The sequence below is a fragment of the Simochromis diagramma genome, unplaced genomic scaffold, assembly GCF_900408965.1.
Source record: "Simochromis diagramma unplaced genomic scaffold, fSimDia1.1 OVJJ01000343.1, whole genome shotgun sequence".
NCBI lineage: Eukaryota > Metazoa > Chordata > Actinopteri > Cichliformes > Cichlidae > Simochromis > Simochromis diagramma.
The window spans coordinates 1,712,897-1,784,985 of record NW_024386831.1 but is presented as its reverse complement, the minus strand read 5'-3'; positions in this window follow the sequence as shown (position 1 = coordinate 1,784,985).

Here is a 72,089-nt window from a genome sequence, read left to right as displayed (position 1 = left end):
AAAAATCAACAGTCCAAATAAAAAAAAACAACCCGAAGCCATCAGCTTATAAAACCATAAGGCAAGAAACAATCCTTATAGTGTAGCAGCAGGAATATGCTTTACCCAGCGGTGGACCAGGAAGCCGTGTAAGGGGTACAACTACTGATTCTAAATGTTTGTGGGCACATCGGCCTCTTCTCTGATCTCCACGACACCAGCGTCCTGCACAGGTGAGAGACAGCCAGTTACAGTCGATCCCCGCCTATTCAAACTCCAAATTACTGTGGGAAATCTGTGGATTTTTTTGTAGAGCATATCTAAAATATTTGATATAAAATAAATATTTTCATTAAGATGATAGATTAAGGTATATTTGGTGTTTGAACAGGCCGTTGTGGTTCCTGACCCCGTGAATACTGGAGGTCGACTTTACTCATACTCCCAAAGATTAAAGAAAACCACAACCAGGGCTCCTGTGTCTTTCTGACCTTTGTTCCAACCTTATGTCTCCCATGGCCTCCTATTGGTCTTTGCCTGTTAGAAGGCTGTTGTTAATTGGCTGGAACAAGCATCCTTCCAGGAAAGTGTGATGTACATAAACGGAAGGCATAAAACAAAATACTTCCACCAGATGACAAGCTAATCACATGACTGTACTGTGGTGCCAGGGTAATGGCACATGGCTAATTAGCCTGAGCTATGACTCATCTGATATTCATAGTGCTCTTTGAAAGCCTGGCCTATAAACTCATGCTTACATCCACCTTCTGTGTTTTTATAAAGTATTTCTCCTCAGCATCCATCTGTAGGCTTGTTTCTGTTCTGAGTTTTCACTGTGGGGAGTGATGAGATCAGAGCCTGAAAACCAGGCATCATTTCTCTACACATTTCTACCTTCACATAATCTATTCCACATGAGCTGAGAGCCTGAACCACCTATCCACAGTGAGATAAGATGGATTATGGCTTTCCTGCTGTATTAAAGGACACACAACCGTACAATTAAAACTGAACACAGGCTCATACATGCACACCCGCTGAGCTCCTAATGGTCGTAGGCTGGAGCTGCATCGTGCACGATCAGGCATCTGATTTCTGATAAGAAGTTTCAAAGAGGAAGACGAGAGCTGAGAAAGGCTGTCTACGCGCAGGAAATCAAAGGCAGGTAATCTGACTTGCAGAGGAACAGCTGAAGTGAAACGAGCTACGGTGACGTTCTCTGATCTTATAAAGTGACGAATATCTGGCCACCCACAGAGTCCACGGATTTAACGTGACACTCCGATTGCAAAAAGGATATCCCTCCTGGTGAAATGCACCACTTAAGGATTCCATACCAGGTCTTTCCTATCTGGATTTTAATAACACACATTTGTGCTCATTTGAAGATCATAACACACACTTTACACAAGCCACCTAAGACTGTTTCAGTAGCAAAGTCTGTTACCAAAGCCAGCTGACCTAATAGAGATGGACTGGTATTTATGTTGCACTCTTCTAATCTCACTGACCACTCAAACAATTTAAGACCATAACCTACATTTAACCTTTCATACAGTGTTTATTTTCTGCACACTTTTAGGACTTTATATGCCACACAAACATGGCTAATTTAGACTCACTAGCAGAGGGTCATTACTCAACATATTTACTCATTACTTTTGTACATTACTTAATTACTCCTCAGAGAAAGTAATTTGTTACACCACTCATTATATTTCTTTCTCATTAATCAATAAAAGGAACTGAAACACACGGTCACATAATTACAAGGTAACAATATAAACTTCTTGGCTATAGCTCCACACAACACAAATCCCTATCCTGATGAGCACACGCATACAATCTTTCTTACTGTTTGAACACAAGCCGAGAACACAAAGCAAAGATGAAAACCAGCCCAAAGAGACATCAAAGCGATTGTCATGGCGATTCTATTTCGGAAACATGAACAGAAAGCCTGACTGCTCATCACTTGGCTAGCTTTGTGTTAGCATGCTAGCTGTGCAGAAGCTTGCAAAGAGCTGAAGTTCTGTTAGCCACATAATGTAGTCGTTTCTGTGCTGAACACAGTGGAACCAGCAAACGCACAGAGGCCTCAGCTGGCTAGTGGATTCAAACCAGGAACCAGCTAATTTGAGTCCCTGAGCTTGACCTCTGGACTGTGTTTGTGCTAAATTTACATGTTGCTTAGTGCTGTTCAGCAGGAATCTGTTTGCATGTTGTTTGCATGGATGCAGCTTGCTAATTAAGCTAGCTAGCATTAGCTGGTAACTCAGCACTCTGTCTGCAGCCAAAAGATTAAGGCTAAAGCTTGAAAAAGCAGATTCCAAACACTAACCTATTTGTAGGTCTTTTGAACCACATTAACTGAAAATGTAGGACTAAAAAAAAGAGTTTTTTTTTTCTCAAAGTTAGCGTACAACTACCTCATCTATTAAATTACCTCTGTGCACTATTGCTTAGCTTAAGTTATTAACAGGAAACCTGCGTCATCATGCTACTAATTTCCATGATTTTTAGATCCAAAACTACAGATTTTTCTTCATTGGTCTTGTAGCTTCTGAAAAACTTTACCTTAAATTAAAGCTTTTCCCAGATTTGGAACTTATAACTTGTATAATATATTTTTTTATGGATGGAGAATCTTGCTGGACTGGCTCAGCTCCCAAACTTAATTTTGCTATGCATGAGAGCATCCTGAGTACTCTGTAGGGGCTCTACTTCAATCTGCGATAATTGGTTATATTTGTCCACTTGGTGGCAGGAGAAACGCGGCAGGACAGCTTCAGACTTATATGTTTTTATTTACACATCTAGCAGTTATGGACTAAATTAGCATTCATTTGGAGTCGTGTCTCTTTCTCTCTTTCAGGCTGTTTGGTGGATCTAAGTTCAATATTCACTCTCTTTTATCTCTGCTTTTAGTTTCCACCTACTCCTGAGGGAAATATCTGACTCTAGCTGCTCCAATATTTTCACCAGCTAATCGCTAACTATCTCTGTCTGCTGTGTAGTGCTGGGTAGGTAATGTGCAGTGGCGTTTTAGACTTTCAGAGATCTGTAATGGCACAAAACTAAGTAGTGCAGGTGTGTTTAAACTGCAGATCTGAATGTTTGACAAGTAAACAATGAGCTGAAAACCACCATAAACATGGCTAATAGCTGTATATATATATATATAGCTGTTGTGATCTTTTGAAAGTCTCTTTTTACAAATATATTTACATCTTCTTTGAGTTTGGACTCAGCTACAGCTTTATTAATTAGACAAACACTATGATTGTGAGAGAGCCTCCGCCTGTTGCTTTAGTCCTTGATCATGGGTATGGCTGATGTTTTTAGGATGTCTTTGTTGGATCAGTCTCCAAAGAACAACCAAAAACTGAGCATATAGCATGCAGGGTGATTATTCACCACAATGAATGACTTGTTCATTTGTTTGCCCAACACAGGCTGGCTACAAAAGCAACCGCCTAGCCTTGTTTTTGGCCCCCTCTTACTGTAAGACAATGTCTAACTGCTGCTGCCTGGCAGTTGTGCCAGGTTAGATGAATAACCATGTTTAGATTGGCTGGTGGCTAAAGTTTAAGTCTCTCTGATAACTAAGTGCGAGCAAAGCAAAGAAACAGAATGACAATTTAGTCCAGGAACATGACGCCATGAAACCTGAAACACATACATGCACAAGTAGCCTTTAGCTTACATTATACTCGGCTGTGGACATGCAGACAGGTGTAGTCTGAAAAGCTTGAAAACAAGAGGCGGTTGGACTTCTTTAAGTTTGTGAAGATTTTTCATTTCTTATCCAAGAGACTAGTTCTAAAAACAAAAGGTAGGAAGACCTTGTTTTAGAACTGAAACCTCTTGGATGAAAGAGGAAACCATTGAAACCATGAAGGGTGAATAAAATTCAGTAACTTGATTGAAGCAACTACCAGTTGGGTCAAAGGATAGTGCTGACTAATGATGGAGGGTTAACTGCAACTACAGAGCAAAATAAAATTGGATTTTAGTTACAGCATCATAAGAAAATTACACTTTTTAAAGGAAGCTTCTGCAAAAGGTCTGCTGAACATCTAGAGAACAAAAACTACACCTACATGGTTTACACCTGAGTAACTTTCATCCATACCTCTGTCATCTGCTCTCGACGTAACAGGATCAGTGCCTGCTTACAGGACACTTTGGTATCAGATCGTCTCTGCAGAGGTGAGCGTTACATGTTTTCTTTCTCTAACCGAGATGTTTCCCAGCTCCCCTCAGGATTTAAAACCCCCTAACCCTCTGGTCATAACTCATTTTCCCCGACGCTGAAGCTACCCTTTGCAAACTAAAGCTAAAGCCATTCCCCTTCAGTCTATCATCTTCTTTAAGTTTGTCCCAAACATTTAGCTGAAGTCATCGTCTGCAGGCTGCCTTGGCAGTCTGCCCGGCACTCTCCTTTTATATTTTACAGTGGAGACACGTATACACACCCCAGTGGCAATGTGAATAATGAGAACATGTACTTGGGATGAGAAGAACAAATGGAGAACCAGCAGAGATAGAAAACAGGATAAAATAAAGATGACCTCCTGATGGTTTAAAGCTATCCTCTTAGAAATAAAAAATTCCGTTTCTGTCCCTGCATGTGCAGTCTACACAGATGAACCTGCTAATACTAATTACTGGACCTCATGTAGCTTTTTGAGGGCCAAGCAGTAAAAGGTTCATATTTGCAAAGTTTCTTCTAGATTTTATGCTGTAATATCTGGAGACACATCTGTGTTTGGTGAATTATAAAAAGAAAGTAGGTGAAATATAATTTCTGCTCTTAGATATTAAGTTGGTAAAGTTTCTGTCTTGCTTGTCCTTCCAATTTTCTTTTTTTTTTATACCACCATCAGGTTAGGGGTAAAATGTGGGTATGGTTAGTGTTGAATGCTTCTTATAGATTTTTCGAAAAAGCTTTTCAGGGCAAAGCTTTAATGCCAAATAAATGTTGCCATTCATCCTGGTACTTGACTTCTTCCACTTCGCCTCTACGGGGGTCTGAAGCCAATCCCAGCCATCATAGGGTGAGAGGTGGGCAGTCCAGGGACAGGTCTCCAGTCTGAACTCAATCAGAAAACATTTAATACACTTAATTTGAAATGAACATCCTCTATGTCCTGTTTATTTGCCTGTGGCTAATAGAATGTGGCTAAAACAAAGTTTTCACCTACAAAATAACCAAAAAAAAAAAAAAACCAAAATAGAAAGTCCAGTTTAGAAATAACAGTTGTGAGCTTTCCACAAATTCAATTCAGTTTTAATCATATAGCATCAAATCACAACAACAGTCGCCTCAAAGTGCTTTATATTTTAAGGTGAAGACCCTACAATAATGCAGAGAGAACCTCAAATGAGCAAGCACTCGGTGAAAGTGGGAAGAAAAAACATGTTTTTCTTTAAACAGAGAGCCAATAAATAGAAGTCAGTATGGGAGGAATATGCTCTCTCTTTGTGTTTCCTGTCAGTACTAAAGGCCTTCTCAGGGAATTTGTAGAGGTAATTATAGTAAAAATAATAGTTGTCTGTCTCTCTCTGTTATTCCTGCGTCAGATTGATGACCTGACCAGAGTGTACCCCGCCTCTCGCCCTATGGTACCTAGGATAGGCTACAGCCCCCTGGCATACCTGATAAAGATACGCAGATGGATGGATAATAATAGTGCAGACTCCAGTAACTATATTTGCTTCAAAGGCTAAAAGTCACCATCCCTGTAACTAGGATGTTGGCGACCTGGTGCATGTTAGGAATTTAGAAATCCACCTTTTGTACCTTTACGTTAGTATACAAAACTACTACAACAGATTCAAGACTGGTCTCTATAAGGTACAAACCACAAAGGTACTAATAAATACCCCCTGTGAAGGGTACAGCGGCAGTACCTCAGATGGTATCACCCTGCTGACAAACCGCTGACGCCTGACAGCGTAGATACTGTGTGCTCTCACAGACGACGGAGGGTTTATATTTAGATGTTCGGTTGAACCACTTCATCCACTCTCTGAGCCATTCATCTGAGGCTCTGATGGCCCGCTGACCATGAGGGAAATTACAATCACTGTTAGAAGTGGTGTAATGAGTGTTTGTGTAGGTGGGCAGGTATTGTATCTGCTTCCATTTGTGTTCTTTTCTCCTTTTCACCATCACTAGCTGAGTAAGCACAAGGTCCTTCCAGAACCTTCAACAGAGGGATTCCTCGGGCTGAATGACAGGACCGCACTGCCTCATTAACATCGAACGCAGAGATAAGAACCGATTACAAACAACATGAAAAAGGCTGCTTCAAGAGTAATTAATCAGACCCCACTAGCCCACTCTCAAACGCAGAGTAATCCTAACAGAAAGACAAACCCTGTCCAAACTCATTTCAAACAAGCCTTTTATATGTACTCTTAATTGGTCAGCACTATTGGTAATATAAGCCACCCTTTGGCCACATGCTTTGTTAGCGTGCCAGCATGGACGCAGGGCTCGCAGTGACCATAATCAGCAGGCCGCTCTTTGAGGCTCCACATAATAGAGGACCTTCTCTCACTGAGCTGCAATCAGCGGTTCGGTATATGTTTATTTTTTGCAAAGACGGGACAGAACATAATACTTTGTCCCGTTTGGCGTCTCTGCTTCGAGGCCTGATTGGGAGACCCCCCCTCGAAGGAACTGAGCTATGAAATTGATATCCTTTGTTTAATTGGCTGGGTCGCTCGAGGTTTACAGAATGCCCCCCAGGACTCATCCTCAAACACCGGAATTCACTGATTCCTCAGTTTTTCCTGGAGCACCACAGCCGCCGCACGCTTTGTGCTGAGTAAACAGTAGCGGTTCCACCGTGGCCACAGGAGCGAGGCAATCCGCCATTTTGTTTGTCCTCTAGGTTTGTGCTATTATGAGGAAGCGAGGTGACAAACAGCAACACTCAGCAGCTCTACTAACACCAAAGGATTCACCAGTGAGGGTTTTCTTTGTCCTACAACATGCCTCGGTATAATTCTTTTGGTTGATTTTGTGTGTTTTGAATTATCGTGCAGCCCTTGTGGACATTGCCATCTGCCCAACCCCGGCCCTTTTAAACAAACCCTTGGCTGTTGTTGGCTGCAGGGGTGAAAGCTTGCAATATTCTGCCCAGTTGTTGTGTTTACACGGGGGAGGCATGGGAATTGTGTCTCTCTCTTGTGTACTTAAGGCAATGCCACCCAAACCCAGTGAAAATCATAATATCCATGGTCAGAGAAGGGCAAGTACACAGAGGGAAATCTGTTTGGAGTGATCGGGGTAAAGATAACAATGAAGGAGAAAACATGATCGGGCTGACTGCTGCATGCATAAACAGTCTGATAATGATTCAAATGGTTTGTTTGATACATGTGGAGCGTGCTGTAAAAATAAAATGGAGGGAAATGTTAGGAATAGATGAAATTGTCCATGACTGTCACTCAACATGCTGCTGGAGCTGCGACGTTTTTCTTTTCCCCTCTAATCCATTACATTAACAGGCTTTTTCCATCCTTGTTTCCTTTGTGTACCTTTAATCTTCACTCCAACACCTCCACTCTCCCAACTTGTGTTTTTGCACACACACTATCCCAGCGTTCTCCCTCTCTGACAGCAAAAGTGTTTTCGCAGTTCATGTTTTCTCGCCTTTGCCCACTCTTACTCCTTTTTTTATGCATCAACCTCCATCTAGCTTCTCTTTCATTATACACTTTTCATAAGGTTTTATTTCCCTCCAGCTGAGAATAGGCTCATTTGCATATTTGTGATCTTTAAATACAGGTTTTTGTTGTGTTGATTGATGTGGCTTCTGTCTAAATGTGAATACTTCCCTACACAGCAAAATCTCCAGTGTTAAATTAACACTGGAGAGTGTCTATATGGGTCCACACCTCTGAGTGTTAAATACAACACTGTTGAGTGTTAAATTAACACTTTTGACAGTGTTATATGTTTAAAAGTAACCTAGTCAGTTTTGAAGATTAACAATGGCTAACACTGAGCAGTGCTGATTTTCTAACACTGGAAAATAACTCAAAATGTTAGAAATATTCCAGTGGTAGAGGTCAAAGCTCAGAGAGTGCATACATTTCTGTGATGATAGCAGGTCCAATGGCAATCGGATATAAGCTTTAAACTTTATGTCTAGCTTTAAGACATCATCTATATCTGCATAACTCGTCTGGATAAAAGCAGTTGCTCTTTAATGTGGGGTGTAAATGGGATCAGGGTGTTATAGGATCAAGCAGAACGTGCAATGTTCCCTCAGACTCAAGCCTAGCAGACTCAAAATCTAGTGTTTTTGTCATGTATCTCCTGTTCCAGTCATCGATGTTCAACGTGGCCAGAGTTTCAAATAATGAGATCACTGTATGAAAAGTAATCCCTGTGAGCTCAAAGCTCAGGCACTCAGTTTTAGGGAGTTTATTTTTTTTCTACTCTTGGATCTGTATGATGTCATGCAGAGTGGATAAGCCTACAAGCGGCCAATCAGAAGACAGCTGGCCTGAGGCGAGGCGAGTTTGTTTCAGACAGGATAATCTGAAAGTGTCAAGTTTGGGTGTGTTGGTAATTTTGCCATCCCAAATACAGGACGCGAGAATCAGTGAGGGTGAACATAGAGCGAGACTTTAATGTCAAAAAACAAAAAATTACAGTCCAGAAAGCCCGAGAATAAACCAAAGCAAGGATGAATCTTTAAACATAGAAGTCCAGTACCAAGAGACACCACGCCTTTAGGCAGGACTCAACAAAGGAAAAGGAGAGACTGAGACAGTATATACAAAAAAATACTGAGGGAAGAAGAATATGGGGAGCATGGCCTCAGACATGTAACCAAATGACACATGGAAGTAAAACTCAACACAAGACACAGAACAACACTTACCCAAATAAAACACAAGGAAACACGGAGGACAAAAAGACTAACGCAGAGACGAGACTGAAGGACTAGAAAGGGGACAAAAGAAGGAACTAATGAACCTAAATTCATCTAAAACTAAACTGAAAACAAATAACACAAAAAACAAAACAATAAGGAACTAATACCAGGCATCAGAAGATAATAAAACACATGTGTCCAAAGAAATACAAAGCAACTTTTCAACATAAATCACCTCTCAAAACCCAGAAGAAAAATGAATTAATAGCAAACTCAAACCGAAGGGTCCCAGACCGAGGGACCATGCCAGAAGGCCTGAGGTTTCAGATAAAGAAGGATTATTTTGAACTTTGAATAATACAAAGCTACTTCACTGGATTCCAAGAATAAATGAGCAAGATCTGTTCACTTTAAATGAAAGGCAACAAAATGAAGAAAACCATTACAACTTTAAATTCCTAGAAAAAATGTCCTTTAACACCTACAATCAACCTGACGTGCCGAATGCTAAAACATCTAATGCCATGAGCCCTAATAAATAAATAAAGGATGTAATAACTGAGTATAAACTAAGCCTAAGGTGAAACAGTGTTTTGGCATTTATTATTTCAAACGGCATAAACGCAGGCACACTTACTAAATGTGCAGCGAATCATTGCTGCTTTTTAAAAGTTAACATTTAAAAGTGCGATCTATTAAAAAAATAATCTATATTCAGCCTGACATGCCTCGTCTCTTTCTGAAGTCCCCCTTTTCTAACCTTCTGCCCTTTTTCTCTCCGTATTACCCTTCTCTTCAGACTTTTTTTTAGCCACACTGACAGCGTAGCTCGAGGCAGTGTCGGCCCTCCACTTTGGCCCACACTGAAATATCTCAGCGACTAATAAACTGCCATCGAGTTTCATTCAGACTTCCACTGTTCCCAGAACACGAATTCTGCTGGCAGTTTTGTGATCTCCTGACTTTTCATTTAGCACCAACCAAAATTCAAACCACATTTATAGCCTTAAACCTTTGCACACATTTCCACTTCTACTAGACAGAATAACACCAGATGTAACAAACTGACTTTAGAGATGTCTTTATTTTATCTACTGCAGCAGCTTGAGGGTGAAACTTGTACTTTCAGGTCAAATGTCTCGACAGCTCAAGATAGACTGTGGGATGGAGTGAGAAGTTGTCAGCTAATACTAGTGAGCTTGTTTAGTAAACTACATCAATAGTACTTATTAGGAAATATCTGGTTGGGGTGGATGGGAGAAAGACAGGACAAAGACACGCTGTGGAAGAGCGCGAGAGATTAATAACCTGATCCAGTCACCTGATACAGCCCTTACTAGATACATATATGTTTATCAAAAAGGTGAAAGCTTAATCTTGAAAGTACAGAGGGTGGTCTACCTCCAGAATCCAAACTGGATGCTGGGGGCCTGAAAGCTGATGGCTTACAAGTGAGACCTCACTCTGGCCATTAACCAGTTCACCACGACGCTCGGGATGGCAACTTGTCTGTAAGTCTATAAGAAGGCAGGTGCTTTGACAAAACGTTAGGCTCTCCTATTCAAGGAATTAAAGTTCTTACTTTTGATTCATTCCGTCAGATTAAAATTAAATTCCTAATATGATGTATAAAGTCAAAACATTCAATGAATTCAAACGACAGCCGGGGACGTGACATGATCAGGATGGAGTTGGATGTGAGTGACTGAATCAACTACCAATGAGAATGGATATTGTTGACTGACATATGACAGGATGCTTAATAGAGTAGAGGGTTACCTAGGCAACCAGAGCATCGAATATCTACTAACGACCAATCTAAGCTTCAAAGCAACATGTGAACAGACTTTAGGTGTTAAAGTCTGCACATTCAAACCGTGTGTGTTAGCATTAGGCTGGTGAATATGCTGTCATGGTGGCTTTAGGATTCATTAGGATTCATCTAAAGTAATTACTGTGCTTCAGTATGTGCTCGCAGAGTCGCTCTCATGGCCGCGGCCTTGTTCTCTTTCTGCCCGCTTGCTTTTCTGAAACTGGAACTTCACACAGATCATCTTTCATTTCTGTCCGGCACTCTTTCACATCTCAAACTTCTGTCCCTTTTTCATCCCTTTCAGCCTCCTCTCCTATGCAGTTTCTAGTGAAAGATTCCCTCCTGGACACACTCTCTGTACAGTTGGAGATACCGAGGCCCGTCCTCTGCAGAATACTAATGTCCATTGATCTGCTGCAGACATAACATTTCAATCACAGGGATAGCATCCTCCAAGCCTCCAAATTTATGACGATCAATGTGCAATAACCATAAAAGCTATCGAGCTGAGGGTTGGGCGGGGGGCGGGATTAACAATCATGTACATTTAAATCAAAGGTTACCACTCAGCAGCGTCATCCGTTCACAGAGCCGTCCGGCCGAACTCGCCGCGCTTAGTTCAGAGCGTCTTAGAGGAAACATATTGTGTTCATCAGTGGGAGACAAAGGCAGCAAAACTTATTTCTCGCCGTCTCTGAGAGGAGAGCGGGAGTTAATTAAAGCGTGAGACACCTCTCTGAATATCTTTAGCACTGTTTCCAAGCAGGCTTTCCAACACCCAAGAGTAAAAGAAGGGATGGAGAGACCGAAACATAGAGAGAAATGAGTTGGGGGGCGGCAAACGCAGCACTATTTCAGCACGCAGATCTGACTAGACAGGCTGAAGCTGCAAATTGCTTTTAGCACTCAATTTCTCACCTTAATTAAAAGAGGAGAGAGCTCCAGTTACAGGCTACCTCACTTTAAGCATCTGCTTTTCATGACAAAAGTGGGACAATGGTGGGTGTTTTTTTTCCTCCCTTGCTTTCTTCCTGCCTGCAGTCTTCTGCTGATAAACCCCTGAGTGGTGTCGAGTCGGGTCAAACTGTGATGCTTAACCTGCGGTGTCAGAGGCTCGAATGCCAATTAATTGTGCTTTTACCGGCTCGTCCTGTGAATAACACCATGCTGCACTTCTCTCTCCCCTTTCTTTGTTTATTCAGACATACAGCGGTCCTAAAGCTGCAGCAGCCATTTGTGGCCCGGTTAATTAAACTGGCAAATCATCCATGCGTTTTTTTCCTTTGATGTACGACTGAGTCCTTTTGTCCACACCAATTGCAGCTGGATAATGATGGCTTATAATGAATACAGCGGGAGGTACTCCTACAATAGCGATTAAATAAATATATCATGTCACTCCACGGCTTTTATCTACTGCTCGATGTGACTTTAACGATGTTACACAAATGACTGTGCGCATATTTCAGGCTGTCGCTGAATCTGTGATTTGTTATCTTACAAGGTTTAAAAGTAATGCATTCACAGCAGAGGTAGAAGACGGCGTGACAGAGTCTCACAAATTTTGATGAGGCCTCAAAAATGTACTAAAGCAGCAGAAGTTGAGCAGGTAGTCAGTGCAAACTCACATTCCTGGTATATTTGATAAGTTCAAACCGATTTCTGCCATCTGCTTGGTGACTATTAGACCCCAGACCATTTAATAGTTCAAAAGTCCAACCTGTTTCCATTCCTAAGGAGTCAAATACTGTTGCATACACTGCTCAAAAATAGTTAAAAGAATAGTTTTTAATCAGAGTATAGCAGCAAGTCAGTTGAACTTCTGGTATATTGATCTTGTCAGTTAAGTAGCAGAGGAGGTCGATAACTGGTTTCAGCTCTTTTAGTGTTAATTAAACTAACAACAGGTACCCAGGAATGGTTTTACAGGTGGAGGGCACTGACATTTTTTTCCCTCCTCATCTTGTCTGACTGTTTTTTTCCCTAGTTTTGCATTTGGCTAGGGTCAGTGTCGCTGCTGATAGCATGAGGTGATACCTGGACCCCACAGAGGTTGCAAAGGTATTCCCCACTCCTCCAGGATGGGACATCAATACGTGCCATTGCCAGAAACAGGATGATCACTGCCAGAGCCCTACAGAATGACCTCCAGCAGGCTACGGTTGTGAATGTGTCTGACCAAACTATCAAACTGAGTTCATGAGGGTGGCCTGAGGGCCTGATGTCCTCTAGTGGGGCCTGTGCTCATTCCCCGGCAGCATTTCCCATATATACCAGAATTGGCAGGTCCACTGGCACTCTGTGCTTTTTACACATGACAGCAGATTCACCCTGAATATGCTGTGGCACATGTAAAGTGGTCTGGATAAGCAGGAAGAAGCATATCCATGGAGGGCCACACAGACCTCTACAGACCTCTGGCTAGGCATCGGCACCCTGACTACCATTATGTATCAGGATGAAGTCCTTGGACCCACTGTCAGATTGTACACTGTTGCAGTCGGTCCTAAGTTCATCTAGGTGCACGACAATGCCTGCCTCATGTAGAGAGAGTATGCAAGCAGTTCCTGGAGGATAGAGGAATTGATACCCTTGACTGGACCCCACTCTCAACCTCTCTGCTCTCTTCACTGCTCCTCATTTCAGACTTAAAGTGTCCTTCCATATCATCTCCTCAAACACTGGAAAGTCTTTCAGTGATGAGAAGTAACACCAACATTTTCTGTTAAATTCAGCTACAGTTAGAGTGCTGATGTGGGGCTTAAAGCCTCAGTTTCAGATGGACATGCAGTTGCTTATTTTATGCTTTTTTCAAGTCCACCTGAAGAGGATACACTGCAGCGGAGTGTCTCTCAGATGAGACAACAAATTGCTCAGTGCTCAGACCCAAGTGGACCCTAAAACACTCACAGATGTGGAAACTATAAAGAGATGTAAAGAATTCCTTGGCATCACATTTACGCACAGTGGGTCAGCACATTTTTTTCCACATGCACAGTTCATGCAGTGACTGGGCGTAGCATAACTTTAGTTAATGAAGCCATCCAAAGTACACTATGAATATTTCATTGACTATATGAGTTACAGGCCCTTGAAGTACAAAGGGGTGGGTCCAGATTCCACCACATCTTTTCCAGCATTTTTCAGCCTACATAACTTCATAAATCCAGAAGAATTTCACAAATCTTTAATGCTGAAAAACATATTTAAGCTGTGCAACTTCTACTCCAAGTGTTATAGTCGATATTCAACGTAGAGCATAATTATCATATTTTGAAAACTCATATAACTGTGTGGAATAGGTGGTATATGACAAATCTCCTTTTTACCCAAGTTTTGGACTCATCCCTCTGAAATTTAAGGGCCTACAAAAGAAAATATTTAGAGCAGGAAGGTAAAATTTAGCATTTATTGCACCGCAAAGTCTGATGTTTCCTGTATAGCGGTGAGCTGTGCACCTCTGCACTCGTTGGGATCTCTGCTTTCAGGCGTCGCTTCCAGTTAAAAGCCCCAGAGGAAATGTCAGAATCACCATTATTGATAGAATCATTAAGACAATCTCATAATTCCCACACAGATCAGGAGGTAATTTGACCGTACCCATAATCAGCTCTCTTAATCAATTCGTGTCTGTGCCTGACAGCCGAGTATGATGGTAGAAAAGGAAGTTTCCTTGTTGGCAGCTGAGAAACGACATGGATGAATGTCAAAGAAAAGCAGTCAATTATCCTAAGCGGGTTTACATAAGTGATTGGTCCGATGATGGGGCGGGAGCAGGGGCGGAGAGAAGCGTTGGGCTGGAGGTCCGCTTGATTTTTGATTCGTTTTGATGGGCCCAGTTGACTTTTTCCTCTTTGTGGTGATGGTTAAGGAGGGCGCAACAAATTACTCCTTGTTGGCCGAGGCCAGCATGGAAATCTGATGAGGGGAAATTACACATCACATCTGCCCTCGTTTGGGGCAAAACGTGCCTAAAACGGTAATTGTCCGGCTTAACGGCCACCCCAAAAAAAGCTGAATAAGTGCCTTTGTGAAGAAGTTAGCGTACATACTGTACGGTCTCCAGCCAGCTGTCCTGCGGCCATCACTGATCAGCCCCACTGGATTATGGGAAGAGGGGAAGCATTCCAGTCGTGCTCTCGGCTAATTAGGCTGTTTGTTCTTGCTCCATTTTCAGGATCCAAGTAAATTGGGCGATCAAACTGTTTAAACCCCTGACCTTGGGCTGATTATTTCTGGGCAGGGGGGAGACATGGGTTTAGAGGCTGACATTTGAAGGCTGTGGTTCAGCAGAAGGAGGTGAAGGAGAAAGAGGAGGCCAGAAGGCAGTTGAGCTTTTGGCAGAAAGTCACTGACATCTCAGTTTTATAGTGAGGGTCCGTGTCTTCAGGCTCACTTCAGAGCTTAAACTTAACCAAAAAAAAAAAGGCTTGCTGAGCCTTACCTCTTAAGATTTGCAGCTTGATCTTGTTCCACCTCTAGAAACATGTGAAACACTGAGGTGCTCCTTTGACAGCTGCACACTGTATGCTGTACATGCTGTAAAGTGTAAAGTGCTGGCTCCAAGAGCCACCGACCTTTAGCTCGATTACCATTTGAAAGGAAGGTTACACAGCTGCTTGGCACTGGTGGATATGCATCACATTCTGCAGGCAAACTGTGTTTGACCTCATGGACGACACTCTGGGTCTTGAGACATAGCTCAGCATCAATAATTTACAATCAAATACTGCATACATTTCATGTGTTTCCCTTCATAGATGTGCCACAGATCTTAAAACCACAACAAGCACTGACAGTACTCGATAGGAAGACGTGACGGCCAGAACATCCCCATAAAAATGTGCCTGTGGGTTACCTTTAAAAATCTTTATAAATGTTTATTGTCAGTTGTTGTCAACTTGTTTTTTTTTATTACACCCAGAAAGCCTAAAGCAGTGAGTTGGTAACCTTTACAACAAAAGAGCTTTATAAAGAAGCTGAAGGTAGTATAAGAGAGTAATAATAGATAATTACTCTTACCACATGTGAGAACTGTGATGTGGGCTCTTCAGTACATTGAAACATCATTGCGATAATCCCATGTTTTTGTTGCATTTATAATAAAAATTGTCCTGCTAATATTTATTCACTGGCAACAAAAGAGCACAATTACGGAGTGGAAGAAAAAAAGTGTATTTTAGGATCTCTTGTTCATTTCCATATTCATGAGGAAAAGACAAAGACCAAGTGAAGGAAGACACACAGAGGGTTGATGTAATGAGAAGGTGAGACGAGGACAGATGATTCGCTTTAAATGAGCAGCGAAAACAAGGAGGAGAAAGAAGACATTCGTGTACTTTTCTGTGAAAGCCATTGCAAATGAGCCATGTATGGATCCAGAGCCACAGGTTTGCAACCCCTGGGGTGAACCACTAATATCAATGATTTGAACTCTAGCTAGCTAGCTAGCAATCTTGCTAGCTATCTAGCTAGTCAACTATCTATCTATCTAATTATTGTAGGCTGAATCCTGAATCAGTAAAATAGTTTTACTTGTTCACAGAAAATAAACGCCTTTCTTGGATTATTCCTTCAGTTGTTAGAGCATCCACAATTTTGCTTAGAGGCATGAAATGAGCGGCCACACATACTCTGTAGCAGCAGCCTCATTATTGCTTGACCTTCAGCCACCACAGCCAGCTGCTTGTTCTTTAGACAAGTTTCAAACCTAATGTCATTTGGAGTTATTGTTTGGAAATGGGAAAATCCTAAACCGCCCAATCAGCACACATTAGCATAATGCTAGCATTTGAGTTATTGACTGTTTCTTTTCCAGCTGTCAGTCTTTATTTTCCTCACTTGCCCTCATTTGACATGTTAATTCTGCAGAAAAGTCAAAATGCAGGAACGGAGATGAAAACAAGGCAAAGCCACAACAAGTGAATCACAAATGAAGCCAGCAGGAGGACAGGTAGATGACTGAATAGGCAGAGACACGTGCAGCTGAAAACAGGGCTTCAAAAGAATGTGGTGAAAATTGTGATGTAGAGGAAAAAGAGGCTGGCGGACAGATCAAACGGGCAGAATAAGCCCACAGAGAAGGGAAAGGAAGTAAAACAGAGATAAGCTGAAGGAGAACACACAGTGAGAGATAAAGAGATGTGAAAATAAACTGGTCCTGTAGGTCAGTGGAGAGATATCACAGTGAAAAGGAAGGTTGTGGAGAAGATAGAAGTCGGGAAACAGGCAAATAAAAGGAAAAAGAAAGATTTTGTGTAACAGAGGTAGTTCAGAGAGATGTGCAAGTACTTTCTGAGAGATTAAAAAAGCAAAACACTTTATTTAGACTGAACGGATTTAAAATAGTACGAGTAGTACTAATAATACTAGAGCTGCTCTATGTGAGTCACAGTTCAAAATAATGTCTGTGAAGGTTCTCAGTCATCCAGGTCATCGTAGTCAAAGGAGCTTGCAAAGAAAAGCGTCTGGACTTCTTTAAGTTACTTGAAGACGTTTCACCTCTCATCCGAGAAGCTTCTTCAGTTCTAAGGTCAAATGGTGGAGAGTCCCAGATATAAACCTAGTGGGAGTAACCCCCCACAGAGGGACTGTTCCACTGTTGTTTAATACAACAGTGGAACAGGACATTTTTTTTAAACATGTTTGTCATACTTACATGGTTCAGATTATCAAAGAACTTTGGTTGTAATTTGGTCACATTGGAAGGTTTTTGAGCATGAATGGTTTTGTTGAGCTTCAGCTTCAGGACATGAACTGATGGCCCGAGATTCTCCTTTAGGATTGTTCAGTAGAGAACTGAATTCATTGTATTGTTAACTACGACAAACCATTCAGGTCGTGAAGCAGCAAAGCAGCTGGTAAGATATTCTTTTTATGAAATGCTGTTTTAGTTTTTGATCAGATATAATGAGTCTCTTCCAAAATGTTCAACTTTTGTCTCATCAGTGCAGAGAAGTCATCAAGATCAGCGGCCCCCAGCTGTACCGGGTCGCGAGAGTTGAGGCTTGGGTGTGAAATTTATGGTTTTCAGGGTTTTTATCGTTTTTTATTGTTATTTTTCATCATTTTTATCGTTAACTCAGTTTCCCTGGGTCTTTTCCGGTGTGTTATGAACACATTTTCTTTTTTTTTTTTTAGCACCAGTACTGGTTTTATCTATCCAATTATATTTCACACAGGTCCAGCTAGGTTTGGATAGCTTTTTCCCATTAATATTCATTAAATAAACTGGACCTGGAAGCCATCATTTCAAAACTACATTGTGTATTTACTCATTATTTACTACTTGACCAATATTATTTGTTTGATGGCTGGAAACATTTGACATATATGTCAAATACTTTAGGGCAAATACTTTCTGACAACACTGTATATGGCAGGAAGTAGGACAAAGCAGAGTAGAGTCAATTCATGATATGAAACTAAATTTCCATAAACTCAGAGGGCATCATGGGAAAATTCCTCTGATTCTTCAACCAACTCAGGACTTTGTTGTGTAAAGCAGTCTGAAAGCACGCTCCAGTGAGAAGTTACTTATCCTTATTAATTGGTTTCATTTTGGCCTCGTGGCTCTCGTCTTACACAGTCTGATTCCTTTTCTAATTTCCTCCAGTTTTCCTCTCTCTTTGTGTCAAACTCTTATTCTTCCCTGTAATGCAAGCATGTGAAACCTGTGTGGGTCTGCTGGGAGCTAATAGATTCTGCCAGGTCTTTAGCCAAAAGCCTCACTCTGGTTTTGTCACTCTGCCCAGCCTGCAGCAGGGCTGGAGGGGTTAGACGGGCACACGGGGTCCTCGGAGAGGATGGAGGTCTGGCTGGAGTGCACGAGGCAGAAAGAAGAGGGAAGGTGAGGGCGGAGGTGGAGGGTGGGGGGATTGGAACTGGAACATGAGTTGGGTCGAGCAGCGTGGAGCGAAGCCAGAGCGGCAACCTGCATCAGAGGTCACCCCGCCTCCACCCTCTGCCACGGCCAACCACAACCCCAAATCATCCACCGGAGGGACCGGAGTGACCCTGCGTGGCATCAGAGGGTTTGGCTGGCAGGGAAAACGGTGGCATGCAGGCAGCTGAAATCCTGTTTTCGGTTTTATTTCCTCCAGACTTTGGAGTCTGTGTTTATCAAGCAGCTCAGAGTCACTCAAAGGAATCACTCTGAAAGTTAACCTAAGGCTAGAAACACTTGAGCAGAATTTGAGGCTTTTATGAAGTTTCCAACCGTGGCAAACAACTCGTGGCAGAGAAAGTGTTTGAACACATTCAAAACCACAGATGGCACGTTTTTTTAGCAGCTCGGTCGGTGCCACATTTTTCTGTCCAAACTCAAATACCTCCACAACTTGTTTTAAACATCACCCCTGCGGACTCTGCAGACCCTACGGTCGATGTGTATTTGTAAAATAAACATTATTTCCATCTGCAGTCATTTATGCTTGGTGGCATGGCTCTGTTCTGGGACCTACTCATAAATATACTGTTTTGTTGTTTTTTTTTAAGAAAAATAAACTAAATATTTCTGGCATGCCCAACTTCAAAAAACTTCAGAAAGGTTCATAGCCAACAGAAAAAGGCTCCAGTTGAACTTAAAAGTAAAAATAAGAGTTAAGAATATAGCATCAGTAGTTTCTTGTTTGAGAACGGCTGCTGTCTTGACAGATTGCACCTTTCATGTATATGTCAAGTGTAAATATGCTGAGTGTGCAAAAAAGAACAGCTTTGAATATCACGGCTTAAACAGAAAACGTGTTTAAGGTGGAAAATGTTACTCAGCTGTGACCCTGCGGCTTTCCAATCAGCCCGATCCAATCACCTCCTTGTATAATGGCCATGATAGAGCTGCACGGTGAATTACTGCGCTGCAGCACTCAACATTGTTTCCACTGCCTCATGTTGGGAAATATAGCATAATTATATGTAAATAGTATATCCTGTGCATATCTCTTATTACTCTCCATCATTTACATTTTTAAAATGAGCGCTTTGCATGATTGCAGCTTGTTTTCCCAGAACTACACTCAAAGTGAATTAGTCTGAATTACCTCAAAAGCTGTAGGGGTGCTTAAATTATTGCTGTTTAGCCATCTCTTTTGCCAACAATGGTATCATTTAAAAGGCTTACTGCCATTACTGCATCTCTCGCCTGTCGATTATATATACAGAACAACACTCAGTCGCTTCAGGAAGTATCCAGACCCCTTCAGACAGCACACTTAAAGGACTTTATTATAAATTTTTCCCCAACAGGAACCGATGATGTTTTGGGTTGGAGTTTTTTTATGTATGTCATTTGAATGGAAAAGCTTTTAACAGAAAAACTGTAACGCCAAAATGAATGTAGGAAACTTAATTTGAAGGGTAACATCTTGCAGCGTCCAAACATTTGTCTGTTTTGCCTGGGGCTCAAACAAACCCCAGTCCTACCCCTAATCCTAGATGGGCTGGTGGTGACCAGGTGGATGTTAAGGGATTAAAAACTCAAAAACCGAAATCTCAGCTTTTCATAAGTTTTCCGACAGTTTTCTGTGGCTACAGACTGTGGTCAGGTGCGTCTTGTTTGCTTTTATTCTCTTCGAGATGCGCAAAGAGCTTGTTTGAATCCCACCTGTAGCAAATTAAATGGGATAGATGGAAAGAGGAACCCATCTGTGCAGCTGAGGTCCTCCAATTCACCGTGCATTAAGTCCAAAGATCCCTTGGTGTATCCCTCGGTGATAAAACCGCTGTGATCCAGACAGGTCAGGGCAAGAGTATAAAACAAGCAGTAAAACATCTCCGAAGCTCCAAGTTCTGAGTAGCAGATATAACGTCTTAGCATCACCCATACTGCTGGACTTAGAATGCATTTTGCTAAAAAAACAAACTTTGACAAACTAGAAGATGTTACTTTTCAAGAAATCTTTCTTACATACATTCTCTTACGTCCAAAATCTCATATAGAGCAGTTCATGTGAACCCAACTCTGATTCCTGCATTGCTCACCAGCAACCAGGTGGACCTGGGAAGGTTGTTTTGTGTCTCCCTGGGATTTGGGAAAGTTGGATCTTTTTCACAGTGTGTTTCCCCTAAATAGGCTAAACAGTGATGTATATTTGCAAAACTTTGTCAATGGAAAAAGAGATGGCTGTTCCATTTTCTGCATCAAAAAGGGGGCCTAAGGGTTTGCCTTTCACAGACTGCAGCTATTCCCCAACTCTCCGAAAATGGCACTCATGGCTATTAATCAGTGGTCATGTTTTGCATATTAATAATCATGAAATTGACCTCAAAGCCTGATTGTTAGTCAGTGGTGCTTGTGTTGGTCTTGATGCAAATGCACTGTTTCTAAGGTTTGGGAAACCTGCATCCAGAGACCGGATGAGTGACGAAATGTTCTCCCACTGAAAACACAACATCAGAACAGAAAAAGAATCAACTTCCTGTGAACAGAGTTTAAGAAGCTGTATAATTTGTTCTCTGCAGGTTTCACGGTGTCATTCCAACTACAATCCAGTGGCTGCTCCAGCTCTCACAAGTATATGTTTATAATCTCACCTCAGGAAAAATGCCCCTACGATTTTCTATCAGAGCACCATAACTGGTGGCGCCTAACAAGTCAGGACACCTCAAGAGTTTTTGTGCATGTCAGAAAAGATAAGAGTAGCTTTTTATTCTTGACTTAAAAGCAGACCTGAAGTACTTCACTGAGAATTTTGGACTGGGTAAGGCCGATATCTGACTCTGATATACTTGTTTCCAAAGTCTGTTGTTTGTCTGTTAGAAATTTAAATATGACAAAATCTTTTCAGGTGATAATTCCTGTGTTTTTTTTAAGCCGTCCGTCACTCTCTGCTGTGCCCTTTAACCTTCACCTGCCCTCCATCTAGACCAAACAGGCCAACACAGCATTTAAAAGGCTGCATCGCCCCGGGTTGCCAGTATTTAATGTGATAAAAACCATCCACCTCAGAGTCCCTGCGACCTCTGACCTGTCAAATAAGGTCAGAAGTGGCGTGTCGGTTTGCCATTGCGTCTCTGTGAACTTTCCGTGCGGCCGCACTTCCTTATAACAAACAATCCTGACTTCACATTCTCTCCTAGCTGATAGCATCTCCGGGCTTTCATGTTGCTCTCGATGCTGAGACATGCTGCAGATAGCAGAGTGTCTGACAGTAGGTGTGCTCCTCATCTGTCAGCAGACCGTGATGTGCTCTGATGTACCTGATAGCTCCTTTATTTAGGAAGGCGCTGATTGTTAAACACCACAGGCGTGCCACACTCAAAGATGACAGAATTTAAGGACCGGTCTTACTGCTTCTGTATGCATCGAACACGAGAACATGGACATCGGCCGGCTGCTCTTATGGTTTCAGTTGATTCAACACATTTCTTAACAGACAATCGAAATTCCACAAGTTCACCCCGCCGACAGATACGCTTATTGTTTACTTAATCTTTGTTTCCATGTTTGGGTTTCTAAATTTAGCTTTCATCTGAACTGATACTTTATCTTTAATGTCAGACAACCACTGCATACAGTCTGATCAGATCAGATCCATTCATAGTTTTCTTTCTTTTGTTCGCAGTAGCCTATGTATACTGTTTTTGCAGTTTGTACACACACACAAAAAAACTTCAACATATTAACAGGGAATTCTTTTGGTATTTATTTTTGATGCAAACTGAACTGCACAAATCCACACTGACATACTTTTTCTTTGTTAAACGTTTCTAATGTTTCCTCTGTTTCCTCTGTAGATTGGAGAAAACTCCAAGAAGACACTCCAATCATAAAACATTTCGGAAAAAGGTCGGAGTGACATGCCAGGAAACGATTTCAGGAAAAATTTCTCGAATGCTAAAACTATTTTGACGTGGTTTCTATCCAGAAGGACGCAATAATAAAAAATGAATCTTTTGTTTAAGGCCAAACGCTAACAGCACCTGTTTGGAAAAAATAAGTCATACAATAAATGTTCCACGCCGTAATGGAAGTATTTCATGTATTTTGCATCAGATTTCCAGTTGAGTAACATCATGCTCTCACCCACAGACCTCAAATTAGATCATTTTGACCTTTTGCATTTTTTACTGAATACGTTTCAGGATTTTTGTTTCCACATCTGTGGAGATTTCAAACAGCAGCCTGAGGTTTGGGGGTTAAAAGACAAACAAAATCTGTTTTTAAAGGTTTGGTGACACTTATTGAGCTTTAACTCAGTTAGATTAGAGACCTGAAAATCATGGAGCGCTCAGCTTGTTGAGTCTCTGAAAGAGTAAAAATATTTTCTGATGTGAATTTTATTTTATTTTTTGTTTGTTTGCTATATTAGCATTTATTTTTCTCTGAAGAAGAATGGAACAGTTTGCCCACTGAGATCAGCATTATCTTTGAAATCTCTGCTTAAAACATCCTTTCATTAATGTTTGATTTTAATGTTTGTGGCTATGTTTATAATCCTTCTCATTATTCCTTTTGTTCTCTTTTATTTAGGATTTTTAAATAACATATTTTTCACTTCTGTGAATCCCTTTGTAATTTTGTTAAAAAACGTTGTGTATACCTAAAGTTTATTACTTCGTAAAGAATGTGAGTCACCTTGTTTGTGTGTATTTTTTTTGTCGGTATTTAAGATATATAGACTGGGACAAACGCCATGGTTTTGCATGAAATTTGACCTTACTTTAAAGCGAGGGTGGACTAGAGGTTCCACAATTTAAATATATGTAACAGTCAATGTCTAAACATGAAATATGGCAACCAGCATGCATCTATGGGCTGTGAGACACCAACATGGTGTAAGCAGACTCGTTCGTTTGCATTAGGATCCAGTGTGCAGACAACAACTACGTCTGTAAATCTGATCAGCCTTCATGATGCTCTTTATCTTCTATTGATGTCACCATAACAGCATCAGTGGGAGGGAGAAGCAATCAGCTCTTATTGTCTACTTAATTAAGCTTCATTTGACGAAGATGATGGTTTGTAATCAGCGCCTCAACCTGCGACAACGTGGCAAGAGAGGAGCTGCAGTTACAAACTAAACTCCAAGCTCTGGAGAGGAGACATCCAGTGCTCCTCAATTAAAAAAAAAATCTGATATTGATCAATTATTGCAATACATTTTAGAAAGAAATATCCCGCTTTTATCAAACCTTAATTATTCAGAGTGTTGCTGGTCACCTGGCAGATGTTAATATGTTCAAAAGCATATTCCGGTCATAGACCCCTGATATCCCTGTTCAGCCCTCTTTCTAAGTTATCTTCAAAATTTCAAGTGCTTTCTTTTCATTTATAATGTTAGTGGCCACCTGGAAGTTCTTCAGCTCTATTTTTTGAGATTTCTGCTCAGAGGAGGAAGGGATATGTTGTTCAATATCACTATTATTGGTAAGTCTGAAATTTTGCTGTACGGTATCTGTACAATTAAAATAGAGTGATACATCTGAAACTGCGTTACAAACAAGTTAAAATACAAAGAAATACAGACGAGATAAAAGCAGGGTGCATCGATCCATCCATGCTTTGACCTTACCATACTAACTCTAAGCACCTGTAGCACATAATCACACCAATCAGCCACATGTGAAATCCAATAAGAAGTCATTCAGGTAAGATTAATCATTACAGTAAAAAGCTTTGTGGGTTCGGACTGTTGTGTGAGTGATACACATCCACCTAAACACTGTTTGTGACAGAGCGCCAGTACTCCCCAATGGCGGCAGCCTTTTGCAGGAGAGCAACACATCGCACCAGATGACAAAAACTGCTAAGAAACAGCCCAAGGCTTTCAGCCTGAGAAATCCCCATGAAGCCTTCCAACCAAGCATCCACAGGACAGGTCACAGCTGCAAAGACCCACACAGGACTGCTGTGTTATGGCTGACTGTCGTGATAGCTCACAAGAAACAGTGCTCATCAGAATAACTAACTTTAGATACTTTAAGTTTGCTGAACGTACTTTTCCATCAGCAGGACTTTGAACTCAGCTCTTTGTTGTGTCGGCGCTCGAGGAAACAATCCGAATACACTTCTTCCGGCGCTGTGGAGAGCTTATTCTTTGACTTTTCTTTTCCTCTTCTGGCTGTTGGCTGCTTTGTTCTCACTGCCTCAGCACAACGGCGAGTCAGCGTGCAAAAGCCATCTCTGGGTGAGGTATGTTAGCCAACTGGTTTAACAAAGTCTCTGTTGCTTGTTCTGTCTTCTGGGAAATGACAGCAAAGGTCCACACAAGCCAGTCAGGGGTTCATTTTCGATGCTCTGTGGTCTGCACATCTGCGTCTGCTCCTCCACAGAATGGCCTACTTGACTGTGCATGGCGCCATATGGGAGCCATGTTTGAAGCTACTAGCATAAAACCACACAATTAATTCTGAATTACGCCAGACGATCTGCTGCAGGACGGCCCTAATGATAATGATGTGGATGGGTTTCTGGGTGCACAGGCCTTTGGACACGGGGGATAGTTCTCAGTCCACCATGCACAGACAATCATGCATACAGTCCAGCAGCCATTCAGCCTGTGCATTCAGGAAGCGTCTGCATGACTGCCCTAAATTTGCCTGATGCGGGCTTGAAATTGAATCTAATGTAGCGCACCCTGGAGACAGCGAGCAGCACACATGTAAATTATTTAAAAAAGGAGCTTTGGACTGCATAATTTAACCCAAATAAAGGAGGAAGATGAGAACAGAATAGTAACTGAAGACAAGTGTCTGTTGACTTGTAGTGTAGCTCGTTTATCACGATCACAGTGTGAAGAGAGTGTGCTGGGAGTGAGTGTGTGTATGTGTGTGTGTGTGTGTGTGTGTGTGTGAATATTTAACTGACTGAAGCTGCAGGAAATGTAGCAGCTCCTTAGAGAACAGGGAGGTGTTATGTTCATTTATATTTTGAAGGTTATTTTTGACAACATGCTGCTATAGAAACACTAGGATATATTTCAGAAGTGTTTGATCTAGATTCTTTACATATATTAAAAGGACTTAGAATTTGAGGCTTTCCCTGATCAGCTTTCGAGTTATTGTAACTGACTGTAAAAAGTCAGCACAACGAAAATAAACTCCACCTAAACTTGGTTTATATCTGACCCAGATAGACTGCAGGTCATAACTTCTTACCTGAAGTTCAGTTCACCTGATGCTCGGACCGGCGGCCGCTTCGGGTCTCTCCTCATCCTGCCTCCGATCTCCCTCATCCACCTGCTGTCCTCCACCACTTGTTAATTTTACTGAATCTGTGGAAGCTCCGCAATGCCACCACCAAACTGAGTTATTTTTACACACCGGCCAGCATCTGGCCAATCCACCACCTTTCATTGTTTATACTGTTACAAAAAAAAAAAAAAAAAAAATCATCGGGCCACCGAGCAAATGCCCGATGGCCAGTCCAGCTATGGCCATGCCATCAGTTAACCCTTCGTGTGCCAACTGTGGCACGCGTGCCTAGGGTTGCCGATCCCTGATTTAGTGAGTTGTTCACTTAGTGAAATAAACAGCGGTGGCAGTACAAGTGTTACAGTTTTACTAATGTTTATGTTCACAGTTGCCATTAAGCTGGGCTTGGTGGGGCTGCGTCAAGTCCTACCTGAGGGTACATTCCAGTTCCAACTTCAAATGGAGAGTACTATAATTTGTGTACAGTGTCAGATAATATTGATTTTATTCATTTGTTGGCACAAAGGAAAGCAGCCAACTGGTGGGAGTTAGCTAGCTAGCTGTTACTTAGCTACAAAGCCTATACCCATAAATGGTGAAAAATATGGCTGCCATAGGTTGGAAAAATTAAGGCAGTGTATTCTATCTGATGGACACCAGATAGCGATAGCTGTGGTTGCAAAAAAGTTGAAGTCGCAGTACCCTCTATGCAACCTCTGCAAACAACCTCTTGTCAACCAGTCTGGGAATAAACATTTTTCCCTCGAGTCTGCTTTCATATCCAATATGGCGGACAACTCTCAAACAATGTGCACATGACAATATGTGAAAAACTTAAACAGAATAACCGCGTTAAACACTTTCCTGCTGCTTTTGGCAATATTGAATTAAAAAAAAAAAGCCTATCTAGTAAAAACTGATCATACTATGTTTCAAAATGGTCTACAGGGCTATGGTGATTAGCCAATGATTTATGATGTACAAGTCATTAGCCAATGAGCTAGCGATTTCATAGCCAAAACTTTGTCACATCCGGTCTTTTGAAACCATGGTGGTGATGGTGAAAACACTAAATGCAAAGCTTCAAATTGGGATTTAATGGTGACATAAACCAGTGGTTGACATCATCATCATCATCTACATCCATCCTTTATACAGTATATGTTTCGGTCACTGATAACTTTATCACATCCAAGATACCTCAGTTGTCGTCATACTAATACTCAGGTACTATACTAATACTATGCTGTTCTCTTTGTGCAATATTTATGACACAATATGTGCAATATGCATGACACACAGTACATGCAACAGAGAAACATAGTGCAGGGTAGTCTTGTACTTCTTTCATCATGGCTTTGCCTGATTTGCAGCTCACACACTCAGTCTATACACGATGACTGAGTTCACTTAGTGGCCAATGGTGTCAGTAACACTAGTATTAAAGCAGCACTCCTTTAAACGCAGTGTTTATGCTGCCTGCACATAAACATCAGCTGACATTAACATTAAGATTAAAAGCCCTTGACAAACACTGGCATCACAGCTAACACATAGACGCCTCCTAGTTCCTCTATCTCTCTTCGTGCTACATGTCTGTGCAGCAGCACTTTGCAGTTTGATGGATCTGACAGGAATACACAGGAGCAGCATTGTGCAAGGTGGCAGCTACTGTAGCACGCTTTAATTCCTCGTCTTATTTCCCATGCACAAATCAGATGGGCTCCAGCGCACTCACAGCTCCTCTTCATCTGCAGCCTGTGACTTTGGTTTTGCAGCCTCCCCTTAGAACTCGGCCCGAGCGGACCTTCAATTATTTATTAAGCTTTTTTACTTTTTTGAAAATCTGAACACAGTGGCACGGGAGGTGCAGAGGACGCTGCCTCTGCTCTCCCGTGGACATTCCCTGCCCTATTAATGGAGCTCTGCTTCAGAACAACAGCAAATGACATTGAGAGGAAATAACTTTGAAGCATTAAAGGAGGTATGTTTCCATTTTGAGCGAGATTAAATTAATCTACTGTTATTGAGTGCCTTAATACATTCAGCGAGTCCCTCAACGCAACCTAATTATATCAATTGTGGGGCAAGAAAAAGAAAAGAAAATGAATGTTAATCTGCCAAACGTAGGTCTGATGTGCTCTCATTTATCTCATCTGGATGGGATGAGGTTACCTGATAAGAAGGTCACAGTGGTGTGTTATCTTTATTAAAAGGTGGTTCAAAGGATGCTTGTAATGATGATCCATTCAATTCAGTGGATTACAGCCTCTTTGATGGGTTAAATGTCTAACATATGTGCAGGCCCCTTACATGTGTTCCCACCAGCTGTGCTGCTATCACTTGCCTTGGTAGTTCACTGCTATGACCCTCTGCGTGTTTTCCTGTGGGGCACATGGAGCCGAGCTTCCTAGGACACTCATCATAAACCCCTATAGAAGGTCTGATGTTCTGTATGGGAACACGAGGTGTGGCCACTTCCAGCTCGCTGCAGTCAAACTGAATGATATCTCTGTTTTTGAGTTTAGCATGAACATCTGGCAGACACCGTGAAATTACATCTTTCAGAACCCGCCGGGGCTGAGTTATGTCCGCTAGCCAGCAGCGGGGTCAGAGTTGAGGCCAGGTAACAGCTGGCCACAGCGAAGACTTCGAGGATGGATCAAGGTTGCAAGTGGAGATGATACATATGCAGTGACAGCAACAGTTTAAATAACTTTACTGAAAATAATGAGTGTAAAAAGACCGTCCTGTTAGGGATAAGAACAGTGCTTTTTGACCTCTTAAATTACCTGTGATCAGCCTAAAGTAGGGTTATGGCTGGGTTTTAATTTTGAAATGAAGTCTCATTACAGTCTCAAGGTTTTCTACTCGGGCAAACAGGCTGAAATTTTCTTAATAAGAGTGTACTTTAACTGAACCCAAACACTAACTCTAACTATAGACAGGTTCAGAGTTATTATAGTTTGCTTGTTTGAGTTTAGCTCTTATTTTTAGAAAACCTTAGTTTTCAGTGTTAATTTTATTGGGGGATGTTTGTCAGGAGCAAGATTTAAGGTTCATATTCAGGACATGTACTGCAACAGAAACAAACACACATCCCAGTTGAGGCATTTTCACTAAAGTTTCCTGACACTTGCTGGGTTCACAAATTTGACCATAAAGACTAAAGCTAATAATGATCCCTGTGTATGTATACATATATATATATATATATATATATATATATATATGTTTAAATTTTGCTGTAGGTGGATTTGCAAGCACAGCATATCATTTATTGTAGTTTCTTTGTCCAAAAGGATTTGTATTTTTATTTCAGTTAAAGCTAAAATGTCTTTTAACATATCCATCCATCCACCAAATTCAGTTCAACAGTCGCTCTGAGGTGCTTGAAAATGCCGTTGCAGTAACGTTGGATCGTACTTGCCAAAAGCGCCATTGCAAACCACAACCACTTTGATGGCCACTTCCATTTCCACCTTCATCAAGGTCTACAATGATATTAGGCAGACATTCTCAGTTCCACTGTAAGTCATCTAATAATATTAGGTGAGCCAAACAGTCAGCTAACCACATCCATATCTAAAGCCTCTCTCCGTGGCAAGAGGAGATGCTAGTGTCTCAAGTACTAAGGCTGCCTAGCTAAGATTAGCCACCTCTTACAAAGACAACCTTCTGAGATGTCCATCAACAGTGTCTTCCTTTCGAGTGCAAAGACATTCACTTTAAAACGAAAGATACAGTTTATATACTGTCAGCAGTAAAGGTCAATTTCATGATATTTTTATCCCTCACATCCTTCAGGGGAAACTCATTTCCACTGCTCTATATTTTAACACATAGGTTTAGTTGAGTTAACTTTAATAAGATTAGATTCATAAGGTTAGATGAGTCACCAAGGATGCAGCAGTTGTTAAGAGCTGAAAAAAATAAAATAAAAACAACATAAAGCTAGTTTGTGTGAACTCTAGCGATAAGCTAGTATTAAGGACGGTTTGAGGTTGCAGTGCATTTACATTCTCATATATTCACTCATGAATTCACCAAGACAAATCATTACAGTGAGAACACGGCAGCACCTGTGCCTGTGGTATCCAGGTCATGGGGTCAGGTCTGAAACTGGATACAGTGTCTCTTTTAGCGTTTCGCTCATGTTTCATTGAAGAAAAATGTTTATTGTGGACGTGTTTGTATGAATTCAGAGATACACTAAAATATTTGTGATTTAGGTCTGCGTTTTTAATTCAGTATTTAAATTTCAATCCTTCATGTCCTGTTGCTTTTCCAACAGGTCTAAATTAACCACAGTTTCTCCACTTTCTCATGAACACTATTGTAAGACCTCATGGGAAAACTATCAGTGATGTATGAATTAAACTGCATTAAAACAGTTTGCATAATAAATACTTTTTATATGAATTAAAGTGGACACATTCTACTCATTTCTGGAGCTACATTTTTATTGTTTAACTCTAATAAAACAGCTCTGCATGATTCACAGTTCAGAATAATCTAAGGAGCTTGGAAATTAAAGCAAATCGACTATATTTAAGAAGAACTTACAGAAGTCCAGTCACTTCTTTTCCAAGCTCCCTACACTACCATGACCTAGAATTTTATAGGCATTCAGAAAAACACTTCTAATTCATCGTCTAATTCTTCTAATTAATTTTTTTCTCAAGGAACCGAGGTAATATGGGCCAAGGTGGTAGATTTTCCAGAAGTCAGAAGTATAACTGCTAAGTCCAGTGTTCATGAAACTGTTTGAAACATGGTATAAAGCAGCTGAAGAAGCCTCCACGTGTGTAATTTAAATAACTTTGATTTAACTATACGTCTGAATGCAGGCAACTGGATGCAGATTCAGTTTTATGCAATGTCTTTGCACTCCAAGAAGAAAAATGTTAACGTGAATCCATATTAACACGTCTGCATTCATTCCCAGCGCTCCATGCGTCAGATGACGGGCAGATAGAGTGTGAATTTGATGGGCACCAGTGCAAAACACGAGAGTTTAGGAAAACAAGGCTAAACAGAACTATCGAGGGGCCGGAAATAGTGGGAGAGTGATGTCACCCCGGTGCCACGACGTTTACCCGACACAATTAGGAGCTCTTCCAGTCACTGTTGCACTTTCTAACATAATCCATCTGTGTCACCATCCAGGTCCCAATGCACGACCTAATCTAGGCTAAATGCAACTCTAATCCAATTAATCTGTCATTGCACAGGCCCGCTGATGATATTTTTACTTTCTGCTGACACGTCCCATTTCCCTCTTGGCAAAATAATGAGGAGGGATAACTTAATTTGGATAACGGAGAGCAATAATGAAAGACAGTTAACACAGCAAAGAGGGAGCAAGACCAAGGGATGGAAAGAGCAAAGGAGGAAAGTCATCATCGTTATAATGGGCTGCATTCACTGGATCCAAACTTCTGTTTACTCGCTGTCTTCTAAATGACGAGCGTGGTCGGCTCACACGTCCAACGCGGCCACGCATCACTGTACAGATGTGTCTCATGCTGTTAATTTCATTTACACCTCAGCTGCCATAAGGACAGGTAATTGGGAAAGTGTTTTAACATCAACTCCTGACAGTCTACAGTGTGGCTCATAATGGGGAAGTGTTGATAAACTGCTGATGATTGCCACTGATTATCTTTGTTCATTCTGTGATGTACAAACATTAGATGTATCATCAGCCCAGATGGGGAGTCTCATAACCACTGAGGCAATGAAACATCATGTGGTCTGATTGAACACTCTTCTTTCTCTGTTTCTGAATTGATTTATTACAAGATGATACCTCGAACCTGCTCACTGCCCATTACAGAGCGGATAGACAGAATCTGATCGCATATGAAGGATGTTAAACCAGTCGCAGCGTAGCACCGATGGGCAGAGAAAACTCATGCTCTGGGAGCTAAAGCTTGATATTTTGCAGGTAGATTCTAACAGCAACGCCCACCAGGTCACCAGTGGACGCCTGAACAGTAGTGTTAGGGTCATATCTACCTCTTTATGTGTTATTTTGACCTTTTTAACAACGATTGGCGATTGTCCCGGCCTCGTCGAGATTTATCGTGCGATCTCTGATGTCATCTTTGACCTGTTTTAGCCATGTTTTCTTCGGTGCTGTTCGCTGGGCGGGTCGTTTACGCCAGAGGAGTTGGTGTGGTAGTTGGCTCATGTCCATTCTAGAGATGGCACGATACCACTTTTTTATGTCCGATACCGATACCGATATCATAAATTTGGATATCTGCCGATACCGATATGAATCTGATATAGTGTTTTTTAATCAACAAAACTGTTTTTTTAAATATCTTGCTGCATTTTGTATAAGTTCATACTCAAGTTTAAAACAACAACTACACTAAAGCTATTCTGTTATACCTGTATGCAAAAAAAAATATTTCATAGTTCAGCAATACTGATCAATCTAATAAACTTAAACCTACACCATCCTCCCTATTCTGGTATTTTAAAGAGTACTTAGCATAAATATTAAGCAACCTAACTAATAGGGTTCCAACTCCCAGCAACAACAAAAATAAATAAATAAAAAATAGGGAACCACCCCTCACGCTCCACCTCATGATGCTTAATCGACGTAATCAACCTTAATTTGATGCAGTGTGAAAAAAAATGCACAGAAATCAATTATTTTTCAAGAAATATTAAATAGATTCAACATCTTTCTTCAACAAAATTGCAGACTGCACAGATGGTACCTTCCCAAAGGAAAAAGTACTATAGCTTACTAGGGTATATTAGACTTAATAGTTACTATATACAGTAATTGACTTCTATTCATTTTACATCAAATTAAAACTTTGGGTGTCAGATAATTATTTATTAAAAGCTAGACATTTTAAATGAGAATAAGAAAGAAAAGTATGTCTTTGTGCCCCCTTTTCCCTGTTAATGCCCTATCGGCCCCCCTGGCTAAACTTTGCTAGATCCGCCCCTGCACAGTTACCAGCCGTCAGCTACGTAGAAAAAGATCCTGGAGTAGAAAGTAATATTAAATAAATTCTAACAACAGCTTATCAAGCTTAAACGTGCTGCTGTTGTTCAGCCACTGGTTTCCTCTTTCTGGTGCAAAGTGGGCCAAAAGCAAACAAGAGACACGGACTCGTGACAGAAAAGCCGATCAGCTGATCATTAAGCAGTTTCATGATTGAAGTAGCAGCAAGAAGAGGCAGTCGCTCCATATATCGTTTGTTAAGCTTAACGCAGGAATGCTTTACAAACATTCAGAGATGGACTTACACACTTGCTTTACTTCTCTAGGGGATAACTTTGTCGGAGATGAAATGCCGGGTGGCTAGCGAAGCTCCACATGCTGAACCAGACCACCGACAGGTCCCGCATGCCACAGCTGCTCTATCACGTGATGCATACTGCTCATCAGTATGGATCATACATCTCCAGTATGGAGAACTGCTGCTAACGTTCTGAGGTGAGTTACGGCGTGTTGCAAGTTTTGTGAGGTGCTTTCGTGATATTTAATGGATCGGATTACATTTTTTTAATTTTCTCCGATATCCGATCCAGTAATTTAGGTCAGTATCGGACCGATACCGATACGTAATATCGGATTGGTCCATCTCTAGTCCATTCGACACAAATGGCCAAACCATCGCAATCGGTGTTTTTGAATGTGCTCCCCGATTGGCGGTTGGTTGTCGCATCTCCATCAGATGTCCTCATTTTGAAGGCGGTCTAGTAGTGATACTCGTAATATCTGCTGAAGGCAACGCATCTGGAAAACCTCGAGTTTGTTGAGGTCCGCTTTGAGCACCGTCCACGTAGAGTAGAATTAGCGGGATCAGCGTCCAGAAAAGGCGGATTTTGGTCGAGATGGAAATATTGGTTCGCCCCACAAGCACCACTTTAGAAAAGCGAATGCTGCGGTTGTTTGACTATTCGACTGTGGATCTCCGCTGTGGAAGCGACTTTCTTCTGCTCTATCAGTGACCCCAGGTATTTGAACTGCTCAACTTGCTCTAACTGGATGCCGTCAAGTTTGACGTTCCATCTGTTGTCAACACCTAATTCAGAGCTGTCCATTGGTTTCGTGCCTATTTTCCCCGGTCTAACGGTTCTGGTCACTTCGGCAGGGCGACCACCTTCCTCCTTTTGCAGTCGGGCTTAGGACCGTCCTTGGCTGAGTTAACACAACACAAAACAAAAAAACACTTTACATGCTGTACATAGTTTTAATATTTAGGTCTGTGGAATATTGTTTGAGTCTAATCTGAGCTACTTTGGCGTTAATGATCATTTTTCTCTTAGGACACCTGACATCTGGGCCATATCAGGTGGACCTTTGACCGACCGGCGGCAGCCAGGCTCGTGCTGAATCAACACAGATACATATGCCAAATGTTTATTGCTATATGAGATTGGAGGGCTTCACCAAGAACAAATGATTTCTAGGTAAAAATTTATATTCAGTGCAATACAATGTTGTTGGCCAAGGCCTGGCACTGACCAGTAAAAAGTCCACATACAACCTTGAACAATAGTCCATTCATATTGCAGTGTTTTGATTGTTTGCCTCGTGTGATAACTTTGGATTTATCTGAGACCAGCTTTCCCATCTATGTAAACTCTTGTGCTCTTGTACTGTTGGTTCGGACATCTGATAAGCATTTAAAGCTCAAGGTTTCCCTAAGAACTGAATGCCAGCTTTCTTTCCAACTCTTTGCATAAGATCACGATACTTCCTGGCACTAAACTCCGGCTCTGGATGTAAATCAGAGGGTACGAAAATCTTCCTGTATGGAAAAAACTCCAATAACACTGAGCGTGCTGAAAACTCTCAGTCACCTGTTGTAATGTAATTTTCTTCACCAATTTGAGATGGAGCTCGCAGTGCACATTCCTGGGATTTTAAAAATAGTTGTGTGAAATTGGGATTGCAGAGAGTGAATGTAATAAGGAAGCGGGAACATATCGCCCAAATGTCTGAGGAACGGCTCTTTATCACACCTGCTTATCAGCACACTGTGCAAGAACAGTGGAAATGAACCAACGCACAGTCTCCTCGCAGCTGCTTTGTGTTTAAACTGAAATGTCAGTGCTTCAGATAATCAGGTGCTGTGCTTTGAAAAGTCAAATGGCAGAGTGGAGCCGGCAAAGATGGGTATAATCTACCTGCATCTGCACGTTTTTGGAAAATTCACGCAGAAATTAGGGTTTTTATTGAACAATTGGTGACTTTTTGAATAAGTAGTGATCATTTTAAATGCCTGTATTTCAGTGATGATGGTATTTACTGGAATCCACCAGCATTAGCAGCCGCATAGTTATGGTGCATATCCTGCTCCCCACAGTCAGAAAAATGAACATTATAAGGAGATGGATAATTAACTCCCTGGTTGCCACAATCATTTTTCAGAGTTTGTTAAATGGCCTGAAGATGAAAAAGATAAATTCTTCTCCTGCTGTAAATTCAAACCATTTTAATGGGCTAGAAAAGTGGAACTTGTAGCTGCAATAATGTAAACAGACACGTGTTAAAATGCAATAAATACTCAAAAAGATGAGCATAAAAACCTCATAAAAAGTTTAGTTGTTTTTTCTTATCTCCATGCAGCTTGGCTGAAGGACCACAAGGACAGGTGGAGGGAGAGGGTTGGCGCGACAGATGAGGATGATGGGGATAAGAAGTAGAAAAGACAAAAAGAAAAGCTTCTTCATCATCAGATTGTTCAACTTCACCTCGTCTTTGACTTCCTCAGTCCCCATCAGTGTCCTAGACCCCAATCAGTCCTCTGTGTGTGTATAGTCCCATCTCCCTGCTGTTTAATCCATGGATGTTTTCATGTATCAGCCTCCTGACTATGTTGACTCCGCATTTTCTGCCTTTTTGCTCCCTTCTTTGGATTTTTGTATATTTTGACAGACAATCATTAGTTTAGATTGCAACCTGTTTCTGCCTCCTTTCTTTTTACACTTCATGATTTTGAGCCCAGTGCCCGTTAAAACCAGCAGAACACAAGAGATTAAAAAGTATCTGTTCTGAAAAAACAAGTATTTATAATCCTGCTTAAATAATATTAGTTACATTCAAACATTAGCGTTAGCATATAAATAAAAAAAGTACCTCAAAGTAAAAGTACTTAGTTCACTTTGATGCTGCAGATAGAGATGGGTGTTATAACCTTAATAAGACAGATGCAGTGATTGGCAGAAAAACAACTGTGTTCCTTTTAGTTTCTTTTCTTTGCTTTTGATGAGTTGTTTATGTTTCTTGTTATTCCAGTTTAGCGATGATCGGTCGGGATGTTTTTTGATCGAAGATGGTGAACTGGGAGAAAAGTACACGTTACCATGTCCGCTTCTGGTTCAAAATGTCCAGTATCGTTTCCTTCATGACCCAGTCCATTTTTGCCCCAATGGTTTTAACGGTGCTGTGAAGGGAACTGTTTGACTGTTCTCAGTGTAGCTGTTGGTGAATTCAAGGCGCAAGGCGTCTTGTTTGGGGTGTTTCTTCTGAGTTTTCATAGTTGTGTCTATTGAGTAGGTACTGTTGGGGAAATGATTGACTATAGGAGGTATTTTAAGTTCTCCAGTATGGAAAGTGAATGTTCTGGTGGATACCATGAAAAAGCTAGTATTTAGATGTTGAGCCTCAGTAATGTACCATTACTATTGTGGAGTATAAAGTAGATTTTGTTTTTGTAAAAAGATAAGATAACCTTTATGGGTCCAAATGCTCCTTCAGTTGATGGAGGATTGTGGGGATTAATGAGGATGAGGAATGATGTTAAAGTTGTTCTTAGTAACAGTTCTTGTTGAGGGTTCCAGATAGGCAGAGATAAACGTCACCATACAAAAGAAAAACAGGCCAAAGTTGAGCCAAGAGAACGTCGGAGATGATCCACCCGCACCACAAAGTCAACGATCTTCCCAAGCAGAAGGAGAGCAGAGATTCTGGACCTACAGGCTTCCTATGTGCCTGCAGAGCTGCATTTAATATGTATTTTCATAAGAGTGTAAACAAGCCGTCCTTTGAGCTCACATCTTGTTGTGCTGGAGCTCAAACTATTAATAAAACATGCAGCAGCCGGCATCTGCATTCGCACAATATAATCAGATTATCGTGTTCACCTCAGGCTGTGTTAGAATTTAAAACCTCACCTGCTTCCTCGCTCCAGCTCCTTTAAAATGTTTGGCCTCATGTTTCATCATCTCTTCATTTTTAAGCATGCAGCTCATCCAATTAACAGATTTTTTTTAAGTGGGCTGAAATGAATATTCCTCAGCCCAGAGGTCTGAAGATGATAGTTTTCCTGAGGAGTTTTGATTTAACATTCATTCTCAATTATGACTTAATTGCTTTTAATTGTTCATCAGCTATGGCCACTCTAATCCTGAGATGTTTACTCATCAAACATTTTGTAATGCCAGTTGTTAATAAAACAAACGACGGAAGAGAATCAATTCGGCCTCCTTGACGGCACATTAAGTTTTAAAAGTTAAAGCCAACAAATGCAATAAAATATGAGTGTGCAAACAGTTTGAGATGCATTTATCTTTGCTGGTGAAATGAGACAAACTTGAGCATCAAACATAATTTCCCATATTCTGTTTGTGCATTCTCCATCGATTTTTACGGTGCAAATATCCTCTTTGTGTAAAGAAACAGGCACAAGGTAACGGTTCAATACAGGATGAGAATGCACTGAGTCTCTGGCATTCTGTGTTTCTTTCAGATAAATATTCTCAGCTTTTCTAATTTAAAATGATCCCTGCTGGGAGAACACAAATGATTTACTCATCTGTCTTCTTTTATGTTTGCCTGGTTCCAGACTGAGCGTAAAAGACTGAAGACCTGTCAGGCCTGCCTATAAATGAGCCTTTTGTTTGAAGAAATAACTCGCGTAAGTGTGTCGTGTGAGGCAAATGAATGACAAAAAGTGAGCTTTTGTAATGGTCTGCAAAAAAATGAAGTCCAGAAAGATAAAGAGGAGGAAGAGAAACACAAAGAGGGCACAGGCGGAAAGAATCACAATCACAATGGGAGGAAACAAAAACAGGAAGTAAAAGTAAAACAAAAATATGATGGGTAACATGACAACAGAGACAGAAATGCAGGCGGCATGGCATGAAGATGAGATAAAGAATGAGTAAGAAAGGAGAGGCTGATAACTGAGGATGTATGTAAAGGAAAGCACGACTACAGAGGATACATTGATATGAATTTATAATTCATATTTTGGGAGTAAAACAGACCACTTTGTCCCCCCTTGCGAATCTACACCTACGCATGACTGTGTAGGAAAGAAACAACAAACCAAACCAGCCCAAGGAACTAACAGCTTTTTCTTTTATAGTTTTTGATCTCCCTTTAAGGTTTTCCAACAGGGTTTTCCAAAAGATCCGAAACAGTCCCTCGTCAACGCTCGAGATTGTACTGTGGTTGTGTTATGTGAATATTTTCCTTCACTGACAGAAACTGAAAAATCAGAAAGCTGTCCGTCATTTTGACAGATTAGAACACAGATAGTGGGATTAACACTAAATAATTCACTCGCAGCGACCGTGAAGAACAGAGCTGTCAACAGCTGTGGGCGGTCTCTATCAACACGAGATTAAACACAAGAATAAACTCGTCTGTGACCTCTGCATGGTCAGAGGTGCAGAGGCAGTTCATATGTTATGGCTTCCTCGCAGGTGAAGTGAGCACCTCAAAAATGAGAAAGTCCCACGCTTGGTAACTTTACTGACTGTAAATGTAACTTCAGTGTCCCGCAGAGCGAGGGGACCAACCTTCAGAAGAATATATAAACAGACGTAAACAGGTTGGAAAAGAAGTAAAAGGGAATAAAATAATCAGCTCTACAGCAGCGGCAACATCACCTGATGCATCTGATCATGTTCAAAAATCAAGTGAATTAAGTCTGCTTAGCTCGTGTTTCTCCATTTAGGCACAAAGACTCGGGTGTACCTGCAGAAAAAAACAATTTTGTGATATGAAAAGTGTTTGTTTTCTCTCTGTGACCTCATAAACACTGACTCTTCTGTGCGTGTGTGCTAGTTTCTGTGATTGAGCTGTTTTTGAAAGTGTAACACTGTTAAATGCCCTAAATTTATCTGTTTGTACCATTTATTTTTTTCAAATTCTGGGCAAACACCAGTGATGAACCAGAAAACGGTGAAATTTACTCCGAGTTGTGTTTCAATCAATTCCTGGAAAAGCAGCATTTATACTGTGACCGCAGCAAGTCACAGGCTAGCTCAGTGTAAGAAGAAGTGGGTTATGAATGCAAATCAGCACCATTAGATTTACTCAATACACTGAATGAAGTCTGATGCCGGCGGTCGTGTGAGGCCGTCCCACCCTTTGCTTGAAGATTGATACACTGCAGCACTCACATAATGGAAACAATAAATCGAGCTGGTCTGTTTATTTTTGTCAAACCGCCTGTTGCCCTGTCTAATTACTGAGATCGTTATCACACATGGACCCCACGCTCACGTCTGCGGGCCAGCCTGAAATTTAAGCACACTCAGAAAATCTTGTGTAAATATTTTATAAATAAAGATTATTATCATCCTTCAGCCTAACTCTGGGGGAGGATGTGTCATCTTTTAAGGATTTATAAGGAAGCTGGGAGTGATCTTTGACACTAACTCTTAATAAACTCATAAATTCTGTTATTCACTTTGGCTGGTTGCAAAGGTGAAGCTGCTTCTCCAAATCTGAGGCCAGGAAAAGTGGCCAGGATGGGAATGAGCTGCTGCCTCACGTGGAGGAGTTCAAGTATCTCTGAGTCTTGTTTCAAGGATTCTCATTTATATCCTATCCTTATGCGCTTTTGATAGCACAAAACTTATCTGTGGCTGAGAGAGCACCACCAGAGTTCAACAGTCTCCAGGAAGCAGCTGTTCCTCTGTCTGGTGGTTCTGCTCTTGATGCTGTGCAGACTCCTGCTCGAGGGGGAGAAAGAGTGTACATCCTGGCTGAGTAGGGCCCGGTTCCTGCATCTGCTGGTGTAGATGTCCCATGGTGATGGTGGAGAAGGTGCTCTCTACATTCCTCTGTGCAGCTTTCACCACCATCAGCAGAGCCTTCTTCTCTTCCAGAGAGCAGCTGCCATGACACACAGAGATGCAGGAGCACAGGACGCTCTCCACCACACTTCTCTAGTACAGGGAGTGCAGAATTATTAGGCAAATGAGTATTTTGTCCACATCATCCTCTTCATGCATGTTGTCTTACTCCAAGCTGCATAGACTCGAAAGCCTACTACCAATTAAGCATATTAGGTGATGTGCATCTCTGTAATGAGAAGGGGTGTGGTCTAATGACATCAACACCCTGTATCAGGTGTGCATAATTATTAGGCAACTTCCTTTCCTTTGGCAAAATGGGTCAAAAGAAGGACTTGACAGGCTCAGAAAAGTCAAAAATAGTGAGATATCTTGCAGAGGGATGCAGCAGTCTCAAAATTGCAAAGCTTCTGAAGCGTGATCATCGAGCAATCAAGCGTTTCATTCAAAATAGTCAACAGGGTCGCAAGAAGCGTGTGGAAAAACCAAGGTGCCAAATAACTGCCCATGAACTGAGAAAAGTCAAGCGTGCAGCTGCCAAGATGCCACTTGCCACCAGTTTGGCCATATTTCAGAGCTGCAACATCACTGGAGTGCCCAAAAGCACAAGGTGTGCAATGCTCAGAGACATGGCCAAGGTAAGAAAGGCTGAAAGACAACCACCACTGAACAAGACACACAAGCTGAAACGTCAAGACTGGGCCAAGAAATATCTTAAGACTGATTTTTCTAAGGTTTTATGGACTGATGAAATGAGAGTGAGTCTTGATGGGCCAGATGGATGGGCCTGTGGCTGGATTGGTAATGGGCAGAGAGCTCCAGTCCGACTCAGACACCAGCAAGGTGGAGGTGGAGTACTGGTTTGGGCTGGTATCATCAAAGATGAGCTTGTGGGGCCTTTTCGGGTTGAGGATGGAGTCAAGCTCAACTCCCAGTCCTACTGCCAGTTTCTGGAAGACACCTTCTTCAAGCAGTGGTACAGGAAGAAGTCTGCATCCTTCAAGAAAAACATGATTTTCATGCAGGACAATGCTCCATCACACGCGTCCAAGTACTCCACAGCGTGGCTGGCAAGAAAGGGTATAAAAGAAGAAAAACTAATGACATGGCCACCTTGTTCACCTGATCTGATCCCCATTGAGAACCTGTGGTCCATCATCAAATGTGAGATTTACAAGGAGGGGAAACAGTACACCTCTCTGAACAGTGTCTGGGAGGCTGTGGTTGCTGCTGCACGCAATGTTGATGGTGAACAGATCAAAACACTGACAGAATCCATGGATGGCAGGCTTTTGAGTGTCCTTGCAAAGAAAGGTGGCTATATTGGTCGCTGATTTGTTTTTGTTTTGTTTTTGAATGTCAGAAATGTATATTTGTGAATGTGGAGATGTTATATTGGTGTCACTGGTAAAAATAAATAATTGAAATGGGTATATATTTGTTTTTTGTTAAGTTGCCTAATAATTATGCACAGTAATAGTCACCTGCACACACAGATATCGCCCTAAAATAGCTAAAACTAAAAACAAACTAAAAACTACTTCCAAAAACATTCAGCTTTGATATTAATGAGTTTTTTGGGTTCATTGAGAACATGGTAGTTGTTCAATAATAAAATTATTCCTCAAAAATACAATTTGCCTAATAATTCTGCACTCCCTGTATAACCTCAACCCTGAGAAAAAACAGAGGTGGTGGTGTGTCTTCTTAACCAGGAAGGAAGTTGTGTGGCTCCAGGTAAGCTCCTCAGAGAGATGAGTCAATTTGCCTGGATAAATAAAGGATAATGAATGAGACTGAATTAACAAGAACGCCTCCTGGACCCTCCTACATGAGGTTTTTCTGGCATGCCCAACTGGGAAGAAGACCTGGGGTGAACCCAGGAAATACTAGAAAGACTTTGCTGAGATGGCTGGGGAGATGAAGTCTCTTTGCTCCAGAACCCAAACCCAATAAGTGGGAGAATGGGTGGATGCTTCAAAAAGCTGAAAAATCTATATGAAGAGGTGGATTTATAAACCTGATCAGTTGATATAAAGAGGTAAACCTCACCATCAGACGATAAATCTCTAACAGTTTTTATTTGAAAGCCACCAAAACACCGAACGCTGCTCAGAAATAGTTTCTGTGCAATAACTTTTATCCATGCGCAATATATTCTGGAATCTGGAATGCTGACCTGATGGATGCCTGGACAAAGTCTTGCAGCCATAAACATCACAATATTTAGTCATTGACTGCCAGTAACAAGAATGCAAGTATCAGCCAATAAATCTACGTATCCTTAAAAATCCTGTTAGGACGGGCTGTGGCTGTACTGGACAACAAAATGCTCCTGATGCATCCCCATGAGTGCGTGCATGACAGAAAAAAGTTCTGCATGAATGCGTGTGAATGGGTGCACGTGGCTCGTATGCGAGCACACTGAGTGCTCAGTAAGCACCATTTAGGGGCCATTTTAAAGCATATTACAGTTAAGTGGTTGGAACCTAGCATTCGGCATTTGGATACAAACTCTGGGAACTTTATTGGAAGGAACAAATAACCTGCATGTCTGTAATGGCCTAATAAGCCCACTAAAAGTTGCCATATAACTCTCTGTAATCATCACTGAAGATTCTCTGTAGGTTCTCTTCACCACGGGCCGAAACGCCTTTCCACGCTGAACATCAGGAATATAAAAAACAAAACAAACGGAGCCGCCTTAAGTGTATGCACATGCAACGATTACCAGATAACAGGATGTACGCACCCACACCGCCACCTTCCCCCAAAAACAAACAAACTAAAAACATAGATTTACTCCTCCACCCAGAAAATTGCTCCAGCATGCTCAGAGACCACCTCTTTAAGCAACACTTATTTCATTATGCATTGTTGTCTTAAAAATAGCAATATCACTTTCAGCTGCCTGAGACTGAGATGTGCCTGTTAGCTGAAACCACTTCTTTATATTTATTGCCTCAGCCTACCCGCCCTCAAAAAGTGCTAATGATTTTCAGACCTTTCTCCCTAATTCATCCAACAGCTGAACTAGCAGCTGTATGCCCACAGAGACAGCCCATCAAAATCTCTGAGCTGCATTCTTCTTCTCTCTTTTCACTTCTTTCACTCTATTTTTCCTCTTTTTTTTTTATGCGTACTGGCTCGAGTCGACATTCCTTTGTCTCTCTTTACGGCCTTCGCTTCATCTAACTTCTTTTATTTTGGTCTTTTGAGCAGAAATGAAGCAGCTGTGTCTGTTATCTATACGTGGACTCAAAAGTGCCCAAGCGGCGTAGATGGTGCACATCCAAACCGCCAAGGCCGACTGCAGTTCCTCTAATGTCCACTGGAGGATGGCTTATTATTTATTTATTTATTTTTTAAGAAAAACGTGCTTTCAGTTCTACAGTCACATTTGGGAAAAGAATGGTTGGCATGCCCAGATCATCGAGTATTTGATGGGCCCTAGGCAGCTTGTTTTTAGGATCAGACTTTCTTTTCTTTTTTTTTTAATAGTTAGACATATCATACAGGAGCGTGTCCATACATGAGCACAGAATATTTCAAAATGGAGAGGGTGTACCTTACTGAAAAAAACCACACCTATCTGTCTGATTTCCTGGTGATCTCCTCCTCTTTTTCCTCTTTTCAGCATCTCCTGGCAGTACCAGGGTCCTGTGTTGAAACAATAGTGAAGTAGAGCCCAGCGAGCTTTTACAAGGAAAGGCACTTTTTGTATAGAAAAGGAATAAATATTATTATTATTTTTGTCAAAAACAGAACAGTTTCCTGGATACTCGCTTGTTTGGTTTGACATGTAGCAGGTCTCCTATCCACCGTGATTGTGAGCTGCTAGCTTGGGTTCCCATTTTTATTTTTTTTCCCCCGTCGTGCTGTTTTCATTCAGTTTGGAAGTACCGTATCCACTACAGGTTGCCTCCCACCAGGTGACCTGTGCAATCACATTGCAATAGAAAGTGGTGATGTTGATGTTGAGGATACCGCTCGTGTGAAAAATAAAGTGTGAATTTTGTAAGGAGGCTGCCATCGTGTTTTACTCCAGCCTGACTGAGTCATTAACTTTTTAAGCAGATGGTAAAATCTGGTACAAAAATGGAGGCTTGATCACGAAATCAAAGTGAAGAGCAGCACTCGACAGGTGAAGACTGAACTAATGTAACGAGTGAGTGTCAAAACAAGAAACTTCCAGCTAGACTACAACAGATTGTCCTTCTACTACAACAGGATGTGCTGAAAAACATCAAACAGCTCTGTGGTTGGATTGTTTTTCATTCTCACCTCAAAGACATTAGCAGTTTTGCAGCAAAGGGTGTTGTTCTACCAAAAATATTACCATATAATTATACTACAAAGAAAAGAAAAAATATTATGAAGTGAGAATAAACACACATTATCTGCATTATCTTTTTTTTCCAAAAATCAGGCTGCTATCATGTGAGAAACGCAGAGTTTCCCAGGAAAAGAGTGAAACATATTCCTGGGAGGTAGTCATTTTAAAACCACAGGAAGCCCTTCAGCCACGGGTGCACGTGCGAGCGGCCGCAGGTCCATTCCCAGAGAGTTTTCAGATCGTTTGGACGTGGTCTGAAGTGGATGTCTGGAATGTAAATCTCACCCCTGGCTGATTTCTGGATGAGGGGCAGCATGTGTCTGAATGTGCAGCTGAGGACAATTTCCTCACAATCACTCTGAGTGGATTTTTCTTGCTCGTTAATTAATCCGAACTGTGAGAAAACGCACTCCTTCGCTTTGCAGGTGGACACTTACAAACCCACACAGCCACGCAGTACACAGTGGAGAAAATCAAACCCACTCTGAAGTGTGTGCATGCAATCAGCCTCTCCACCCTAACCGCTGCTGCTGCTCCTCCACCTCTCTCTCTCTCGCTCTTTCTGGGAGAAAATAATTTGGCCGGTCGCTCTGGACCAAGAATCTCTGTAAAGTGGTAGTGGGCAGCAGATTCTCAGGAGGTAAAGATTTTGGGTGGTGGAAGAGCAATTACTCCACGGGGATCTCTGGAAGCAATTATTCCACCATCCAAATGCCCCTGAAACAATTCACCAACCGCCATCAAACACACACAAACTGCTCTGCCAAGCTATTGTACTGAGTCACTACATCATTGCTTGCAGAATTGTATTAACCCCATTTACCGTGTATACGCCCACACAAAGAAACTGAGCTAGAAAATAAACAGTTGGCCGGCTCAGATAATAACTGGTGAGACAGTTATGTAGAAAATGTGGTGTATGAAAATACTTGGAGAATGAAGCGGGGATGGTACGAGGTAACGCCGTCTACCTCCTGTATACACACCCCGAGGATCCGTTTGATTACACTTTGAAACATATGGGAACTCTGGGAAGGTTTTCATAGATGTCGCTTTGGGGATTAAATGTTCTTGATATCTACCCATCGAGGGACCTTCACCTAGCGTAGTAGAATAGATTGAATTGGTCCTTCTCAGTGTTTTGATGTTATTTTGTTGAGAGTAGCATGAACCTCTGGATGATCACTGGCGATTGGAAGTCAGTTAAACAGGTCACCTATTTTTGAACAGACTGACAGCAGTCACTTTCAGACAGACTGGCAAAGGTTTGTAAATAATCACAGTCTCAAACTCATTTGGGATGTGTCTCTTTTCAGGAGGAGAATCAACTCAACTGGTTGCCAAATGGCTGTATTCTGGTTACATTCTGGTTGCTGAGTGCCCGTGTTACTCACAGCCTTCGAGTAATGGCGTTGCTACTTTTGGAGGAATTTCTGTTTCAAATCTAGAAGTTTCTGCTTGGAGTCTGAATCCAATTTTAATTTCTGTGCATGTAGACTGCAAAGCATTAGCAATTGTTGCTGACTAATCACAGGTAATTACCTTAATTGCAAACAGAATGCATATAACCATGGCAACCTGACCCAAACTGACTGACTCAGTGTGTGGCGCTCTCCAACCGCTGAACATATAAGGTTGTTTCTTCTGGTGTTGTCGATGGCACAAAATTTGTGGAAATAGCGACACACTCATCCTCTCGTGACACAATGAAAGCTAAACTTTCTCAAAACACAATTTAATGTTATTTTTTATCATAATAGAACGGTCAGAATAAAACGATTGGAAATGTGTCGCAGGTTTTTGGTACGACACAAAGAAAACCAAAGAATTACAGAAACGTTGCCTCTCATAAACCCATAACTAATCAGCAAGTTAGAGAAAACTAAACACACTACTGAGATGGTTTAGACATGATAAAAAGTTTAAGCCAGGACAATTGGACCATACATTCAAAAGGTGGGAGTTAAAAGGGATTACAGCAGTTTGTACTCTAATGAAAAATGGAACACTAATGAGTTTCCAACAACTAAAAAATAAATACAAATTGGAAAATAGTGATTTTTTTTTAGATATTTGCAAGTAAGGGATTATTACATAAAGCAAATAAAATCTGACTGGCTCGAAAAACCATTGGGTGTTATCGGAATAATAAAAAATTGCTATGAACATAAACAATTCAAAGCAATTTCTACTTTCTATAGATCATTAGAAGAGGAGAGACAGGACACAACTTTTTAGCTCAAAAAGAAATGGGAAGCTGAACTGGCCATAACTATAACAGAGAAGGAATGGGTCAGTATGTATGAAATACAACACAGCACAACAAATTCGCCGTTGTGGAGGGAATTTTGGTGGAAAAATTTGACACGTTTTTTCATTACACCCAAGATTAAAAGTAAACAGATGTCAAGTCCACAGGAATGTTGGAGACTGTGTGGAGAAACAGAAGCAGACCATTCACATGTATTCTTGAAGTGCATAAAAATTAAGTATTGGGAAGACCTTAAAATGACCATGGATAATATTCTGGGATATGCACTCCCAAACACCTGCCAACTGATGTATCTTGGAAACATAAAGGAACAGATACAAAAGGAGGATTTATATTTAGTAAAAATTATTCTAGCCGCAACTAAAAAAGCAATTACAAAGAAGTGGTTACATCCAGACCCTCCCACTCAATGAGATCGGATTAGTATTGTAGAGGTATTATTTTTTCCATCAGAGATGGAAAAAATAACATTCAATATCAGACTGATAGGATGTAAATACGATGGACAATGGAGGAAGTGGAAAGCATTCCGAAGTGGCACCAAGAAAACAACACAACAAGAAATGTGCATGGAATAGATGGAAAAGAAATGTAAACTCCAGTGTGTTTGTATGTTTGTTGGTTTGTAATTTTCTTTACTGTGGTTTTTTTGGTGGGTTTTTTTCTTGGAAAAAGTTGGAAGTTGGAAAAAAAAAAAAGTCAAATATGGCACAAGTGTAAAGCATTGTACCCAAAATAAACAGTTACAAATCTGGCAAAAAAACAAAAACAAACAAAAAAAAAAAACTAAACACAGGTGTGAAAACGAAAATATAATGTGGGATTTCTTTTGTGTAGATGTAATGTGTAAACCATTTTAGCAGGTGAGATTCATTTGCTTACTATTCATTGAGGAACACCCGTGGAGCGCCCACTACTGTGCACCCTGCTGATCTGCAGCCAATTTATGCACAACAGGACCAACAGACCGGCTCTGACATGACTGCTAAAGCTCTGTTTTCAAACTACTGCCAGTATGATTGCCTACAGGTGAGGCATCACAACACTGTTACTACAAACCAACATACTCTAATGCTAATAAAGTAAATCAGTGGAATGAAAGGACTATTACCGAAGCTAGAGTTACTGCCTCAATTTATTTTATTTTTCGGAGCTTTTGAACTACTAAATTAGTTTTTCCTTTTGCTCATCTTCAGCCTACTCTTTCTCACTCTGTTGGATAAAAAAAATCACCAGCTCACTGATGAACTAATCTAGGTTTAAGGTTAATATCTAACCTTTTTTTTACAAAAAAAAAAAACTTTCACTTTTTGGTAAATCCAAAATGAAAAAATCTGTAACACCAAAACGAATGACTGAGTCTTTATTTGAAAGGTCACAACCTCTAGTTTCTGAGAATTTGCCTGTTTGGCATGAAGCTCAAACAGGAGCCCAATGTTTAACCCTGACCCTGAATTTCATCCTCAACTGTAGGATCTTAATGCTTAATCGTCACATTAAGGTCCCATTTAACACCTGTGCCTGACCCTGTATTTTACCATATTTTTTACTGTAACGTTGAGAAAAGGTCAAAGCTCGCCTGATGGAGGCTCAAGAAATAAAACTCTTCTTGGAGCTTCGATCTTTTCACAACCCAGAATCCAGCCATCGATGGATGCGTAGGGGGCATCATCGAGACAGCTGAAAATTCCCGACCCCACATGTGTCGCCGGTGATCTGGTGGATGTGAAGAAGTTAAACCAGAGCTGAACTTCCATTTACCCTTTTTGGGGTAACTAAGCCTTCTTGGCTGTGTTGTATAATGTTAATTATTTTTAATTTATGTAATAACTATGGTGAAGTATTTAAGTTATCCCACTCTGTTATTATTTGTCCGTCAGCATATCTTTCTCCCCTCGTCTGCTCTCTTTCTACAAATAAATGGACCCACCTGTAATAAAGATAATTATGCCTTTGTATTTTCTTAGGAACGCATTCCGAGACATTTCGCAGCACCGGCGTGTCCAGCGCTCGGCCCCCTTAAAAAATATACATCGGCTGCACTGAAACCGAACCCGTCCGTCTGAAAGCACTTAACCCTCAAAGGCTCGCCTCACTGTTTGATTCTCAGCCTATACGTCCACGCCGCGTGTGGTGGGAGCGCCGCATGTGTTTGTGTGCAGGAATCAGAATCCAACAGGCGCTGCTGTGTGAGTCATCCCTGCGTTTTTAAACTCTCCAATTATCCTGACAGGCTGCATGTCATGTCATCGTGACCACACCCCCCCCGAAGAAGAAGCTGATGCTGCACAGGATGCAACCCCCCAACGTTTCACAGAGTGGAGCAATTCCACCCCTCGGATGGGACACATGGAAGCGGTTTGGGCTGGGGAAGGTGTCAAGGCGGGTGCACGGCGCTGCTGGATGATCTGGGATGCACCTCCCCGTACTCCCCTCCTCCTCTCAGCTCCCGCTCTCTGCTAAGTCTGAGCCAGGAGACGGCTGGTGGGGTTTTTAAAGTGGGGAAGAGAGACGTTAGATCAGATTAAGTCACTGAACGAGCCTAATGAGCTGTTACGCAGGTCTGACACACACCATTACCCGCCATTTACACCTCACAGGCGCAGAAAAGTCCAGATTGTTTGTATTTGTGTGTGTGTGTGTGTGTGTGTGTGTGTGTGCTCGTGTGTAAGTGAGAAACAGAGGTGGCAACAGAGACAAAAAGATGCAGGAATAAGGCGTGTGTAAGTGCTCTTGAACTGGATGGGTGGGCGCGCTGAGGCAAAAAGCAGACTTTATTGGATAATTAAGAGGAAGCAAGTTGCTCTCATCACTCCACCGCTGCTGCTCCCTCCCTCGTTGGCCTCGGATACCGACAGAGCCGACTCAAACAAAGGAAACACCATTCTGCTACAGTTTACGTCCAGCCGGCCTGTTCGCTTCCTGACCCTCTTCCTCTTTGGACCGTAAACATTGTCCCACTCAGTATCACCGTTGAGCAGAGCTGTCCACAGCAGACGTCGGGCTTCACCCCCCGTGGCTTGCATTTCGCTTTGCAGTTTTAGCGCTCCTGCTCACCACGGATGGATGAAGTGCACTGCGTGGCTGAGTTAAGCATGCAGCTGTGCGGCCACAGAGGATCCCATGTGTACAGTAAATCTAAAGACAAACCACAGAACAGAATTTATCTCCCAGGCTATGAACAACAAATCCTGTATTTTAGGAAAGAGGGCATAAAGTGAAAGGTAGGAATAGGAAAAAGTTAAAGAGAGCAGCAGAGACGGTGTCTGTGTTCCCTTGCAGGGGTGGCAGCTGGATTGTGTTAGGCCGTCAGAGCGCGTTATCTCGGGGACACAACACAAAGCAGGCTCAACAAGCATTCTCCCTGCTAACCACCGCCTTTACGTTAAAGACAAGCTTTGGCGTCTTAGCCATGAACCGTGGGCCCTCGGAGACCAAACACAGGCTGACAGAGCAGCTACAGACAAACCAGAGTTTGTCGTGTCCCGCTGACTCTTACTGGCCCGCTGGAACAGGCACGCCTGGGATTTGTCAGTTCATAAGGCCGCCGTATGGAGATGAAATCAATACTGTTGAATAAGCGAGGCACTCGAGCTAAAAGGCTTCTTAAATACATGTAAAGGGACAGAATAAAAGACTTACTGATGAGCTGAGGAAATGAATGGAGTTAGGACAATAAGCAATGTGGATCACAGGCTTTAAATCGTGATAAAAAGGACAGATTGCAGAAAGCCATCAGCAGCACAACTGGACCGTTATGTTTGGAGTGTGTTTCCCAGTTGATCTGGAAACTATACTATATATACAAATCCCAGGATTTAAAACAGTCACAGGCACACTATGCACTTGGAAAAACTTTCAAATGGGACAAAGTTGAACCCGGAATGACTTATTCATTCTCAACTCTATACACTTTCAAGGGTTTCTCGCCTTTCTGCTTTTACGCCACGATTTTCATAATTCATTCACTATAACTTTCCTTCGCACAAAAGTTCAGATTGCACCTGTGAGTCGAGAAGTTTCTGATGACCTGCATGTGGCAGGGAAACTCAAATGGACTAAAGTTCCCGAGGCTGTGTCAAAAGAAGAAAAATTAAAGCGAATCGCTGGAACCGGGACCCCATTAGCATTTTCATTATGCATTCACATTGTGATCAAACGCTACGTAACGATGGCGCTTCACTCCTTCCACCTGAGCTTTTCTTCTGTGACACTTAATGACAGATTTCCTCCCTGGTTTGATGGTCATTTACCTCCCTGGCAGAAACGGCGCGGACAATAGAGAGCAGCACAATGACGGCTGATTAAACGCTCCGGCTGATTATTCCTGCAGCACGGTGATTGTGCAGCTGAATGGAATCGTGCCACTTCGCACAATCACGGGTGAATATTTCGATTACAGGTTGCAGAGCCCAGCGTATTGTCCCGATCAGAGGTTACACAATGAACAGAGTGCTGTCGAAGGTGCAAGGTGGATAAATGCAGCTTTTTATATACAATGGGTATATTTTTTGGGGGGGGTTGACTTTATCAGGACTGGAAAGTCCTCGCAGGTGAGTTTGGATTATGCTTGCAAAATAAATGCTGTCATGTAAAGGTCCATATGTCAGTTTATAAAAATGTTAATGTTCTGCCAACAACTTCCATTTAAATATTTTAACAAGATCATTTGGATACATTTTTTTTCCATTAAACTGGAACCATGAATGCAAATGTCCAGACTATTTTTGTGACTATTTGATGAACTGCAGCGAGATGATGTTGCGGGACAGTCATTTGAATTTCTCAAAACAGCAGATGAACATGAAGCTCCTGTTGTGTTTAAACCGACAGCAAATCCCCTCCGAATTTACACAAAACAAAGAGATCATATAATAATAATAATAATAATGGATTGCATTTATATAGCGCTTTTCGGGACCCCTCAAAGTGCTTTACAATTCCACTATTCATTCACTCTCACATTCACACACTGGTGAAGGCAAGCTACAGTTGTAGCCACAGGTGCCCTGGGGCAGACTGACAGAGGCGAGGCTGCCATATTGTGCCATCGGCCCCTCTGGCCATCACCAGTAGGCGGTAGGTGAAGTGTCTTGCCCAAGGACACAACAACCGAGACTATCTGAGCCGGGGCTCGAACCGGCAATCTTCCGATTAAAATATGAACACCAAACTCTTGAGCCACGATCGCCCTTATCTGCTGAGGTACATAAAATATTAGATAATTACACCGAGTGACTTGGTTACACTTTCTTTTTCTTTCAACCACATCTGTTTGGAGTTAGTAGGAGGAGGAAAGGCTGCCTTTATCTTTGCAGAGGGAAAGACTCACTGTAGAGAGACGAGTATTACTTGTATGCAAAAGAAAGACAGAAGCACAAATGATCTATTTGTTCTTTTATCCATCAGTGACACACACTGAGGATCCTGAATGGTTCCCAGGCAGTACTGTAGTTGATGAAGATGTGTGGAGGACGATGATAGATGGATGGTTGCTCCGGAGACAGCTGTCCACTTCACTGCCTATTAATGAAGGGAAACTTGGATAAAAACGAGGGGGGCGGGATAGTATTTCTAAGTTTCTGAGGAAAATGCCCAACTCAGTTTCCATCCATCCATTTTTTCCACTTATCCATTTCAGAGTTGCAGAGTGAGAACACGCAAACACCACAGGACCTTCGAAGGACATTCCAGCCCATAATGTTCTCGCTGTTAGGTGACAGGGCTAACCCCTGCGTCACCGCGCTGTCCCCACCTCAGTGTCTGAACAACAATGCACTGGAGAATCAGTTTCCCAAAAAGTACAATTTAAATAAATAAAAGTAGAAATATACTTGTGCCATTGCCGTATATAAGAAATTGAGGTACATTATCGCTTTAATGTAGCAGGAAATGTTTGGACAGAGACAGCAGGTGGAGCTTCTCTGGAAGTCTGAACGGAGACTCCTCCACGGTGACAAACTGTGACTCTTAAAAGTTGTTTTGACTGCACCAACACAATCGCCACCTGACATACATTTCACTCTCTGAGGTTTAAGTCATCATAGGTGCTAAAGTCTAACACTATAATTTTGAGAAAGGCAAAACAGGTTTTTTGGGAACAAATGAATAGTTGTGTATAGTTTTATACAATTACTTTGTTCTGTCTTTGTTCACTGGTTCTAAAGATTTGGGATTTAGGGTTAGGGTTGGGGTCATTACTGACAATGACAAACCTCAGAGGGTTACAATGGGATGCAAGCTCATCATTTTCAGTGTACGTTCTCCCTGAGAAACATCTCGGTGTTACAACAGAAGTCTGTGTTAGCAGCTCTGAAGAATTCATGGTGCACGGTCCTGTAAGTGCACTGTCTTTAGGCTGGGACGGTGTTTGGTCTGAGTCACAGCTGCGAGCTGGCTCTCCTCACCAGTGATGATGGTTGACATGAAGTTGTTATCCATTTTAAAAAATGCAAATCCAAACATTCAACTTGTTTTAGCTTTCAGGTGTCCATTTTGGTTCAAATGAGCCAATCACTTCACGATCAGCAGGCCAAAACAACGAGTCACGCTAATGACACACAACGACTCTCTGTGTTTTCATTTCCTCCAATAGAAGCTGACCAAATTATCTTAAAAAATAAATTAAAGAGTTTGAAGTCATTAATTAATTCCAGCACTTCTGCTTTTTCCATCTTTATCACTGTTTAGAAGCTGTCAGTAAAACACTTTCTGCAGCTCCTTCGCATCAAAAGCCTCCCAGGAATAGGGATGGGTACTACCGTTTATGTCAGAACAGTTCTGACATAAACGGTAGTAACCAGACCAAAAAGCAGTGCACATTTCGGTGATTTATTTCGGTGCTTTTTTTTTCCTGAGATGTGATACGTATCACGTATCACGAAGCGGTCAAAAGTCTGGCTATACTTCACAGCAAAATATGCAAACTCAGCAGCCTGCAACAAGTGCTTTAAGCTGATACTGTGCAAAGGAGGTAACACCTCGAATCTGATGAAACACCTGGAGATGCATAGCGTTTTTTTAAAAGCCGAGAAATGCGCCGTATTTGATAGCTTGCTGCGAGACCTCACAGCGAGCACATCTACTGCGGGTGTGGTGCCTGTTATCGGACCTGGAGTTAGCAACATCCCCCAAAAACCCGAAGAGTAGAGTCCTGGCCCCTAGCCCTGCCAGTGTAGCAGAAATGATGACGGATGATGATGGCAGCAGCAGCCGTTCTTCTCTGCGTGAGTAGCTTAATGTTGTTCGTGTGTAATTTACGTTGAGTAGGCTAACCACGTTATTAAATTAATGCAGGTAAGGTGAACTAGCAAACACCGTCGTAGTTACATGCGGCTGTCTTCTTGTTTGATGGCAGATACTCCCTTCACCCTGGCCAAAAAAGCTAAAATGACCAAAGAAAAAGTGGAAAACAGTTAAACATGAGAGGTTTTTGGACAAAGTTTGTGTTTTTTCCATTGTTTAAGCACTGCTTCCATCCAAGAGTGATACCATATATGCCCTATAACTGCAGAAAAGGCTAACATTGATATCTTTTTACAAAAAAACAGCTGAACATGGGAGGTTTTTGGACCAATTTTGTGTTCTCCATTCTTTAAGCACCGGTTCGAGCACCGTTTAAGCACTGGTACCGTTTCAAAAGTACCGGTTTGGTACTGGTATCAGATAAAACCTAAACGATACCCATCCCTACTCAGGAAATGAAGGAATTAAAAGCATTTGAGAGTGTGAGAGACTGCACTGCCTCAGTGGTAAATAATAAAGCTGGATTTCTGTTAGAGCGGCGGTAAGCTCAAAGACGCTCTTTTATATACACTCTTAGAGCAGGAGAATTTACCTGTGTTGCTCTGTGCTGCCTGGGATTATTAGAAAAACTGTTTCTGTTATGACTGCACTTTTTCAGTATGTGTCACATGTCTGGTGTGGTTTAAGTAATCATGCCGTATATGACGGGTCGTTTTTAACCTAATGATGTGATTATTCCCTGATCTGTTTGCCTCCTTCGCAGTCATGAGTTAATGGGAGGAAATTTCTTGCTGATTCTGCATGAAGTGTTTCCCATAAACGATCAGGGTGATATTACCCCACCTAAAATGATGACAGAGGTCAGTAATTTGCACCAGAGGTACACTTCAACTGTGAGAGACAGAATGTGAAAAAAAAAATCCATGAATCCACATGGTAGGATTTGTAAAGAATTTATTCGTAAATCAGGGTGGAAAATAAGTATTTGGTCAATAACAAAAATACAACTCAATACTTTGTAACATAACCTTTGTTGGCAATAACAGAGGTCAAACGTTTACTATAGGTCTTTACCAGGTTTGCACACACAGTAGCTGGTATTTTGGCCCATTCCTCCATGCAGATCTTCTCGAGAGCAGTGATGTTTTGGGGCTGTCGCCGAGCAACACGGACTTTCAACTCCCGCCACAGATTTTCTATGGGGTTGAGGTCTGGAGACTGGCTAGGCAACTCCAGGACTTTCAAATGCTTCTTACGGAGCCACTCCTTTGTTGCCCGGGCGGTGTGTTTTGGATCATTGTCATGTTGGAAGACCCAACCTCGTTTCATCTTCAAAGTTCTCACTGATGGAAGGAGGTTTTGGCTCAAAATCTCACAATACATGGCCCCATTCATTCTGTCCTTAACACGGATCAGTCGTCCTGTCCCCTTGGCAGAAAAACAGCCCCATAGCATGATGTTTCCACCCCCATGCTTCACAGTAGGTATGGTGTTCTTGGGATGCAACTCAGTATTCTTCTTCCTCCAAACACGACGAGTTGAGTTTATACCAAAAAGTTCTACTTTGGTTCCATCTGACCACATGACATTCTCCCAATCCTCTGCTGTATCATCCATGTGCTCTCTGGCAAACTTCAGACAGGCCTGGACATGCACTGGCTTCAGCAGCGGAACACGTCTGGCACTGCGGGATTTGATTCCCTGCCGTTGTAGTGTGTTACTGATGGTGACCTTTGTTACTTTGGTCCCAGCTCTCTGCAGGTCATTCACCAGGTCCCCCCGTGTGGTTCTGGGATCTTTGCTCACCGTTCTCATGATCATTTTGACCCCACGGGATGAGATCTTGCGTGGAGCCCCAGATCGAGGGAGATTATCAGTGGTCTTGTATGTCTTCCATTTTCTGATGATTGCTCCCACAGTTGATTTTTTCACACCAAGCTGCTTGCCTATTGTAGATTCACTCTTCCCAGTCTGGTGCAGGTCTACAATACTTTTCCTGGTGTCCTTCGAAAGCTCTTTGGTCTTGGCCATGGCGGAGTTTGGAGTCTGACTGTTTGAGGCTGTGGACAGGTGTCTTTTATACAGATGATGAGTTCAAACAGGTGCCATTCATACAGGTAACGAGTGGGGGACAGAAAAGCTTGTTACAGAAGACGTTACAGGTCTGTGAGAGCCAGAGATTTTCCTTGTTTGAGGTGACCAAATACTTATTTTCCACCCTAATTTACGAATAAATTCTTTACAAATCCTACCATGTGAATTCATGGATTTTTTTTTCACATTCTGTCTCTCACAGTTGAAGTGTACCTCTGGTGCAAATTACTGACCTCTGTCACGGAAGTTTTGTGGAGGCCTGCGGTCAGAAGGACACTCTCATGATTCACTTCACCAAGAGACAGATGATCTATCTGCGCTGACACTGACAGGGTTTGTGGTTAAATGGGAACAAAATCCCCATCTCATGAGGAGAAATGACGATAAGGAAGCTAAAAAAGAAACTTTTTAAGCAACACTCTGCCACAGCTGTTTGTCTGTCTGACAAACTTAAATCACGAGTAACCAACACCTCAATCTGATCTTAAGTGGGCCCGACCACAGAAGGTTTTTCTCGTGATCATTTGTGTATATATTATAAAAAACACCTCTGAATCAGTCCTGTTATTGGAGTGGAAGTTTGTCAAGATTTTAATCGTAATTGTGACGATGAACATCCTGAGACGTATTCAGAGAAAACAATGTAAAGTCAGCACCTCCGCCAGTCCAGGTACAAACAAATGCTGCTGTAGTCAATTTTAAAAAAAGACTCTTTCTGGCTTTTAATTTAAAAAAGAAATTACATCACAAGATACAGGCAGCCCATTTCCTAGACTTCATCCCACAACAAACAAATTACTGTTAATTTACTGAAAAGACTTTAATACATAGTTTTTTCTCCTCTTCTTTCTTTGTTTTTTACTGTAATTCAGCTGTTACAGTTTAGACTGGAGACCATCTGTTTCTCTGTGTTTTTACCACCTTTAATTTCATTTTTCCCCCGTAACCCTGAAACTTTAAATATTACATTTTTACCGTCAACTGAGCTGTTTAGAGAATAACATAATGAAAAACTGGCTGTTTTTAAAGGGCATATTTGACCTTTTGTTAGCATATTTCAGGGCTTAATTACAATGAACTTATTTTTAATTGAACTTTGAAGAAAACAATTTTACATTTATTTATTTTCAATAGAATTCTACAAGGCAGAGCTGCAAACATCATCATTGTTACAATCATTATTAATATTATTACAGTTATTATGACAGTAAGAATCACTGCCACATTTCATGATGTTGTATTATAAATATTTGTAACCGTTAGTTGTTCCAGTGCATTGCTCTAATGCTTATGAAAAAAAGTGCTGTCAGTAATGTCATGTCTGTGTGGTTCAAATTCCTGTTTGTCTCTAAAAGTCATTTACAGCCCTTCATCATGTTATGTCAGCTGTATTTGAGTTAAATATATCTGACTGGAAAATGACTGCATTCATTTCATTAAGTGCTTTTAAATCTAAACTAAGAATCCTTGAGGCCAAGTCCATAACATGCAACTGTTTCAATTAGATTCATTGTCATTTAAACTACATTTTTTATTTGAATATGTAACTCATTACTGTACTAAATTCATTAATTACATTAAAGTTACTTACTACTGCATGACAAAAGGTCTTCAGTTATCTGCGTGCCAGGTGGATAGAAAAACATGTTTTTTTTCTTTCTTGCACTAAAATCAGCTGATTTCAGTTTATTTTTGTTCATGTATTTAACAAACTCCCAAATCAAAGACTTTCCTCACTTTCCATCTTTTTGCTGTGAGGTGCAATTCCTCATCAAAGATAAGTACTCCCATCCACCAACACTAAACATTTATTTCTATGGTGTCAAAATACATATAGATTTCTGCGTTCTGAAAATGTTCTTCGGCTGTGGCAATGCTTTAAAGTTCACTTATTATTTTGTAAAACAGCCATTAGCTGTCAGAGTTACTGCTGATTATCCACGAGGACTTACACTTAAGAGTGTAGAAATAGATTTATGTGCTATCATGTAGCATGCTTTACTTTTCTTTCATAAGGATAAGTGGAGCCCGAGATGCAGCTCTGTCTGTGAATCAAACCGACGGCTCTTCACTAGCGAGATGTTTTCATTGGCTATGTTAAACGGTTGTGCAGGAAGCCGGTTTTGGCTCGCGCTGGTGCTGGCTCCGAGCTCGTCACCCAGTCATTTTCAGCCCAGCTTCCAATCAGCCCCATCATCTGCCCATCTGTCACTGTTGATGTTCCTCCATATTGTGGCTTGTACGCAGCAGATTTTAATCTCATACTTCTGAATAGGCACGCTCAGTGCTGCTGATGCTCGGATCTCACGTCCCATCGAAAATGGCCGACTGGTGATGAATTACCAACCAATTAGCCCCGAGACACCAGATGGAGGCCGCTGACTCAACTTCTGCCTCACATTAAACTTGTAAAAACTTTGGGCTGTTTAAAGGGATAACCGCTGTGACTAGCGCAGAGAGTAAGAAAGGAAATGTTTCAATGACTTTCTGATTAAAGAGCTAGCTAAGGAGCGAGTGCCTGTTCTTCTGCTTCAAGACAAGACTGCCTGTGGTATGACGATGTGTGGATGATGCTGAATTGTCTGACCAAATTCATTTGATGAATTTACCATTTAGCCATTTAGCAGGTAATCCATGCTAAATGGCCAAGGAAGCACAGAATGACCCCCGAATTGCGAATTCCAAGCTCCAGTTGAAGCTCAGCCTTCCATACGAAGAAGTTGATAAATAATTATATTATAAATACATTAACGAACAGTGGAAGTTCTCCACTAGACCGATTCTGGCAGACGCAGGTGGGCAACCACACGTTCTATTGTATGAGCAAACTGTACCTTTTTTAAATACATTTCCTATTTTTGTGATGAATTTTTTTTCATGCAATATTTTTACAGGGTATTTTTATGCCCTAATGCCGTCTACTGATTAGCCGCCGCTGTCCACCAGGTCAGCACCAAACTGCTCAGTGTTTTTAGCCACATGCTAACAAAAACTATTTCAGAAATTAGAAGGTGGTTCCTTTAAATGCATTTGGCCTCTTGTCACAAAATGATGCTCCATGTACGTCCAAAACTGCAAAAATCATCCAACATAAGAAACGCTCCTTTGATTATTGTACTTGGCTGAACAACATGTGCAAAAGTCCAAAGAAAAGTATGTGAGACTGAAAGAAGCGCAGGAAGAATGAGTTCAGTTTCTTCCTCTTGTACTGCAGTCAAACATTAATCTGTTGTCAGGGATGATGGTTGGTTCTTGGGTAGTTTGAGACTAAAATACCTCAAAATATCCTGCAGGGATTTCTGTCAAAGTCATTCTGCGTTGTGCACTGACACACATGGCAGAAAATGAATCCTATTTAGTTTTCCTAGATCAGATCAAAACTTGTCCGATGCTTTTATGTGCAAAATACCTGCAAATTTCAGCCTCTGTGTGTAAACCCTGGAGATCACCGGCGTATCCAGGCTGCTGTCTGCTACGAAAACAACACAAGCTCACGTTATTCAAGCTTTCAATGGAGAGGCCACCCAGTACTGCTGTGATTAAAAAGGGCATAGGAGGCTTCTCTTACATCAACTTTGCTTCAGCTGAAATTGAAAATTTTTAACAGGTTTGATAACGCTGGTGCTGACCCTTATTATATTTCCTCTGTTTTTCTCTAAGTCACAGCTTGGATTCGGCTGAACTCTCACTCAGGCATGGTGATTTATCTGACTATAAACAACAGTCTCATAAAAGTAAAGCCTAATGCTGCTCGGTTTGGCCTTGTGGCTGTTCTTGACTTGAATTATGTGTTGCTTTTTCAGGTGAAAATGAGAAATATAATCATGTGCTAAGGGGGTTTAGCATTATATTAAAGAGCTGTATTGATGCAGTGTCCCGGTGCTGTTGATCAGAATACAAACTACAAGAAGCAACAAGTGGGTATTTTAAACAAAATGACAAAAATGTGGTCAAAGAGAGTCCTTAGAGTCATTCTTCTTCATCTGTCCAAGCGGCAGAGACTATATCCCCACAATTCAAGAGATAAATGAAATTAATGTCAGTTTATGACCTTCATAAGTCAAACGAGAGGCAAGAAACAGAATTTCTCACTTGGATTTGCTTTGATGACTCAACACGTCTTGGCTGATTTTGATGGATTTGGATAAATTGAAGTGCTTTTGCTGTTAGTGATGATTGAGTCTCTTGGTGCTTTTTGCAAACGTCGTCCCCTGCTGAGCTAGCTTTTAGACTTGAACACACTCACACAAACTCACACACACCTTGATATTCCACAGCGCTCAGAATACTGCTTCCAATCTAATTTCTGCAGATGTAGTGACCCATGAAATGATGCCAAGTCGCTCTCTTCTCCTCAGCGGTATGTAAAAGCTGCAGATTGCCTCATTCAGCCTCCAATATTAACCCTTCGGCCACCTCTTAATACCTGCCACAATACCCATGGCTGAGCTGAAAACAGGCCTTTTCCATAGACGGTGCAAGCGTATGAAGGCCGGTGTTTGAAGTTTGTGAAAGAAATTTGGTGCCAGGTGTGTGTGTGTGTGTGGGAGAGAGAGAGAAAAACAGGTGGCCCACTGGAGTGTGTACGTGCATGTGTGCATGCACAGGTTTAGTTCAAAGATAAGTGCTGCATTGAGACAGAGATAATCCTCTGTAGAGGGTTCGCTGGAACTCTCGCTCCACCAACTAAGGGAAAACTTTGTTAATGTTGTCATCTCCAGAGAAAGGAAAAACAAAATTTTCTTTAGTGAAACTGGAGACTATCTCACCTGTGACTGGAGTAAGCACAGTCTGTGCGATAAAGGGATTAGAGGATAGAGCAGAGATATTTGAAGAGATGAGAGTTGTATAAATCCAGATCTCAACAATCAACAAAGTTTATTTTTTATTCACAGCTGTTCTAGGCGGGGTTTTCTAAGGTAAAGTTAATACTGAAAACAACCTGCATCCTTAACCAATAATGTGTAACTTCACATAAATAATATCATGAAGGCATATAACAGAAGGTAATACAGCATATAGAGACACAAAGGTACATCGCAAATAGTCATACAATTTTTCTAGTAACTTGGCAACTGCCTAAGCTGCATCTGAGAGCAATTTAGTTATAAACATGGTATCTATTAAAAGGATATCTGTATGTGAATATGTAGTGGGACAGATCTTCAGGGGTTAACCAAATCTATTTGGTCTCACTAAATACATGGTTTGAACAAAGTCTGGTACCAATGAAGCTTATAGGAGCCCAATGTCTGCTGATGGTTCTGGGTATTTTGGGTCTATGAAGGGCCACAAAGAAAGCGCACCTGCTCATAGTTCACAGTGTCTCTCTTTATCTGCAGCATCTCGGTCAGTAGAAATTGTAAATATTCAGTGTTTACAGTTGCTCTTAAACTTTCACGATGTAGGTGGGATGCACGTACTAAAGAGTCGACTTGGAGATCTAATGAGGAATTATGCTTGTTGCCTACAGTTTGACAACAGTAACCAGTGTAAAAGTTTAGATGACAACACCAAAAGCACATAAAAATTTGTTGTTGTCTTAAAGAGGGTAAGTCATGATACTTGCTGATGGATTTGTACTGCTAACTCAAGTGTTATCAAAGGAGTGCACCATCAAAACAAAGTAGTGAAATCATCTGCACAGAAAACTGATCCATTGTAACTACTGAGCCCTCAATAGCGAGTTCAGCTTCAATATGTGCACTAATGGGCACAGACTGATGAAGACTGCTGTGGAAACCACAAGCAGTGAACCACATGCCGTGTAGCTGCCTCTCAGGAAGCTGGAACTCCTCAGCTTCACCAGAGATATCTTAAGAAAAATTACTCTAAAAAAGTTTTTACTGTTTTTCATCATCAGATCAGCCTTCTTATCTTCTGAATGTGAGGTGTTACATGGTACTTTGTTAGTGCAAACTATCCTTTTTGACTTTAACTTCTTCAGTAAAGATCCCTGTAAAGATCTACAGACCTGTTCCTGCTGCCTCTGATCCCTTGCTTTCTGATTTGTTGGTTTTACATTTTAGATTTGTTTTTAAATCCACAATATTTTTTGTGGAATCAATAATGAGAGGATACCCTTGCAGTGCACACTCCCAACCAGTAGGTCCTCATCTGAAAACGTTTAAACAATCTAGCAAAATTAATAAATGTGAAAGTGAGGCTCAAAGGAAGGCTTGAAACATTCACTGGGAAACTTTGGTTTTCTGGCATTCAAATAGATGTTACTTTGACATGTAACTATTCCTGAAGACTAAACACACCCCACAATGGTACTTCATAATGGAAGCTGTCTCTCCCACATCGATGATGCATCCTGTCACACTGCAAACTGCTCAGGAATACCACAAAAAAACAACAAAGAGATTGAATTGTTGACCCAGCCTCAAACTATGTGGAACACACTGGAACAAGCCCGGTCCAAGAAGGGCCTACTCTGCAGCCCACAACATCCAAAAGATCTACTGCCAGCCATCTCAACACACCCCCAGAGATCCTGTGTCCACAGTATCAGGTAGGTGGTTTAAACCATAGCAATCAACCAACACATTAAGATATTAAAACAGCAACATAACACAAATTAAGTATTGCATACATACTAAAATTGGGTCTTCATGACCATTGGGCATGCTTCTCTTTCCAGCATACAGGATGTTGGCAGATTAATGAGGAGAAAATTGCGACACAGAAATGCCAAACCTGTGCTTGAGCTTCGAGTTTTGTATACTTTGAAGGCAAATCATTCTTTGTGCTTATAACCGGACCACCGTGCCACCAAAGCATGTGGGAATGATAAACTTAGAGTGTTCCAATGAAAGAGAAACCAGCGGTTCTGTGTATATAATAGACGTACTCTTGCAATTTTCCATTTAAAATGCATCTTTAAGTGTCTAGCTCTCTGATCACAACCAAGTCAAATCAAATGTATTAAAAGAAAACAAAGAGAGGTACATTTGTAAAACAGCTACATGTGCTTTATATGTGAACTAAACCTTTGAACCAAACCCAATTTTTGCCTTGATGGCTGTGCAGCATTTAGAGCATTGTTAGAGCTCTAATCAACAGAAAATTGCTCAGTGAATTAATGTGAAATGAGGTTGAATTCAAGTCTTTGTAACTGCCTGACCTTTCACTTTTCAATCAAATTTAGACATAAAGGGGATTTCTTTTTAACAGCTACAACCAGATTTCCCTCAGAAAACATCATCCATGGATGATTGGTGTTTGGGGAGAGTTTAGCTTGCAATAATTATGCAGCAGTGATAACTTTCCAGACTTATAAAATCCTGAGTCAGAGTACTATAAACCGTTACGCTTGAGAAACCTTCAAATTCACCAGCCTGCTACTCAGACTGGACTCCCCAGGTTTCATTTCATTTCTCAGTTTGCCTGAAGCATCATACCCCCCACTTACACAACCCCCCACACTGTTTAATGCACAGCGGATTTCAGTCAGAGGTAGAAAATCTTGATTTCCTATACCTTGCCGAAAGCAATAGATCAGGGTTCACTGTGATCCTTCCTGTGTGCCGTCAGTTCTGTGCCTCTGCTGTGTCTCGGATCTTTTGAGCAGCGCTGCATGCCTTTTAAGAGCAAAGTGTTGTGACTTTTATCTGTCCAATCTGCCTTTCAAAAGGACCAAAATCAGCTTCATCATGTCAGAATTATGGATGAAGCTGCTGATACTCAAGACAGTTGGTATCTAACTGGTGGAGATGTTAAACAAGGTTTTGAATTTTTGATTTTTTAGAAACAAAAGCACAGATGGCACATATGTTTGTAGCAACAAAGGACTCCTTCAAGTGAACAGGAAGTGGATGGAGGCTTGTTCTGTTTAGTGGAAAGCTTTGATGTCCGAGGAGATAAGAGCTTCAAACAGGGAACATGTCGTGAACATTGCTGAAAGAAGAAAAACAATAAGAAACATAAACCCAAATCAGCATGCTTCATCTGCTGCCTGTACTGTATGTGTTCCTGAAGTGTTTTCATGGCCTCCAGCTTTCATTTTAACTGCGTTTCTTTTACACTGAAGTCCCTGCACAGGAGGTTCGCCCCACGAAAAAGCTGGACAACCAGAGCTTAAATGATAAATCAGCAGCACCCTCGCTCTAATGTGATGATTGCTTTGGGGAATTATTTCTTGGCTCGCCCCCTTTGAGGAAGGCCATTACTTCACAGTCAGCCTGCAAAACAGGCAATAAAGTGATGGGATAATAGTCAAGAAAATTGTTAATTAATAGGAGTTAAACATTAATGGCAGCATGAACAAATGCTTCTAGTGAAGAGAGGTACTAATGGAAGAGGGAACATGGTAGAGGAAGGAGAAGCTGAGGGAGAAGGAAGCCCCTCCCCCCAAAAAAACAAAAACTAAATGCAGCAAACAAAAGCAGATGGAGGCAGAAGACAGAATGACGGAGAAGTGGGGAGAACAGATGCTGATCAATGCCTGAGCTCCTGCAGCTTCTGGAGTCTTGGCTTACTGCTTCCTGCCTCGAGTCGCAACACCGCCAGAGCAGCGCTTTCCCTCAAAACACCATCACAGCGACAGCAACAACATGTGGCCGTCCAGACGCTGTTTCTGAGATGTACCGCAGCTTCACTGTAATCTAAGGATGGATGTGTGACGTTTATCAAAAACAGTAAAGTCTACTCTGTCCAGTCCGGCAGACGAAGGGAACTTTTTCCTCCACCATGAGCAGCAATCGGGCAAACAAGTTACTGAGATAGACCCTAAACAACACCACGCCCAAATTTCTAAAAAGCAACAATATCTGTGGCACAGTCTTCTAATTTATAACTAAATAAGTGAATATTCAAAACATACAACAAACCATTGCATAATAAATGAATGAAAAATGAATAAAAGATCCAAAATAGAATAAAAAAAAGACAAATATGTGGAAAAATATAAATGCTAATCCACCAAAATGTCACTATAAGTATTACCTCAGTAATTCATAATCACTGGTCTTGAAAGCTGCCTGTTTCAGAGATTAAATGTGCTTCCTCTTATGGGTTTTTAAGTTGAATCCAAATATCACAATTAAAATAGTTTATTAGCTTCCAACATATTACATCTTTACCTTTCACACCACCGTACTTTGTTTAGATTAATATTTATCATAAATTATAAACTTATGTCTTCTGATCTGTTTATGGTTGCTTCACATTTTGAAATTCAGAAAAGGGCTACACAGAGACGGATTAATATGAAACATTATATTAGAAACCATAACAACGTCATTCCACCTTAATTTCCCCCCAAAACTGAACTTAATCTGTTTAGACCCCAGCCTGTCAGACCAGGTCAACATCAGAACTCTGTGATATGAGGATATGCTGGTTTCTGTCCCTGGAAATATCCACAGCCAAACATATTTCATTATTATTTCAATGATGCTACCATGTGGAGCACCAATAGAGGAAAAGGAAAGGTTATGTGCATTTCAGAGACTTACACTGCAGCGAACAGTAAAAGAAAATTAAAAATATCACTTGGATATTTTAATATTCTTAAAAAAAACAACAACTTGCCAACTTTAAAATCTCAGCATTACAAAAGGTCAAATCCAAGGTAAGAGAAGAGGTCAAAAGGTCAAATACAATTCACATGAGTCCTATTTTAACAAAGTTCACTGAATAATTTGAGAAGAATGGGCATAGGAAAACTATACACCCACTTCATTAGGGACACTGGTTCAACTGCTCAAAATGCAAGTATCCACCCAGCCAATTGCATGGCGGCAGGTCAATTTAGACATGTAGACATGATCAAGATGACCTGCTGAAATTCAAACTGAGCCTCATAACGAGGGAGAAAGTCAGGTAACCACTCATTACAACCAAGGTATGCAGAAGAGCATCTCTTAATACACTGCGCATCAACCTTTGCACATTGTGACGTGGGTGTGGTCTCTGGCCCGCTGCAGAGGAGGGGTGGCACAGTGAGCTCCCGGGGCGGCGCGGAGGCGGAGTGAACGAGTGATTGATTGTGACTCTTTTTATGTGGCAGTGACAGTCGAGGAGGGTGGTGAGCGGACGTGACAGCGGAGCGGGAGTGTTTGTGCTGAAACCACAGTGAACATTGTTAATGAAATAAAAGTGCTGTCACCACACCCGTGGACTTGTGTATGTACTACAGCACTAGAAGACCACACCTGGTGTCACTCCTGTGAGCTGGGAACAAGAAATTAAAGCTACACATCATACGGGCTCACAAAAACTGGATAATAGAAGATCTGGAAAAGTTGTTGTTCTTGTTTTAGTCTCAATTTCTGCTGCAACACTTGGATGTAATTGTGCGGCAGACATTTTTTTGCTACAATTTGGGACTGTTTGGACACAACTGAGCACCGTTTAAATGCCACAGCCCATCTGAGTATTGTTGCTGACTATGCCTTCCCCTTTATCTTCGTCTACTGATCCTCAAAAGGCCTCCACACTCATTAGATCTTAATCCAACAGAGCACCTTTGGGATGTGGTGGAATGGGAGAGTCTCATCATGGACATGTAGCTGACAAACCTGGAACAACTGTGTGATGGTATCATGAGAGATGTTTCCACCACCTTGCTCACTGAGCCATGAAGAACTAAAGCAGCTCTGAAGTAAAAACCTAATGAAGTAGTTAAGAAGTAACTATTTATAGATAGATTAGTTGATTTTTATTTTAAATGCCTTTTTAAAGATTATCTGATGTATACTGAGAATGAATTGGTCATAATTGGCAGACAAAATGAATGAATTTCGATAAATGTTTAAAGCACTTACTCATTACTCAACCATATCTCAGCTCTGATGACATGTTTGCCTTCATTTTCTTATTAATTACTCTCTATTTGCACTAAACGTCATCATTGTTTGACTCCAATCCAACCAACAGGCCCAGATATATATTTACAAACATGACACATCACTGATCTGATAATAAAGACAAATGTCAGTTTTCCTGCATGCTTCAGCCAAAATTTTTTTTAAAAAAAGGGCACATTTTATTCGAGCTCAGAGGCAGCAGCCAAACACACTCCAGTAAGTGCTGAATACATCACTGCGAGCCTCTTTGTGCACATGTCTCCTGATTAGAGAATCCAGCCTGGGGTTGAAAATCCTTTTTGTAGAAACCAGACTGTTTAATTGGTCACAGCGTGATTTTTTTGGGGTGGGTAGGGAGGGATGAGGAAACTGTGAAAATTCATGCTACGAACAGTAAGTAGGTGTTAATTAAGCATAGGCTGCCATGCTTTAATTAAATTGTTGTTATATCGGGGGAAAAATCAGTTGACAGCAACCCTGCGATGGGCTGCAGACGGGTCCAGCATGCTTCCTCCTCATGTGTGCTGGGATGGCATCCAGCACCCCCACATGACCCTGAAGATGAGGTAGCAGGCAGAAAGAAATCCAACCCACTAAAGAAAAAAAATCCTTGTATCTTTAAAGCTTTATTTTCTGTTTGATCGCCTCTTCTCCACTTCTGGAAGTTTTTTTTTCCTTCTCCTTCATAGTAACATGTAATTTCCAGCGCCCACAGAGAGAAATGAAGCCCTGAGTGAAAAAAAAAAAAATCAGATATAGGTGGAAAAAAAATTGGAGTTATTTGATTTTCACATCTCACACGGTGAAGAAAATGTGCGGGCTTTCTGACGTGGCATTTTCACTTGAAAGGTCACTTTGTACACTCGACTTTTTAACTGCTGCAGCGCAGTTCGCTCCTCTCCTCTTCCACTTCCATACTTCCGCTCTCCTCTTTCATTTGACCCGGCAGAGGGATAGAAACATCACAATTACAGCTGTACGACTTCCTGACAGATAAAGGGTTATTAAGGGCAAATTGTTTTAGCTGTGTAACAATCTTCGTCTCGCAACTTCAAAGGAGGAAATACAATTACAGGCTTTAGGAGGATTGGATGCAGCTGCACATCTCAGATCTGATCCGTGCTTTGCTTTACATGGTCATTAGACTGCGGGGATGTAAACAAATGCAAATACGATTTCCTGATATGAGCGGTTAATACACGCTGAACACAAAGAAACGACAAGTATGCGCGCACCCAGCGTACATAACTACAATCGCTGATACTCAGTCTGTGAAGGCTGAGGCAGCCATGAGCTTCTTTTCTTTCAGCAGGTGGGTGGATACAGACACATGTGCCCCAAGGCTACTTTAATGGGCACACCTGTTGAATCTAAAGCACTGCAGTAAATACAGGGCATGAACTTGAAATTTAATAGACGATGCTAATCATTTATGAGCTGTTCATTTAATCATGTGTTAACTGGTGAGGTTTAGTTTACAAGATGGATATCATCCCCTGGTTTCAGGACTAGAAAAGTGGAAAGTCATCAGCTAATGACAGCTAGTTTGGCTAGCAAGCTGCATCCACAGCTTACACAGCCTCAGAAATACTACTTTCACTCACCAAAAGTGGAGTACATATGTTCTGGATGATCTCTGTTACATAGCAGGGCAAAAAACTACTTCATAAAAAGGCTCCAACAGCATAAACACAGTCCGGATGTCCAGTTCAGGGATATCGATTATCCCTGGTGAATCCTAGCATGCAGCTAGCAGCTAGCAGCTACCATACAGTTTTTATGAAGGTGGAAAATATCCCAAAAGACCAAAACAGGTTTTTTTGTATCAGACTGTAAATGTATTTATATATTCTAACTTGGGAACTGACTCACTTTAGGAGCCTGTCTCAAGTAGACATTGGAGGAACTGTAGCTATTGTGATTTTTCATCTTTGTAGGCATGACAGGATAACCCACTCAAGTACTCAGAATACAACAGTGTACTATTGAAATTCGAGCTTTTGACATATTTGATTACTTTTTTAGTCTATTACCAATGAAACGTTTCCTTTTGACAACAGAATAAATAAACGAGGAGATTCCTGATGTATTTGCAATGTTTCTGTCTTGCACCAACTTCTTGGCACACAGCTGCATGCTAATGGAAGCTATCCAATCCTCACCTGTCAGTCAGGTCAGTCAGCGCAATTGCAGAGGAAGGTCTTTAAAGTGTAGAAGTCTTTACATCAGGCTGTCAGCTGCTAAAGAGCTTTCCTTCACATTCCTTCTGGACTCAGTGAAGGAGGCATGCATTCACTTGTTTTATTGAATGGTATTAATTTGAATTGAGCTGATAAGCCCAGCTGACTAACCATTAGCAGACCAAATATCTTTGTAATATGAAACTATCGTCAACTGATGGACTGATAACATTTAATAACTTGTCATGTAGTTTTTAGACAGTAGTTATAGTATTTCGTCCTATTGCCAACTGAATGTAGACTGCAGCATTTAGAATATGAAATAGGCTGCTGAACATTGACACAAGGCTGCTTTTTAACTGGATTTGAGTTTTTAATTTAATATTCAGGCATTCAGAAAGTTTCAGCAGTGCAGGTTAAAGCCGGAGTGATGATCAGTATTAGAGCCTGGTGCCTGGCTCAGTGCCACAGCGGCAAGAACTTACTGAGCTGAAGTTTGTGACCATCCTCAGACTATTTTTTTTTTTTCAAATGTCTTTAAATTATCTGTAATTTTATCTAGACTTTCATGCAGTGAGGCCTTGGAAACTTGAAACCAGTAATTTCTAATCAGTAACTAATTTACATTCGTACAGAATTAAAAATGTCAGTAAGAGGAAAATGCATTTTTGACTTTTGGCCTCGTGTTTGTCTGGGTTGGATTGCGGTGGGCGCAGGATCAGGGTATGTCCTTTCCACAGTAATGTTTTCCAGTTCCTCTGGCCAGGTGAGATATACAGTTATAGATATCTTGGTCTATACCAGGGTCTCCTCCGAGTTGAGCATGCCTAGAAAATGTCCATGGAAGCATTTTGTTAAAATACCCGATTCACATTAACCGGCTAACTTCAGTTTCTAGTTTCTAGCTTCTCTTAACACCCACCAGGTCACCAAAATCCCATCTAGGGTCAGGAATAAGGTGTGGGTTTGATAATCATCCACTCCCTTTTATAGAATTTGTGTCTATTTGGGAGAGTCAAGACTTCATCAGAAAAGCAAAGCAAAAACCTAACCCTGGATGGGTCGCTGGTGGCCTGATGGAGGTGAAGAGGTTAGAGTCATTTGGCCGATATTTCTATCAGCTTCCTGTGAAATGAGGCTTGTGTTGTCATCAGAATGAAAGGTGTGAGAAAAACACACAGGCAAACAGCTTCCTCTTCACTTCATTTGACTCTCTAAAGCTTTATTGACACGCATGGGTTGTGCCGCGGGTCGACATTGGTGGGGTGAGTGACTGGCTGCCAGCACAGAGATGAGGATTTTGGCCTTGGCAAGCCAGGGCATGCTGCCTCCAAGTGTCTCCAGGGTTCATTAGCCCCCTCCTCTCCCCTCTCAATTAAGAGTCCTTCCCCTCGTTAGGGCCATCTGCACTGGAGATAATTAAAAAGAGGCACGCTTTAATGCAAGAGTGCCCTCTTGAATCGCTCCATTGATCTTATGTCCTGGATATTTCCACAGGCAAAAATTCTCCCTCCACACAGATTCCCGACTGTATGCATAATGTGTAATGGCTTGATGTTGATTAGGAAGCTATTGGCATTTTTAATGGCCGCTGCTGGAGGGAATCGCTCGGACCAGCTCGGGCCCAGTCACACAGAGTAACGATCAGTAGCCCCGAGAGGCTCCGGCTCGGGCTAAAAGTGTGTATTTGTGAGCAGTGCATTAGTCTCACAGGAGATGGGCTTCTCCTGCGTGGGAGTCCTGATGTGTATCGGCAGAACCGAACCTGACCTCTTTGTGTCCACAGGATTTGGCCATGACTGCTGGAGAACCCGTGTTCACTGTTGCTCTCCATTGATCTGCAGTCAGACTGTGATGCTCTCAATCGATGTCTTACTCTTAGCCACATCAAACTGCCATGAGGTTGTGGAGGAAGGGCAGTCAATACCACACAAAGCTCCTCAACAAAGTTTGTTTACACCGGAGGACTTTTTCCCCTTAATCACTGGTCCTTTACAAGGTGTGCTGCCGTCATTAAGTGAATTAACAGTGGGAGGCTGAGGAGGAGCGAGTAAGGACATGGTGGGGTAAACATTAGCGCTTGCCTGTACGGATATGACGGGCTTCTTATGAGGCGGCATTAGAGCTGATGGCAGGAGACGCAGATGGCGGTGGACATTAGGGGAAGGAGGGATGGTGTGCGCGGCTCGTGCTTTTTTCTCCCGTGATGAGGTGAGGACAGGGCAGATGGGATACAGGTGATGGAAATGGGCCGAATCCATGGTCCTAAGCACCACACGGTGCAGGTGGAGGAAAGAAAAATAAAGGCTGAGGTCAACACATTGGGAGTCTCTGTGGAGAAGGCAGGAGTGACAGGTGTATTATGGCCTGCTTCAGCAGCGAGGATTCGCCGTATGGTAGGCACTTATGTGGCAGAGATTATCCACGAGTCAGCGTGATTCTCCTGTGGTGTTATGCACACTTGAGACTGGTGGGAGGAGGAGGAGGCGGGGTTACTTCTGTGGCTTCGTAGCAGCTGCTGAAAAAGTTTCTCCTCCCCAAAGTTGCTGAAGGAGAAAAAAAAAGGAGTCACAACAAGCTGAAAGTACCCACATGTGGCTGCGAGGGACAAAACTTTATTAATGATGCCCGGCGTCTGTGGGCTGAATAATATCAGTCTCTTAAGAACGGCTGACTTAATCTTTGACTTTCATTAACTGTGTGAAGGCTAATGATTTTCTCTCACCGTTGACATTGTGATACTGTCTTTGGAAAAGAAAGAGACATCATTAAGTTCTGTCGTAATGCTCCTTGTTCACACACACATCCAGTAGCACTCCAAAGGGGACCTTATTATGGATCATGAGGGCCTGCTCGACCCCGCATAACCAGCCATTCATTTTTCCTGCCAGGACCCAGGTGACAGAATAAAGGTGTGCAGAGGGGCGCCAGAGACCTTGGGCTGTGCAGACTAATTACCCTCAGTGGTAATTATGAGAGTGAAGCTCAGGTCTAACCTTGGAGAGGAGATTTAGTGGCATGCAGGAGGGTCCATTGCATGTAGCCCTGAACAATAAGCACGAGCGGGATGCTGCCGGTAAAAGACACTGTGAACATGTTTGTGAATACATCTGCACATCAGATTAACACGTTAGATTAAGCAGAAAGCACACATAGGGGAAAAGTGCACGGAGATAAATCATGAAAATGACACATGTGGGACTTTGGCTACATTTGCATTGCAGCAGAAACTGTCCTAATTA